General features: G+C 43.3%; 2 protein-coding genes across 3 annotated transcripts; both read right to left on the bottom strand.

Annotated features, from left to right (window-relative positions):
- Positions 1–23,016: 23,016 nt before the first annotated feature.
- Positions 23,017–26,400, bottom strand: thoc3 (THO complex 3). The gene is made up of 6 exons (XM_085367299.1): positions 26,221–26,400; positions 25,513–25,669; positions 24,256–24,460; positions 23,667–23,828; positions 23,380–23,480; positions 23,017–23,287 (listed from the first exon to the last, which is right to left on the bottom strand). Exons 1-6 carry the CDS (start codon positions 26,398–26,400, stop codon positions 23,124–23,126), a joined length of 969 nt encoding a protein of 322 aa, XP_085223425.1. The 3' UTR covers positions 23,017–23,123.
- A 3,529-nt stretch (positions 26,401–29,929) lies between these two features.
- On the bottom strand, positions 29,930–59,886 carry shtn3 (shootin 3). Of its 2 annotated transcripts, none has more exons than XM_085367277.1 (17): positions 59,806–59,886; positions 54,745–54,808; positions 41,877–41,971; positions 40,953–41,124; positions 40,652–40,749; positions 40,343–40,424; positions 40,078–40,172; positions 39,336–39,482; positions 36,266–36,419; positions 34,314–34,488; positions 33,939–34,009; positions 33,652–33,758; positions 32,732–32,746; positions 32,359–32,421; positions 31,380–31,509; positions 30,353–30,626; positions 29,930–30,044 (listed from the first exon to the last, which is right to left on the bottom strand). In XM_085367277.1, exons 1-17 carry the CDS (start codon positions 59,884–59,886, stop codon positions 29,930–29,932), a joined length of 1,938 nt encoding a protein of 645 aa, XP_085223403.1. The 2 variants fall into 2 exon arrangements, with proteins under 2 accessions (XP_085223403.1, XP_085223412.1); XM_085367286.1 differs by having other exon boundaries at positions 54,745–54,805.
- Between the last annotated feature and the right edge of the window lie 12,203 nt (positions 59,887–72,089).

The following is a 72,089-nucleotide window of genomic DNA, read 5'->3' as shown; positions in this document are numbered from 1 at the left end:
ACTTCCAACATAAATGAAGACAGAAAACTAAACAGTAGTGACGTTTGTAGGGTTACTGAAGTTGGGCTAGCTGGTGTATAATGATGTGCTACGTTACCGCTAGCGACACAGCTATGTTAGCATAATATAAACAAGCTAACTTTTTTTCCACTCGATAAAAGTTAACGTGAGTGTTCTCGGTGGTCAGGAACAAATGTAATCGCATGGCAGGATGCTGTAAAAGGACCAAACTTCAGCCAGGAGAACAACTCAGATAATCCATCCATAATACGAGGTTAGTCATTCATACTGCTGCATGGGCTGGGCTGTAGTTACATCCTAAGGTTTTAAAAACTGAGCTTAAATAAATGATTAGTGGTAATAAAAGCCGAGAGAGGTCAACAGTGATCACTGACTGTTTTAGGAGCTTTTTGAGATCAAATAGAAGAAAATGCATAACATTAAACATGTTAACAACACAAAAGCCATATTAAACGCAGACTACTTTAGACCCGGAAGTAGGATTCGCCGCGTCATCACTGAACAACCGGATAGAGTTGCTCATATTTTTTTATTTTAAATACGTAACGCCGGTACATGTATTCCATTTTTCCCCAACACTGTGTCCACCCTACTGTTATTCATTTTATATTAAGATTTAAAAATCTAGTTGGTATTGGTATGGCGAGTAGCCTTCAGTAATATTAATAAATCACGCAGCAGTAATACATTCATGTAGTTGTAAAAAGCACGATAATATATTACGTAATCTAAAGTATTCAGAATACGTTACTCTCATTGAGTAACGTAATGGAATACGTTACAAAATACATTTTGGAGCCTGTATTCTGTAGTGGAATACATTTTAAAAGTAACCTTCCCAACACTGATAACTTGCATAGTTCATATTTCTGTATAGCTTTAATATTTATATCCTGTTCATAGTCTGTACACTCACTACAGCCTGTACATACTTATGGTTATAGCATATTCATAACATACCTTCATACCGTGTACATTGTAACATGCCCATAATAGACCCATATTTTGTACCCTCATACCTATAACAGACCCATTTCTGTATCTATATATCTATATTATTGCTAATATATATTTTGTAATATATCTATATTATGGCTAAAGCAGTAGGCAGCAGGTGAAGTGTCTTGCCCAAGGACACAACGACCGAGACTGTCCGAGCCGGGGCTCGAACCGGCAACCTTCCGGTTACAAGACAAACTGCCAACTCTTTTAGCCACGATCGCCCTATGTATGTGGTTGGGGTGAGAGAAGGAAGACAGGATAAAAGACATGCTGTGGAAGAGAGACAGAGATTAATAACAAGTTTGATTCAGTGCAGAGAGGTCTATTAACACATAAGGAGTGAATCTAATAAAAGATATGGACACCTCTTCCATCACTGTTATATACCTGTCAGCAGTCTTCTGTCATGCACATACCCACTATACACACTTGTAAAGTCCAATTAGAAATCTGGTTTCTCACAAATACTGTAGAGAAATCCACCTGGGAAATCAGATTTCTTTAATCCTCTATTTCCATTACGGTAACAAGGTTTGTTGTTTACGTGGCAGGAATAAGCTGGAAAGCTGGAGTAGTCCGGTTCCTTAAGGGCATGTAAATACAGCGAATGTTAGTCTGATCAATAATGTTGATTGACGGATGTTTGTTGAACAATTTGACCAGCTGAAACAAAGCACATTTGGTCACTGCTGGGACATTTAAGATTCTCATCAAACTCCAGAAATCAATCAGGAAGCCTGCAATCAATGCAGCACGCCGACGATCCAGAACAGTGGAATTGCCCTTTAATGGATCTGGACCCTAATTCATTGTGGCAGCGGCAAATGGACGGGCAGGTCTGATTGTCTCTCAGCACACAGCTGGCCTTCACCAGCACACACACACACACACACACACACACACACACACACACACACACACACACACACACACACACACACACACACACACACAGAGCTACATACACCTTGTCTGAAAGCATTAGTTTCTGGATAGATTGATTAGCATGCTGGAGCACATCTGAGCTCTCTGATGAAATAGAGGAGGATCACATTGGGAAAGCTGCTGTTCAGTTAATGAGACAATTGATCAGCGAAACCTGTTTCAGGCTGCGGCTCAATCCTGACACGTTTCACCTCCCATATGTTTAAACTGTTAAGCACATTAAGAAGAAGGCATTATTGAAAGGCTGTTTAGGAGTCTGTGAGCATCCTGCTGTGTTTCAGAAGCTGGATTTTTTTTTTTTTTTTAATGTGAAGTTAGGAGAGCACAGGCAATGCTTAAATACCTCTACATTTGTCTGTTTAGTCACAATAATGCTGGCTTTAGTCTGAGCAGGCACAGCTGCTCACTCTGTGCCTGGTGATGTCTACAAAATCCATCCAACCTCCATTATCATTCCCATCCCTAAAAAGACTGGCGTAGACAGCCTCAGTGAATACAGACCTACAGCCCTCCCGTCTGTAGTCATGTAAGTTTTGAGCAGGTAACCTCTCAGCACATCGGAGACTGCCTACCCCTACTTTACACTCTGTACACATATGACTGCACACAACCAACCCATCCAACCAACATTATTGTCAAGTATGCCGATAACACCATCGGCTGGCTAGGCTCAACTCTGATGGAGATGAGACAGCGTACAGGGTGGAGGTAGAGAACGTGCTGCTGGTGCTCATAAAACAACCTGAAGTTGAATATCCTTAAAACAAAACAACTCATAATGGACTTCAGCAGGCACAGACAGGTCCACTCCCCTCATTATAAATAGAGAATGGGTAGTATCTGTCTCCACCTTCCAATTGCTGGGCACCCACATATCTGCCAACCTCACCTGGACCCACACCACCATCGCCCTGGTAAAGAAGGCCCAGCAGCAGCTGCGCTTCCTCCGTATCCCGAGGAAGAATAACCTGGACCAGAAGCTGCTGCTGGCCTTCTACCACTCCTCAGTGGAGGGCGTGCTCTCCTCCTGCCTGGTGTTTGGTACTCAGGGGCCACGACTGAGAACAGGAAGGCTTTGCAGAGGGTCATTAACACCGGCTGCCCTCTGCCACCCCTGGCAGACAGGATCACCAGATCCTGCTTTCTCAGGAAAACCAGGGCCATCACAGGTGACCCCTACACCCTGCCCACCACCCGTTGGACTGGCTGCCCCCTGGATGGCACCTCCAGACTCATTAACAGCTTCTTTCCCCTGGCCATTCAGACTATTAAACATTATCCCCCCACACTCCACCCGTACCCACTCGCCTCATCAATCTGAGCCATGGTCTGAGTAACCCTCATCACTCAGCAGGGGCGGAGCGTGGGGGTGGCTTACGGGGCTTAAGCCCGGGTTGTTTTGCCAGAAGCCCGGGGTATTTTGGAGTGTAATTTTTTCATAGTTAGATGCCTGGCTGACAACTGTATAAAACAAAAAGTACACACAATATTCGAAGCACATAGTGCACACTGTGGGAATTTACGACTGTGCGTGAATCCCCCCCTGATATTGGTATGATCCGAGCTCAGTCACTAAGCGACTGAGCGAGGGGGCGGGGGGAGCTGCTGCCCGTGAGTGCGCTGTTGGAGAGACGGAGCCAGCCATACTAAGGAGAGCTTAAGTTTGACCAGGTACCAAAGCAAATCATTCGTACCGTACAAATAATGTAAATATGACGGTGCATCACGAAAGATTGATATGAAACTGATCACTTGACCAATATTATTTTACTTGCTCTTCAAGTGAATCAACAAATGGCGAAATGAAAAGCCGAACAAATGCTATTTTTTAGAGAGTCTTAGCTTACGTGTGTTTATTTCATATTTTCAGTTCTTACCCTCCCCGACTAATTCGGTTTCAGTTATGTACTGAAATATAAGAATGGACATTAGAGGGTTCTTTCAAAGAAAAAACTCAGGTAAATGTTATTTTATATATTATGCTTTGTATGTTGTTCAGTATATTTCTATGCAAAACAAGAGGGATTTCAGTACACAGCAGGATATTCACATTTGTAACCAGATATTTACATACACTTTAGGGAGAAAACATAAAACATTTTTACTGTACAACATCAATTTAGAGTAAACTTTTGTTTTAGATAAATATTGAAATATATTTTGAATTAGTTAAATGTCAGAATAAAGAGAGACAGAGCTGTCTATTTTTTATCACTTTCATTAAATTTAGGAGTACATGTACACTAAGTTTATTGTTAATTAATAAGAAAACTCCAGACGATTCCATTCTGAGCTGAAGAAGCTTCTGATAGGTTAGTAGAGTCCATGTGAGTAAATTGGTGGCACACCTGTGGATGCATATAAGGCAAAACACAGAGCCTGTTTCTTTGACATGGGAAAATCAAGAGATGTCAACCAAAACACCAGAAAAAGAACTGTGGAGCTCCATAAGTGTGGCTCAATTTGAATACAATTTGGTGCCATTTGCAATTAAAAAACACAGACAGTTTCTCTCTTTACTCTTAAAGTTAACAAATATGTTTTTATATTTATCAATCTAAAAAAATAAACATTTAGTCTGATTTGATGTTACAATTAAAAAAGTGTTTGTGTTTTGATCTGAAGAGTTTGTAAATATCTGGTTTCAACTGTATATTTGATGATTGTCAGCACAAAGAGGGAGAGAGAGGAGCAGAGATTGAGATGGAGAATGAGGACAGAACAGAGATGGAACAAGAGCAGGTGAGACACACATGTTAGTCAAATGGTTGCTTACTAAAAGTATCACTGTATCATAGGTACTCATGTATCTCGTACCTAGTGTTTCTTTTTAGGTTTGCTATTTTTCAAATTCTATATTTATTAAGTTCTGCAGGCTTGTTTGCACAACAAGGCTAAATAATTATATAAACTTTTCTCAATCTAAATATTGTACTTTGGTAGAATTAAATAAATAAGTGTAGTGCAGGTCTATGATGATTTTTAGTGCTACTATCATCTAGTTCTGATTGTGGTTATGTCTTGGTTAAGTCCTCAGTAATCCTGCTTTTGAACTGTTGTAGTCCTGTTTTAATTCTGGATCAGTTCTGGGTCTGGTTGAATTGGGGTTTAGTCCCTGTGTCTTGATACAGCCCCGACTTCGTTCTGTCTTGCTGCTCAATTAAAAAACTAGTTTAAGGTGTCCTGCATGATATATATATTTCCCTATATGAAGTCATTCTTTTTTGAACAAAACTCAAAACAGAGCCTATTAATCTTTCAGTCATTTCTACACCCACCCCCCCCCCCCCCCCCCCCCCCCTCAAAAAAAAAAAAAAAAAATCCCACATGCATACTACCCTTTAGGGCTAAGCCCCGGGTGTTTCAAATGTCTGGCTCCTCCTCTGTCACTCAGGCCACTCACATACAGACTCTATACTCAGACACGTCTGTTCTTTGCACTACTTCCAAGCACTTTGCAACGACTTTCTCTTGTTTTGTATATACTTCTAATGTTTGTTTTTTATTGACTACTATTTATATTTTATTCTGGCACAGTTGGTGTGGAGCACTCAGTTTTTTTTGTACAGGTACTATGACAATAAAGGGCTATTCTATTCTATTCTATTCTATTCTATTTAAGGTGGAGACTGTCCTGACACCAAAGAACCAATCAGCAGGCAAAGTGGTAAACATAGCCGGTAGTGATTAAGTCACACAGAGAGGTTATAAGAGGCATCAGAGAGGCCAAGGCAGCGTACAAGAGAAGGATCGAAGACCACTTCACCACCAACAACTCACGACAGGTATGGCAGGGAGTTCAGCACTTAACCAACTACAAACCTGGCAATACCACGTTGACTGAGGGTAACGCGGAGCTTGCAGAGGAGCTGAACCACTTCTTCGCACGCTTTGAGGTGAAGGGACCAGAGGCAGCAGCAGCAAAAACATCGGACAGCAGCAGCCCAAGCCTCATAGTGCAGGAATATGAGGTGAGGCGCACACTGAGGGCAGTGAACCCCAGGAAGGCCACCGGACCAGATGGGGTAACCGCAAAGGTCCTAAAAGAGTGTGCAGACCAGCTGGCTGGGGTCTTCACTAAGATCTTCAACACTTCACTGTCCCAGTCCTGCATCCCGCCGTGCCTAAAGTCAGCCACAATTGTCCCACTGCCAAAGCGTACTAACATTAGCAGCCTCAACGACTACCGACCAGTTGCTCTAACACCTGTTATAATGAAGTGCTTTGAGAAACTGGTCCGACGTCACATCATGTCCTGCCTGCCACCCACACTCGACCCGCTCCAGTTTGCATACAAAGCTAACAGATCAACTGAAGATGCCATTGCTACAACGCTCCACACCACCATCTCTCACCTGGAAGTGCAGGGCCGTTACGCCAGGCTGCTCTTTGTTGACTTTAGCTCTGCTTTCAATACGATACTCCCGGACAGACTAATAGATAAACTGCTGGAAATTGGACTTCCTTCCACCACCTGCCGCTGGATCAGAGACTTCCTCTCAGACCGTGTACAGAGAGTTAGAGTGGGGCCTCATCTTTCCTCAGCCCTCAGCCTCAACACCGGCTCTCCACAAGGCTGTGTACTGAGTCCCCTACTGTACACTCTGTACACACATGACTGTGTTAGTTCCCACCCAGACAACACAGTCATCAAGTTTGCAGATGATACCACTGTGGTGGGGCTCATCTCAGGGGGAGATGAGACTGCATACAGAGCTGAAGTTCAGAGGCTGTCAGATTGGTGTGCAGACAACAACCTGGACCTCAATACCACCAAAACAAAAGAACTGGTAGTTGACTTCAGAAGGAGGAAGTCCGAGCTGCAGCCTGTCAGCATCAACGGGGAGTGCGTGGAAAGGGTCTCCAGTTTCAAGTTTCTGGGTGTGCACATAGACACAGACCTCCAATGGAGCTCTAACACCTCTGCGGTCTTAAAGAAGGCCCAACAGCGTCTCCACTTTCTGAGAATCCTCAGAAAAATGGACCTGAAGAAGGAGCTGCTGACCGTCTTCTACCGCTGCTCCATTGAAAGTGTGCTGACATATTGCATCGGTGTGTGGTTCTCCAGCTGCACCACAGCACACAGAAAGGCACTCCAGAGGGTCATCAACATGGCCCAAAAAATCATTGGACATCCTCTTCCCTCCCTGAAGGACCTATACAGCACTCGCTGTCTCAAGAGGGCACACAGCATCCTACGGGACTGCACACACCCAGGACACCGGGTGTTTAAGCTGCTGCCGTCTGGCAGGAGGTTCAGGCTGCTGAGGTCCCGAACAAATAGACTCAAGGACAGCTTTTACAACAGGGCAATAGCCCTGATCAATGTAAATAGCTGACCTGACTGGATACCTCCCTGGACTTTTTAGGGGGAGGTAACAATGTTTAAAACGATAACAATAATATTTATATTTATAACAAGGTGCAATAATAATTAATGTGCAATAATAACAGTGTGCAATACACATACACTTATTCTTCTTTTTTATACTAAGTTAATATACTGTGTTGTGTTGTTTGTTACGTTGTGATGTGTCATATCGTGTCGTGTTGTGTTATATGTAGTGCCGACGTAGGACAGTTTTTCCAATTTCATTGTACTACTGTACTATGTATGACTGTGCAATGACAATAAAGAGTTATCTTATCTTATCTATCTTATCTTATCAAGCAGTTTTAAGCTGTCAAACAGAATTAGAAGTTCTTATTTGGGCCAAAATAAAATTTTTGCTATTAATATAATCTTTATGTTGCAGTGGCTGGTGACATTATGGCTCTCTCCCCATTTATTTGAACAAGGGCTTCAAAATAACCTCCCTGATTCTAATATGGCTGTCATGTTGCAGACCTGCTGCCCTTAGCTTTGTTGGAAAGCATCTTTGAGATGCTGGAATTGATGTTTTACAGCATGTAGCGGTCGGTAGTTAACGTGAAGGGGACCAGATAACAGAAAAAACAATCACAACAGACTTCAGTCGTTTCCCAGAGCTCTGAATATATTTCTCTTTATAAATACCAAGGTTCAACACACATGAACATCGCAGCCCCCCAAAAAAACTCCTTAAATAGGCACCTCAGACATGGCGAGTGTGTGCTTCACTTTAGCAAGGGAAATGCTACCCTGCACCCTCACACAGTGAAATAAGATTTTTTTCCATTTCCACATTGCCTCACTTAAACCCCCATCCCTACCCCCAAATGCAATACTGTGCAAAGGTCATGAGCCACCATCCCTTTGTATTTGCTACCTTTCTTTGCTCTAAAAAAATGCATATAGTAAAAACTCTAATTTGCTGACTGAACCAGTAACACAAGAGACACCCTGGGCTGATGTTTACATTTTTAGTGTCTGAATTTATCTAATAACATCAAATATTGTAGATGGCAACATCAGAGCAGGCTCATGTAGGCTGACTCGTTGTCTCATTATACTGAGAGATGAAGAGCAGATATCTAGTATGAGATGTGATGTTACTGCAGATTTGTCCTGCTTGCTTCTCTGCTGTTTACCTCAAATTAATCTAGAGGAAATGACCCAGGCCAGACACAAAGTCTGGCAAAAATCCAATTTGGATTTGACTTTTAACAGTTTCTGTCATTATGTTTAATAAATGTCCAGTGTTGGCAGTGTTGGGGAGTAACGGAATACATGTACCGCCGTTACGTATTTAAAATACAAAATATGAGTAACTGTATTCCGTTACAGTTACCGTTTAAAAAGGTGGTATTCAGAATACAGTTACTTTGTTGAAATAAATGGATTACACTGCGGTACTTTCCTGTTTCATTTTGTCGCGGGTCAGGACTGTTTGGGTTTTGTTTGACAGCTATATTCTGTTGTTCCAGGCGGCAGCATTACGGTTGCCATGGTTACAGGGTGACGCTCTCTCTCTCTGCGACTGTGTGCTTCCTGGGTGAGAGAGCGCCTTTTCGTTGTTGTTGTTGTGCTAAGCTAACAGGCAGAATGCTACAAGCATAGCTCTAAAGAATGTAGCATCGTGGGCAGTGTAGTCCGTGTTGCAGGGAGAATGGACTGCCATACACGTTATGGATCTGTGAGCGCGAGGAGGGAGAAAAAGGGGAATGGAATAAGGTACGAGTTGTCATCGAGGAAAAACGGGAGCTGGAAGCATGTAAATATAATAATAACCACTTCAGCCAAGAAGAGTGCCTGACGAGCCCAGTTGTAAGTAAGCTATTAAGACTCGACTGTACACCATGTTCGTGTTTTCCTCTGAAAACAATAAGTTCCGCTGGAGCAGCCTTTCAACGCCTCTCTCTGTCTCTCGCAAGAAAAGTTGACCAACACAACAAAGTAAAGCTATTTTTCGGCTACGAGCTGACAGGGACCCAGTATTAGAGGTCCCTTTACTACAGTTCGGAGTCGCGGACCTTCAGTAATAGTAATAAATCACAGCAATAGTACATTCACGTTGTTGTAAAAAGCATGATAATATAGTAAGTAATCCAAAGTATTCAGAATACGTTACTGTCATTGAGTAATGTAACGGAATACGTTACAGAATACATTTTGGGGCATGTATTCTGTATTCTGTAATGGAATACATTTTAAAAGTAACCTTCCCAACACTGAGTGTTGTGAAGTAACGTATTCTGAATACTTTGGATTACTTACTATATTATCATGCTTTTTACAACTACGTGAATGTACTATTGCTGTGATTTATTACTGTTACTGAAGGTCCGAACCGTAGTAAAGGGACCTCTGGCTAATACGTCGGGTTCCGTGTAGGGCTGTAGCCGAAAAATCGCTTTACTTTGTTGTGTGGAGAGGCGTTGAAAGGCTGCTCCAACGGAACATTGTTTCGGAGGAAAACACGAACACAGTGTACAGTCGAGTCTTAATAGCTTACTTACAACTGGGCTCGTCAGGCACTCTTCTTGGCTGCAGTGGTTATTATTATATTTACATGCGTCCAGCTCCCGTTTCTGCTCGATGACAACTCGTACTTTTCCACTCGCCTTTTTCTCCCTCCTCGCGCTCACAGACACATAACGTGTATGGCAGTCCATTCTCCCTGCAGCACGGACTACACTGCCCATGATGCTACATTCTTTAGAGCTTGTAGCATTCTGTCAGCATTCAGCTTAGCACAACAACAACAAAAAGGCACTCTCTCACCCAGGAAACACGCAGAGAGAGCGTCACCCTGTAACCATGGCAACCGTAACGCTACCGCCTGGAACAACAGAACATAGCTGTCAAACAAAACCCAAACAGTCCTGACCCGCCTCAATATGAAACAGGAAAGTACCGCCGTGTAATCCATTTATTTCAACAAAGTAACTGTATTCTAAATACCACCTTTTTAAGCGGTACCTGCAACGGAATACAGTTACTCATATTTTGTATTTTAAATACGTAACGGCGGTACATGTATTCCGTTACTCCCCAACACTGTAAATGTCTTACAGGCTTATAACTCCTGCTTTGCTTGCAGCAGCAGCAGAGTTAACAGGGTTTCAGAGCCGCAGCAAAAAGCTGAAATATCAGTGATTTACAGGCCAGCAGTTAATGAAACAGTGAGGCTGCTCCAGGTAGATCAGATATAGCCTGCAGGTGACTATACTTGATTTATTAACTCATGATGCTCACTGGTAATCACAAATATGGATATTGACCACCTTCTTCACAATACTCAGACACAATGAGTAACAGCTGGGATCAGCAGGGACACTGATTGGATGAAACACTCCAGGTTCATGAGGCCAAATTCAATCAAAGGTGCTTGACTTAACTAATACTTATGTCAGCATCGAAATGAAGATCCTTATAGGATCAGTGAGCCTGTGCTGGTTTAAATCACTCATTTGTCTTCACAAAGCAAGGTCCTCACAAAGTTGAGAACATGAAATTGTCCAAAATGTCTTCGCTAAAGCACAAAGAGTTCCTTTCACCTGAACTAACTCCCGAAAAACACCCCCACACCATAATCCCCCCTCCACCAAACTCTACACTTGGCACAGTGCAGTCAGAGAAGTACTGTTCCCGTGGCAACTGTCAAACCCAGACTCGTCCATGAGATTGGCAGATGGAGAAGCATGATTGGTCACTCCAGAACATGCTGCTACTGCCCTAGGGTCCAGTGGTGGTGTGCTTTGCACCGCTGCATCAACACTTTGCATTGAACTTGGTGATGTAAGGCTTGGATGCAGCTGGTCGCCATGGAAACACACTATTCTTGAGTTAATCTGAAGGCCATGTCAGGGCTCTAGAGTGCGACCAATTTGGTCGCAAATGCGACCAAATTTTTCAGTGGTGCGACTAAAAATAAATATTTGGTCGCACAGGTGCGACCAACTGTTCCGGTAACAAAAAAAAAATCTCTGTAACTCTCCGTGTGGTCAACAACAGACACACATTATGCCCCTATCGTGGACTAAACCAATCAGAGATAGTCAGGGGCGGGACCTCTCTGATTGGCCGTGGTCCAGTTGAAAGTGCAGGTGGAAGAGAGAGGTGAGTAGCTTGAATAAAGCGATATCAATTCATTAACGGATTCCACACAAAGACCTAAACACGGAGCGGACCCAACACATCAGAATCAGCTTCGTCTTTCTCGGCTTTCTCACCCGACGGCCTGAACACGGACACGCTGTCGGAGCTTAGCGATTCTTCGGGTCCGCGCTGTGTTTACGTCTTTTTGCGCTGATTCTGAGCTGCAGGTTTTGCCTCTCTCCAACCAAAATTCACCGAGCCTGCAGCAAAAGAAGCAGCAAACTGCGCTTCACATTTGATCAATGTCGTCATGAATTCCCTCTGACTTTTGCTGTTTTGCTTCCACCACGATAAAAATCACACTTCCTGCACAGCTCTCTCTCTCTGTACTTCAGGAACAGTTTCCCGTCTCAAATCTGTTTTCTGCATTATTCATTCGCTTATTACCCACCAGTCTAGCGTTGTTTACAGCGCTTTTTCTTTTTTCACTTAAATGACCTCGGACAAGAAAGCCTAATTTCTGCTGTTCAATACTGAAGAAATTTAAATTTCTTAAAATTATGCAAAATTGCAGAATATTTTTAAGGTTATCTGCTATAAAAAGCCAGACCAGGAAAATCTCCTTCATGTTTTCCTGTGTTTTATTCTCAGTTACTTTCACACAAAGGCATCTGCTGTGATTTTCACAATTCTGATGAAGTCTCATGTGTATCAGTACTGATAAATGATCAGAATTATAATATTTCTGACTGTCTGAGGCTAAATTGAATCAAATCAGGACTTTGAGAACCGGAATTGAATGGATTATAGAAATCAGTGATGATACTCAGCCCTAGTGAGCAGCCTAGGCCTGAGAGAAGTGGATGTACTGTAGCTGTGGGTAATAAGAAAAGATGAAAAGAACTATTGATAACTTTTTTGTTAAGTTAAGGCCTGATCTGTCTGAAATTCATAGCCAGTGCTCTGACACGGTGCCATCAATATTTGAATGCTGAAAAAGCACAGTGTATCCAGAAAACACATTATATGCTGCAGTAAATGCACTGCCCAAGTGTCCCCTCTCCCCACGGCCTTTCAGCAGCAGACAGCAGCAAACAGGTCGTCAGAGGAGGCCAAGATGATGATTAAGTTTTTAACATTTTCTACAATATTGACAAAGCACTTTAAGCACAAGTTTGTTAGTTAATAATTTAGAAATTAATATTGTCTGTATGGACTTCCCCCCCCAAAGAAAGTGCACATGTAAAACTGCGGTGTTAAGCGATGCGGTTGAAAAATTTGAGTGCGCCTAACTTTTGTGCCGGTACGCCTAAATTTTTAAAGTTAGGCGTACCGGTGCGCCCATGTCAAAAAGTTAGTCTAGAGCCCTGCATGTGAAGTTTGGAGGTCTGTAGCCTGCATTCACTTTGTTATAATCCCTCTAATACTTAGTAGAATATTTAGAAGTGAGGAAATTTCACAACTGGACCTGTTGCACATGTGTCATCCACAGTATCACACTAGAACTCATTGAGGTCCCAAGAGCAGCCATTCTTTCAGGTATTTGCAGAAGCAGCCTGCATGCCTAGCTGCTTGATTTTATACACCTGTAAACATGGAACTGACTGGAACACCTGAATTCAATGATTTGGACGAGTGAGTGAATAATTTTGGCTGTTAGTGTATTTATGCTGTTATGATTCATGAGAAGGATACAAACTCTTTTTTTTTTAAATTATATTTTTATTGAAGAAAAAAAAGGGACTTGTTACAATAAAGTGCATTGACATTATTTAGTCAAAAAAAAAGAGAAAAGGAAAAAAAAAACAAAAAAACGTTGAGGGTCAACCTGACATTGTACGATACATGGGAGATACACCAAGATACACCAATTCAGGGCTGGTCTTACCTAAATTCAGGGCGGATGGGGGACACAAAGCTAATCCATTTATTCCATATTTTATAGAATTTGTCTTTCCGAATTTTTAAAAAGAATGTCAGTTTTTCCATTTTAAATATTTCGAAAACCACATTAAACCAATCCTCAAGTGTTGGCGGAGTTGGATTTAACCACTTTCTGGTTGTTGATTTTTTTGCTGGCCGCTAATAGCGCTTGTAAGAGTTTTGTGTCCCCTCCCCGGACCGAGTCAGCAACCAAGCCCAAGTACAAATTTACAAAATTGATGTCAAATTTTATCTTAAAAACTTCACACAAAGTTTTATGGATTCCCAGCCAGTAATTTTTTAAGTTAGGGCAGTCCCAAAAGATATGATAATGATGTGCCTCTTCTGATCCACATCTTCTCCAGCATTCTGCTGTCCCATTTTTATATTTAGTTTGATGAGGGGTTTTGAAAAATCTAATAATGTTCTTCCAACAGTGGTCTCTCCAAGATAAAGAACTTGTTGAGTACCAATGAAAATTACAAATCCTCTCCCAGTTCTCGTTTGTTATACCCATCCCCGATTCCAATTCCCATTTAATCTTAACATTTTGAGTAGTATCCTTCCTTGCTTGAAGGAGCACATCATATAGTTTGGAGATTGCCTTTCTCAGAGAACTATCATATGCTAATTTAACTATCTTAAAAATTTCTGACTCAAGATAACAGCTTCTGTTAACCACAAGCTGGAGAAATTTACATCATATTGGGAAAACTGGGTCAAATATATCACGTCTCATAGGCCAGATTTTACTATTACAAACCAATAATTATGATGTATGTATATATATTTATAGGATCACCCCATACAACACATCCGTGTTTTTTTTGTTTTGTTTTTGTTTTTTTTTTTTTGTTTTTTTTTTTTTTTTTTTTTTAGGTTTGTTAGTTTTGTTTTTTGATTTTCGGATTATGTGATGGTTTCAATTACTTCTATCGTTGTAAGTATTCTTCCCTTATGACTTGGTTGTAAATTAAAATACTATTTCAGTATCTAAGGCAGATAACCTAAGTATGAAGAATGCTTACATGATGTACATATTGTGAATGCCTGCTTTTGAAACCTTAATAAAAATATGAATTTAAAAAAAAAAAAAAAATTTCTGACTCAACCATATTTGGGTTTGGGATATTGCAGTGTTTATTAAAGTAATCCCTCATTTGAAGAAACCTGAAGAAATCTACTTGTCTTAAGCCATTTCTTATTTGTAAAGACTGGAAACTCTGTAGTGTCCCTTTATGTGTGAAGGAATGGAATGTTGTTAGTCCACTCTCTATCCAGGACTGAAATCTATTATCACTTTCATTTGGTTTAAAATCTGTGTCATAAGCACACCATCTAAATACTTTTAGTATTCGTTCACTACCACATATTTTAGTCACTTTATTCCAATACTAATACATGTTTGTTACTCTTGTTTTGCTATATTTCTTTGTATGTGTGAAAACCTTTACAACAGTACCTGTTGCATATGGAGGCCTTTTAGTATCTCACAGATATAACAAATTGAACTTATAAAATATAAACATATATGAACTATATATATCGAAATGACCTGGTTAAGGTTACAGAACGCCTGCTCAGGTTAAAATATCTTGATTATCTTCATGTTAAACACTGTGGTGGGAGACAAAAGACACACAACATCAAATTCGCAAACCTTTAAGTTTCAGTGGTGACACTTCACCACATTGTCTTTGTAATGGCTATCTTTGTTTCTTCTTGGAGTTCTCTATTTCTCTTATATCTAAAATAAGAGTCTGGATGGACAAGAGGCTGTTTTACGCAACAACGACGGTAAAACCATCGTGTCGCTCCGCCATTCGCTTACTTTATTTCTCACAAAACTTTCACAACAAAAGCACCATATCCTTTTCAGGCTTTTCAAAATAAAACATGTAATAACTATAAATGGCGCTAACATTCCGGCCCCTAATTGTTACTGCTAAGGCATAACAATTACATATTAACACAATAAAGCGTCATTTAATATCAACACTCATAATCTAACTGGCTTAACCAAACATTATATGAAACATAAGTCATATGTGTTGAACATATATCTGTTACACATGAGGCTGATATTCAAACTGTTGCCTCCATTTCAAGCAACAAACATAACTTGTCGATAGGCCTCTCCAAAACGCTAGTTTTGGTTTTGACAAACACACGTCTGACAAGTCCATGTGAGTCTGGAACTGTTCTCTCAACCTTTCCCATTAACCAGGAACTTCTTGGTGCACTGTCATCGACTATGAGAACAACATCTCCTGGTCTCAGATTTCTCCTAGTCACTAACCACTTCTGTCTTTCTTGTAGAAGCGGCAAATACTCTTTAGTCCAACGCTTCCAAAAAATGTCTGACAGGTACTGCACCTGTCTCCACCTTTTTTTTGCATACAAGTCCTCTCTTTGAAACAATCCAGGTGGCAGTACTGGCTGCCCTTTAAGAAGAAGTAGATGATTAGGTGTAAGTGCGTCTAAATCATTGGGGTCATTAGACGCTCTTGTTATTGGCCTGCCGTTGACAATTGCTTCAACTTCACATAGCAATGTCCGCAAGCATTCATCATCCAGAGGTTGCTGCTTTAGGATCTGGTTAAGAATTCTTCTAACTGAGCGAATTTGTCTCTCCCAGATTCCTCCAAAATGTGACCCTGCTGGGGGGTTAAATATCCAGGTGATGCCCTTTTGCATGAGCATTTCTGAGATTTTTGAATGATTCCATCCCTTGATTTCTTCACGCATTTCCCTTTCTGCACCCACAAGGTTAGTGCCATTGTCTGATCTCATGACAGACACTTGACCTCGTCTTGCAATAAACCTCCTGAATGCATTTATGCAAGAATCAGTCTCAAGTGAGTGGGCAACTTCTATGTGTATTGCTCTAACAGCAAGACATGTAAACAATACACCATATCGCTTAACTCTGCTGCGCCCATGCTTGACCTCAAAAGGTCCAAAATAGTCTATGCCCACATTTGTGAATGGAGGTTTGTCAGGAATCAGGCGATCTTGTGGCAAGTTTGCCATTCTTTGTTCACCAGGTTTCGCAGATGTCCTTCTACATGTTACACACTTTGACAGGATCTTTCTTATTGCTGAATCTGCCTGTGGAATCCAGAATCTTTCTCTCAGCCTGGATAATATGTAATTCCTTCCTCCATGGCCTGTTTCTTGGTGAATGTGTCTCAGAATCAAAGTAGAAACATGATGACCTTTAGGGAGAATCACTTGATGCTTAACATCTACTGGTAGTGCAGACTCATGCAACCTACTGCCAACCCTTAAAACTCCATCCTGGACAAAAGGATCCAGCTTCACAATGTGACTGCTCCTTTTAAGCTTGTCACCTTTTTGAAGACTTGCAATTTCTTCTGCGAAGCTTTGATTTTGACAAAACTTAACAATCTCAGTTTCTCCCTTTGCAACATCTGCAGTGGTAAGTGAAGATCCCTTAATACATGTTTTGAACTGCTGCATTTGACCTGCAACCTTTTCAGATTTCCTTTTACTGCTGTCACAGCCACTTGCTTGTGACATGAGAAGCTTCCGATGCGCACTTAACCTGCCAAGCAGCTGCTTGAACGTAAGTATACAGGAAACTGCCTTTTTTAGACGGTACCAGTCTGAATAGTGAGAGATCAGTTTGTTCACTGGATTTTCATGTAATTTTGTAACATCCACACTCATCACCTCTTTGACTTCAAAATCATTTTTTGGTATTTCTTTAATGTCCGGTGGAATTGGCCAGTTTTTCTTATCTTTTGTCAAAAACTCTGGCCCAGCAATCCAGTTTGAACACTTCATGAATGTCTCTGTGTTCATTCCTCTTGAAGCGTGGTCAGCAGGGTTTAATTCAGAGTTTACATACATCCACTGACTTGGTTTTGTGTTGTCTCTAATAAGTGACACTCTATTTGCTACAAATGTCTTAAATCTGATGTTCTCGCTGGAAATGTACTTTAAAACAGTGCTACTGTCAGACCAAAACACAGATTCTTCTTGTGGCATTTGCAGCTCCTTTCTCATGAGCTTGTCCATTTTTACAGCAACTGCAGCTGCTGTCAACTCCAGACGTGGAATTGTTATCTGCTTCAGAGGAGACACTCTGGACTTGCCCATAATGAATGAGCAGTGAGTTTCTCTTTTCTGGTTTGTGATACGGAGGTAAGTAACGACTCCGTAGCCTCTCTCACTGGCATCAGCGAAGTGGTGCAATTGTGTAGATATGACCACTCCAAATCCAGCAGGTTTCAAACACCTGTTGACGGTAAAGCCATGAAGTTTTGAAAGCTCTGAATGCCAAACTTGTGACCTTTGAGCCAGTTCAGCTGGGATTTCCTCATCCCATGAAATCTTCCTGCCACATAGCTCTCGCAGGATGATTTTTGCTGTCAGAATGACAGGAGACAAAAAGCCCAATGGGTCATATATTGCACTTACAAATGAGAGGATGCCTCGCCTAGTCTTTGGCACAGATTTTTCAGTTATCCTGATCTTGAATACATCTGTCTCTGTGCACCAGTTCACTCCTAGGACTCTTTCATCTGGTAGTGCATCATGTCTCAAATCCAAATCTTTCATCTCTTTTGCTCTTTCCTTTTCAGGAATGGAAGCAAGGACAACTCTGCTGTTGCTCATCCACTTTGTTAAGTGAAATCCTCCACTCTCACACAATGCAGTCAGGTCCCTGACCATAGTACATGCCTCTGTTTCATCTGAAACTGACAGAAGACAATCATCTACATAAAAATTGTTCAGAACAGCAGTAACTGCTGCTAGTGGCATTTTTTCTTTAGCATCTTCTGCTGCTTTTTTTAGTGCATAGTTTGCACAGCTTGGGGAGGATGTTGCCCCAAACAAGTGCACCATCATTTTGTATTCTTGCAGAGGTTCATTCAAGTTCCCATTTGGCCACCAGAGAAAACGCAAAAGATCACTGTCCTCTGGAGGTACTCGCACCTGGTGATACATAGCTTCTATGTCTGACATCAAGGCAATGTGATCCCACCTAAACCTTGTTAGTACTCCAATCAGTGTGTTCGTTAGGTCTGGCCCTTGCAAGTGTTCTTCGTTCAGTGATTTCCCTTGAAAGGATGCTGCACAGTCAAAAACTACACAGAGTTTTCTTTTCTGGGGGTGGTACACACCATGGTGTGGTATGTACCAAACTCTCTCATTTTCAGGGGTAGTCTTTGTGTTTGGTACCTGAACTGCATAGCCTTTATTCAGCAAGTCAGACATGAAGCTCTGATACTCCTTGTGAAACTCTGTGTTTCTGATTAATTTTCTTTTCAGATTCTCTGCCCTCTGCATTACTGCACTCCGGTTGTTTGGCATTTTGACAGCTTTGTTTCTCAAAGGAATACCTATGCTATAATGACCATTAATCCTTTCAACTGTGCCATTGACAGAATCCATAAACATGATGTCTTCTCGTGACATTTCCTGTTTTTCCTCAGAAGCTTTCTCTGGAAAATCATAGTTGAGCTGTTGCATCAAAAGATTCTCAACATTAGTGACAGAGATGCGATTTACTGAAACACTCAGCTCTCTGTCAGAAGGAGTAGAGCAAGAATCTCTCTTGAGAGGGCCATTGATAACCCAACCCAGGACTGTTCGAACAGCATATGGACCGTTATCGTTACTATGAATAATCTCCCATGGTTCCATAGCCTTGTGCACATCACATCCTATCAAAAGTCCAATGTCTGCGTCTGAATGTGGGAACTTGATTTGCCGAAGATGTGCCCACCTTTTTAAGTCATCCTGTGTAGGGATGTTCTCTCTAGACACTGGAATGTCTGCATGAGTGTAAATGTCAGGAAGATCTATATAGGTGTTCTCATTTAAACCACACACTTCTAATCCTGACAGGTGGTAACTTGTCACCATCTTTTCTTGTCCCATTGTGCGAAGCATGAATTTTGTCTTCTTACCTTCTACACCCAGTTGTCTCATCAGTTTTTCTGAACAAAACGTGGCTTGGCTCCCATTGTCCATGAATGCATAAGTCTCAATCAACTTATTGCCTTTCTTCAACTTAACCCACACAGGAACGATCGATAACACATGAATGCCTTTTCCGGCCCCCGTGGCTCCACAAATTCTGCCTGAAGTGTGTGTTTCATCACTTGTTGTGGGAATGTCTGAGACATTTCTCTGGATGCAATCGTCTGCCTTACTGTCCTCCTCCTTTGTCCAATGAAGCATACTTGGATGTCTCTTAGAGCAGTACTCACACAATGATCTTTTCTTACAGTCCTTACTCAGATGACCTTGTGTCAGACATGCAAAGCACAGACCCTTTGCTTTAAGGAACTCTAGTCTTTCTTTGTAAGGCTGGTTTCTGACCTTTTGACATTCTGCCAGTGTATGGAGTTTTTCACAGTATATGCATGGTTTCTGGAAGGCATTGCTAGTGTGACAAGAAGCACTTTTGTTAATTTCAGGTGACCTTTCATTTGCAGCTTGTGTTACACTTGTAGCAAATGTGCTTCCCCTTTGCCTGGATGATCTAGTCATTCTCACATTTGCAGATGACTTTGCTTTGTCTTCAGCATCCTTAATGTCACCATACAAAGAATCTGCAGCTATTTTTGCTTGTCTGTTTATGAATCTAACCAGATCTGAGAACTTTGCTCTCCTTCCACTTGTTTCTTGAATGTCAAAAGCAGAGACTCTCCACATTTCTCTCATTTTGTATGGCAGTTTAGAGACAATAACTCTGAGGTTCGTGGGGATCTCCATCTCTTGCAGTTGACTGATGTCTTGCATTGCATTGTTACAACCAGTGAGAAACAGTGAATAGCTATGAAGAGCCTTTGCATCATCTGTTTTGATTTGTGGCCAATTGAATGCTCTGTTCATGTAGGCAGTTGCAATTCTCAGTTCATTACCATAATGACAAAACAGCAACTTCCTTGCCTCACTGTAGCCTTGTTGAGGATTCATGTGCTGACAACTTCTTACCAAATCTCTGGGCTCACCTCTGGTGAACTGTTCAAGGTAATATAACCTGTCACTGTCACTGTCAGTTTTGTCATGAATTGTATGGTCAAAGGCTCTTGTAAATGGTATGAACTCAAGTGGATCACCACTAAAAATGGGAATGTCTCTTTGAGGCAAATGTGACAGTCTATGTTGTTTGACTAACATCTCAGTGATATCATTTTGTTTCAACATGACTTCACATAGATTCATTGGAATAACACTGGCATCAGTTTGGTGCAAGTCATCTTCTTGTTTTACACTGTGACTGTTTACCTTTGAATGCCCATCATGTTCACCTTGTACCTTTGGCTCTTGGAAGCTGAAGTGCTTAACAGCCGATTCACACTGTTCCACATCATTTTTACAGCTGTCATATTCACAGTCCTCTAACACTTTTATTTTGGCTGTAGAAGCAGCAATAGCTGTCTCGATCTCAAGCTGTTCTCTTCTTGCTTTTAACTTACATTCTTCAATGTCCAAGGCTTGTCTCTGTTTCAAGGATGCGGCTCGTGCGAGCAGAGCAGCGCGCTCTGCTTCTTCTTTCTGCCGTACAGATGATACCGAAGAAGCTCTGGACGATCTTGATGAGCGGCTACTGACTGAGCTTCTTCCAACGCTGGTACCTGATTTCTTTGCAATTAGTCTAGCAGTCACTGACACGCTGTCATCTGGGCTCACGTCGTCTTGATGCTGATGTCTTGTTACGATGATCCATTTCTCAACTTCAGTCATAAACGCACTGAACTGCTCCTTTTTTGGATTGAACCAGAGCATCTGGTCCACATTCCTTTCATCTTCTGGCAACAGTGACAGTACATCATCATTTGCCCGTAAGAATTCTTCATGCAGCTTTGAAAAGTTACTTAAATGTTCATCAACAATGTCAAGGCTTTCATTCTCTTTCATCAGTCCACTAATTTTATTCATTTTTGAAGTTAATTGTGACAGCTTGGACCTTCTTGCGTTTATGTGCCTGCCGAGCTGTTCTTCCAAACCTCTTTCGGTGTACTTTTGCGCGCTCTTGTGGCCAGTCCCGCTACTGCAGCTCTGTGCCCTGGGCCTGCAACCTTGCGGGTCTTTATCTGCCATCTCTGCCCCTTTTACACAACTTCTTATTCAACAAGTGTTCATGAAACAAAATGGTCTATGACACAAAGCTGAGGCTTTCGTAGTTAGTGTCATCTTCTTAAGACCAAAAACACTGTCACTGACTTATTTGTAAGAAGTTGAGAATCGCAATTGTTCAGTTTTAACACGACTTGTAGCTTAGCAGCATATCATAGTCCAAAACTTTATCCATGAAAGCTTATTTCTTCTTTTCTTAGATTCTTCATGCATACAGCTCTGTGCACTTAACTGACTTGCTGTATCAAACTTTGCACGATCTCATAGCGATGCAGTCGTCTTGTTCGGGAGCATGATGGTTTTACTTAATGTAATGGCTATCTTTGTTTCTTCTTGGAGTTCTCTATTTCTCTTATATCTAAAATAAGAGTCTGGATGGACAAGAGGCTGTTTTACGCGTCGGTTTGTGCAACAACGACGGTAAAACCATCGTGTCGCTCCGCCATTCGCTTACTTTATTTCTCACAAAACTTTCACAACAAAAGCACCATATCCTTTTCAGGCTTTTCAAAATAAAACATGTAATAACTATAAATGGCGCTAACAGTCTTCTTTGCACAGAAACCTTAAAGGTTTCTAAAAGACTTTAGTGAATGAAGCATTAAAACATTTTCCAGCAAATATTTCTGAATATAAAATAAAAGGTTAATTTAATGCCAGCACAGGCGAGGCAGCAGAGGGCAGCCACTCCACAGGAAGGTTTTTGGGCACATTTCTCATGTGGGGTTGAACCAAATTAAAAGAAATCAAAGCAAGACAGCAGGGTTCCCGTTGACATCCCCGCCAAGACGACAGGAAGCTGCGAGGGGAAAACAACCTGCAGCCTGCTGCTCTCAGGCTCTGGGGACCGGGAGTGACCAGCTGCCACCAGCCTGGGCTGAGGGCCTTAAATTTTTGCTCACACTGTGAACGTATGTCAGGGTGGAGGAAGATAAAGCAGTCACAGGAGGAAAAGACAGGAAGACACTTCTGCTGTCAGCTGATGTCTGTTTTACACTCGGCAGTGTTATACCTTATAACGATGGCCTAATTAAAAAATAAAAGGTCTTATAATGTAGAAATAAAAATGAACTATTTAGGAACAGTGGACATGTAATAAAAGCAGTGAATCAGTCTTTGACTTGAAGGCAAAAGCGAATTGATTTTCTTGGCTTGAGTGTGTCTGTGTACTTATACAGGGTACAGGTGCATCTCCTCTTATCTGGTACACCTACCTGGTGTATACCTACAGGCTGCAGGAAGGATATGATGAGTCAACATCCAGTGTCTAAAGTCAAATAAAAATAATGAAGCTTAATAAACTAACGCACACCTCCGAGGCTTTCATCATTTTCATATTTGAACTATAATCACAAGTTCAGCTATCAGAGCTCAAAACAAAAGACTTATAGACAGAGAGCAGCTTTAATATCAAAACACTTTATTTTACATACAAACAGTATCTTACAGCACATTTTTATTCATGTACACAAATGAGGAATGGAGTTAAGTTTGTAAAGGAAGCGCTAGGAAAGCAGCACCATCTGCTGGTGGGAAAAGGCTACTGCTGCTTTAGGATCGCGCTCGGTGCTGGAGAAGAGACTCTACTTCCATCCTTGGCAGGTTTCGCTCACAGAGTTCAAGCTAAACAAGTCTGAACGCAGAAATGACCTCAGGAGTCGTTGGGGAGGCCAAACAGTTTGACGGTGCCCGCCTCCCGGTTGTTGTCGTACTTGCCCTCCTTGTCATCGCAGGCGTAGGCCAGCAGGGGCCTCTTTGGGTGCCAGGCGACTGTGAAGGTTGGAGAGTCACACTGAACTTCCCAAAGCTTCTCTCCTACAACACGAGGAGAAGACGGAGAATGTGTTTAATGCTTAGTAAAAAAATATATATATTTCAAATTTACAGCTCCAAACTGTCTCACTGACCCGTTTCCACCTCAGCGATGTCTATGAAGTGATCCTCGGAGGCCGAGGCTAGCATCTTGCCATCGTGGCTGAAGCTCAGAGTCCTCACTGGCCAGTCCAGTCTGCACCATCAGAGCGATAAAAGAAAGAAACTCTCTGAGATCCAGAATAACCTTAGAGTCATAACGGCACATTTCTATTCCACGATAAAGATGTGATCCATGATGTGTTTTTATTTATTTTTTTAAAAGACCATTACTGTAATTATCTCATGAAACCTAAAACTCTGAAAATAAACCGTCTCTGACCTGGAGAAGCAGCGGACACACACCAGCTCCTCCACGTCCCACAGGCTGACCAACGCATCAGCACTTCCTGTGGCAAAGTACTTCCCTGTGGGGTCAAACTTGATGCAGATGCAGTTGGACGGGTGGGCATTGATAGACTGGATGGGCTTCAACTCTGGATAACTGCGAAAAAACCCAGGTGTTTCAGAGGAGTCCACGTGGCTCGTGCACAGGTCAGGAAAAACGTGAGTCAGTGTAAAATACCTTCAGACCTTTAGTTATTGTTGACCTGCAGTGTTTGCGTGTTCATTTCAAAGACAGAATTAGGAGCAGATAGAAAAGTTCCTCTGTTTTCTAATAATGCAAAAACACATTTTAAAGCCAAATCACAATGAAGTGGCGACCATTCCAGCCAGCTCTGGGATCAGCTTGTTGACATTTTCTCACCTTGATTTGAAAAAAGAAAAATCAAACTCCCCAACCTTTAGTTGTACACTTTCACTCAGCAGCTAGCCTGTGTTGGTGTGTGAGAAGCGACGGAGAACATGACGCTCAGCTTTTCATGAACATGCATGTCAGGAATGAACGTGAGCAGAAATCTGCTCCGTACCTCAGAATATTGATGCAGCCGTTTCCGTTGGTGAGGAAGAACATGTCGTTGTCGTTGTTCCACGAGATCTCATTCACCTCAAACTTGAACTGCTCTTCTGCCTTGGAGCGGTGCGTCTTGGCATCGATGAAAGTCACCACGTCATCTTTGTTCCCCACGGCAATGGTTTGACCATCCGGGCTCCAGCAGATGTTGATGTTTTCACCTTTAGACAAAGATTCAGTTTTGATGACACAGTGATGAGCGAGGTTTAAAGAAGGGTCATGACTCCTGTACGGGTGGGCATTTTGAATGACCGATACAAAAGTGCCCGCTATCATCCCAGCAGACTTTCCTCAGACGGTGAGACTATTGTATCTTTGAATAACCAGAAGGTTTTTTGTATTCATTTAAATTTTTGGGGGCTGACCAGCTGCACAGAGACGTTGTTTGTTCAAAGAACTGGTTACAACTCGCTGTCTAATGTAACCATGAATGAAGGAATAATTGTATTTTACTATGCTTTACTTATGACTTCATAATCTGGGAAGCTCGACTCACTAAACATCTTTGGCGCTTTACTGAAGTCTATAACTCACAATGGTTTATGTCAGTGTCTTTTCAAGAGTCTCTTCACCATCTAGTCACAGTAAGCAGCGCTGCAGCTAAGAGCGCAGGTAGCTCATTCAGCATTAATGCAAGCTGTGTGTTTAGAGGATAACATCAGACAAACAAGCCTTACAGAAGTCTGTATGACAATTATTTTTAATGAGATTTGAAGGATGTTCAAATTACAGAAGCTTCCCGGGAGAAACCACCTGGAAAAAATGAATCAGCAGGTACGGACTCATGAATTCACCATGAACAGGTGACTCTGTAACGTTCTGATTAACAAATTTGGATGATGTCATCATACTCGGACTGTTTGCTATTTTCATGATTTTGTTTCATGCTGAACGAACATCCGGTTTAAAGAAGTGGAATCTTTCAAAGCCTTTGAGCATAAGCACTCAAAAATACTTAGGATTACTTTTAATCTTAATCTAAAATCTTCAACTGTCAATAGTAAATGCCCAATTACAATCAAATCAGACTCTACAATGTTAACAAACTGACATAAATATACAGATGGGGTCATAAAGGATCCCAGTCAGTTACCTGAATCAGTCAGCTTCTATCAGCTACAATAACTCCCAAAGAGAAAATGCAGGCAAACAGCAGCAACCTGAGGTCAGTACTAGCTGCTGACTCTGTTCGCCACAAAAACCAAGAGCCTACCCTTCGTGTTGACGGTGGCGATGCATTTGGTGGTGCGTACATCCCAGATGCGGATGGTTTTGTCTCCGGACGCCGTGACAAACAGATCCGGGTTGGTGGGATGCCAGCAGAGCTGATCCACGCTGTCACTGTGACCTCTGTAGTTGTTCTCTTTCACCTGCAGACAAACATCACATGTATCAGGCATCCATCGTGTGCCACTTTACAGAGCACATCCACAAGCAGCCCAGCAAGACGATCACCTGTAAAGTTTTCTCTTAGAAATATGACTCAGATTATCTTGCATACCACACTTTGTGGAAAGGAAAAAAAAATTAGCATCCCTCAAGTTATAATTTAAACTTGAGGGCTGTGACTTTAACTTTCTGATTTGATCATGTCTCTTTACATAAATATGAAAGTTTATCAATTTGGGCATTTCAGTGATAAAAATACTAATCAGTAAACATATACGTAATTAAAATGAATAAAAAATTAAGTAGAAAGCTGGGCTGCAGACGGAGCTTATAGGTTTCTGCTTAATGACGTAAATTCCTAAATAACTACAAGGCTGTTCAGTTAGTGGCAGTTATTGAGTGATGGGGATTATCCAGGGGGCCGTGTTTTTTGTGACAGTCGGCTCTCTAACGTCCAACATTCATTCATTCACGGTAGCGAGCTAACCAGGCTAACGCTAGCATACTAGCAACATGCCGCTATGTGACTCACCAAACGGTCCTTTTCCAGCACGAAGACGCTCGCTGTTTTATCAAAGGACCCGGAGGCCAGCCTCCTGCCATCACAGCTCCACGCCACCGAGTGAACTTTAGCCGTATGAGCGGCGAATTCGCGGCTTTTGTTGTTATTTTTAAAGCTCTCCTGCATCTCTTGGAAATACTGCGACGCCATCTTGGATTCCTACGTAACAACAGTGGCCGCCGACTGTAGGTGGGTTTAAGGGAGCCTGCGCGCCATCTGGTGGTTCGGAGGGGACCGACACTTGTTTACTTTGCTCAGACGGTTAACTTTATAAAAGGTCCTGTAACCGTCCTGTAACATAAATACATTCAGAAAACAACAGTAGAAAAGAAGTATGTGTAAATCCATCTTATCTGTATTTTTTAATGCAAGGAATAAAATATTTAAATCGTTCTAAATACCAAATGAAAAGGCCTTATTATTGCAGGATATTGCTCATAAGAATGATTAATCAGTCAAATTAGAAACAGAAAAGTTAAAGTTATCCATTTAAAAGAATATATAAGAAATCTCAAACTGTGACATCATTTATTTGAATTGATATGCATTTTCTAACAACTAAAACCAACACAAGAAAAACATAAAGCCAGACTTCACCTTGAAGAAATTTCAGCTGCATAAACCTTATGAATGAATTTAAACAGGTTTCGTTGAGCTTTGGGGAAATGGGCTATTTAAGAAATTTAGAATGAGCATCATCCATCATTTACAAACTGTCAGATCCTCGTTTCTGTATGACAGTAAAATATGAAACAGTTCAGAGCTCAGTCAGTGATCTTCAGTTTAAATCCCAGAAAACAAAAAGTACTTCAGCTTCATTGTATTGTTTCTATCATTATTAATAATGTGGAATGCATAACATGACACAATCCATGCACAACACACTGCATGTTTAATCAGTCAAATTAGAAACAGTCTGGTTTGCAGCCTATGTGCATTTAATGTGCTACAGCTGATAGAGTTTTATCATACAGTTTAAAGTGGGTTAATCTATACATCAAAGTTTTTTTTGTGACTATTTGTGGAAGAACTGGAAAGAAGTGGCACGATCTGCTTTTAGGTAAATCATTGTGAAATATTTTGCTTTTATTTTCTTCAATTTTTTCCTTCCTTTTGTAAATTCATGCAGAAAAAAATGCTTTACTATCTCTCATTTTCTAAAGAAAATACAGCAGTTCTTTGCACATAGGCCTACGTGAACATCAACAGCGTGATAGGTTTGAGTACAAAAATAAATCCACTGATTGTGCAGGGGGAGATTTTTATGCCCTTTGAACTTTACATCATCTTTTCTGACATATATCAGATGTTGGTCTATGACTTTAAGATTCAGTGGCAGTAACGCTGTCACTCAAAGTAATGCTATATGTTCATATTACCACACATGTGATCTTTGACTCGGCACACATTCATTATATCTTTCAATGATGTAACCAATGCAAGTTTCCAAATTCATTGTTGAAATAAAGACAGAAATCTCTCGTTTTATTTGAATTCCAATTTATTTAAAGTGATGTTTAAAAAAAACCAACACTCCATTTATATCTCAAACACACACAATATCTAGTCACCCCATCTCTGTCAAATATGGTATATCCCTCGGTTAAGAAGCCACTTGGTTACCAACTAAGCAATCGATGCGAGGACCCAAAACCTGCACCATCTGCAGGGGGACTCCCCTGCCATCCGGAGGCCTGTGCAAGGCCTCAATATGCATAATATTCAGGCCTGAGGCAGCTTCTGATGTCGAGTGTGTGGTCCTTTTGCACTAGAGTAAAACACACCGAATGGACGGAACAAAATGCACTTTTTAAATGTGATTCTGTGTTTTAAGAAAAGATGACAAGCAGTGAAAGCGTCACATAAATGTGCCTTGCGTCTTTGCATACTCGTGAAAAAATGTTTTAATGTTGCGGGCACGTGCCAGGAAAGCGATGTAAAGACAGCAAGCCCTACAAAATAAAAGTCAACTGTTCTGGTGAGGAACGAGGGCGGTGTTTCAGGACACGTGCACACAGGTCTCTGGACTCAGTGCTGATTCAGTGGAGGAAGACATCTCGTCTCTGGTGGACTATGACACGATCTCATGAGTTTTCACGCCACAGACTATAACTCAGGATGTTGAGGTTTAGATGCAGGTGTATGGAGAGGTAGAAAAAGTACACAAGCACCCTAATTCCTCCAAAGCACTTCTATTCTTAGCTCATTTTTCCTCATCGTTTTCTCACTGAGGCCCCTAAAGTAGGTTTGATGAAGGTCTGACCCATGGACCCTGAGAACATTTCTGTGACATGTATCTTTAAAAAGCTTGTGTCGTGTTCCTCTAAACCTGAAATATCAGTCACATGTCACTTCTGTGTTTCCCCCCTTCTCACCTTGCATGACTTATGACGACACACCTGGACTGAAAGGTGTGAGAAGGCAGGAAGCGTTTGTTTTTTTTAAACCCTGTCTATAAAAATGACTCCCAGGTGTTTTCATCAGCCCGAGCTCATACTCAGGTAAACGCCTGGACAGGTGGAGCTGCAGGCAGCTGCAGGAAGCTGAAAGCAGCACAACAAAACTAAACTGTTCATTTACTTCATCTGGAACTTTCTGAAACATCCAATGCTTTCATCATTGACTACAACATGTCTGAAAAGAAGCTTCGATTTTAACATCCCCACATTACCAAAAAACACGCTTTTAAAACTGCAATCATCTGTCTGTTGGTACATTTGGTATTGCTTGGTTTGCCGGAGAACACAGCAGAATCTGTGGTGCACATCTCAAAAGCAACCCATGACAAAGTGTTTCGTTTGTTTGAAAGCAGCAGAAGAAGAGCGTTTCTCCACTATTTGCAACTGCAGGTTATAAACAGAGAAAAACCAGTTATGCTCGCGCCGCCGAGGATGCCAGCTGCAGCACAGGTCTAACTTAACCAGGAGAAAAATTACAGGACGTGGAGGCAAGGCAGGAGAAGCCAGAGAATTGGGCTCTATAACAGTACAGCGCATTCCTGCTGATGACACAAAGTGACGCTGAGCAGAATCTTTGTGCATCAAATAGAACTAAATCAACCTAAAGCTTTGCAGTCTTTATACAAGTCAAAGTGTCTGAAGAAAACTGAGTATCTGTGCAAAAATAGTGCAGCTTCCCTTGTACAGTGCAGCCCATCCTTCCTCCTGGATCCACAGGTTTATTGTCAAAAATCATCAGAGAAGCGAGCGGCCGATAAAAGCCGTTGTAGAAAAGCCAACAGTGCACTAACGCTGTTCTTTTGGCTCCTTTGAGACTTTTTGGTGTTTTTAGAAGTAGCTACAAAAATCCGAGTGTCAGTTTTATTGAATGTGAGCACGTTAGCCTCATGTGGTACGTATGGAGCAGCAGATACAGTCGGTCTTTGTGCAGCTGGAGTTTCTACAATGGCTGATCACCTCCCCTTATCTGAGCCCTGCTTTTTTCATAAAGTCACCAGTGCATTAGCTCTTACTGCTCTGTTACCTGCGCATCTTCATCCGAGCGAGTTGTTAGTCGGTTAGTGTAAATCCAAAAAAAACATAAATACAAAAGTACAACAAAGTCAACGTTTCCATTTTTGATCTGACACAGTAAACAAAAGGCAAACACTCTGCAAATCATCTGATCTCATCACTCTTTTGTCAATAAACGCACAAACCGAAGATACTCAGAGTCCATCCTAGCACTCTGCGTCTGCGCTGCCGTTGATTGAGCTGTCGCAGAGGGCGGCGTCTGCATCATCACCGGGCACTGCATGGTCGACTCCGTTTGACTTGATTTGATCCTCCTTGACACTGTGGAGCAGAGACAGCAAGCAACATGTAAGAGACCGAGAACAGCCGAGATGCAGCGATCACTGTAATCTGTGGAGACCAGGTCAGCATCAACCTTGTGCTGGAACCTGGACTCTAAAACTGCAGCTAACTACATAGCCTCCTTCTTGACTGCATGACTTCAAATATTCTTTTCTGTGTTTGTTTTACACATGCAAAGGTTTTTAGATTAGATACATGAACTTCCAGGGATACTGATGGCATCTCCACCCGGGTCAGAAAGTATTAGGACGGGATGGAGGGCATGCTTGTGATGAGTGTCGCTCCACCTGTTTATGCAGCCGTTGCTGACTGGAGACTCGGCTGTTTCTTTCTCAGATAGAGAGCTGCAGGACCTCCTCTCCTTGCCCGTGTCCGAGCTCTTCCTCCGGGCTACGACCGGCCCCGAGCCCGACCCCCGTCTCTCTGGGCTAAGCCTGGGCCCTGCTGGGTCAGACGGGGCACTCAGCCCGCCGGGCCCTTCTGGATCTTTGCCGGAGTCGCTGCTGGTTCGCCTTCCATTCAGGCTGTCAGAAGATGAGACGTGGCTCATACGGCCCTCATCTGGTTATCAAAGAGACAGACAAAAACCAAAAAGCAGGTTTTTACATGAGTCTGTCTTAAAAAAATGGTACAGAACTTTTATTTAGAAGAAAGAATGTCAGATGTCTGATAATAGAGGGTAGATGTTAGTTTCATCTGTGGCTTTATATTCTCTGACTGCATGTATTGAATTTCTATTCATCTTTATTTTATTTTTATTTGCTTTTTAACACTGTTTTTATCTTCCTTGAACTTTTTCTCCTACTCAAACTACATCCTACTGCTTACTGCTCGCTCTTCTTTGTGTCATTGTTTTTTTTTTTTAGAAATTAGAAGTTTTGTAGATGAATATTTATCCAGCTCAAATACTCTGCACACTTAAAATCAGAAGGTTGTGGCTCTTTTTGCCAAACGGGTCAATCAATGCGAGGAAAGCAGAGCAGAAGTGTTTGTCCTGTGTGCGCAGTGCGCCCTCTGCTGGACACAAACTGACACAGCAGTTTGGAACGACTTTTGTTCATTAAGCTTTTATTAAGATCTTATATTCATATTATCCTGATTATACTTAAATACTTTTACTTCAGTAAAAAACAACAATAGTAGAACTTTTAGTGACAGTATCCTGACCAACACTATGGCGGCTCTTTGAGGTCCTTGTTGGCACTTTTGATAATGATTTTCAATATTTCTAAAGACTAAATGTTTTATTGTATATAATTAATGAAAATAGCTGCTGACGCAACACTGATGAGCTGCTTGGTGACAGGTTGCTACCTCCTGAGCCGGCCTCGCCCGCCTTGTTGCGTCGGCGTCTCAGGATGACCTCCAGCTCGCTGTCCTTCTTTCCGGGAGGTGACGGTCCCGACTCCTGCGAGCCTCGGCTGGGGCTCCTCTTCACCGTCTCCTGGAGGAGTACACACATTACTGCAGGAAGTATAGTTTTTTAATCTGAAAACAAATTGTTTCCAACCAGCGATGCTACAACTGATCCTACTGCACAATCCTAACTGTCAGGTCCAGAAAACATAAATACTACATTTAGACATTGTTACAGTGTCAGTCAGCTGAACCTGAGACCTCTGTGCTAGTCACAGGTTGCCTTTAACAAAAACTTTGTTTGAGCACCAGAGTGTTCATAAGTGCACCCGGCACGATCAGGTGGTGGGGGAAGATGCTCCAGTCTCGACGCACCCAAACGTGTCGTGAGGGTGTGCTGGAAACACGAGGCTGAGACATTGAGTCAGAGTGGATCACACAACTGCTCAGAGCTACAACCTCCTTGGTGGGCTGTTTAGTGTCCCTCCCACTCGAGTGGGAGGGCTGAATGTATTGAATGACACGAGGTCTGTCTCTGGGGGAGTTTTGAATTATCCTTCATGCAGTTTCTCGTATTTTCACAGTTAACCTGATGTTTTGCGTTGCTTCCGTGTCTGGCCTCCTCTGCTCTTTGTCTGCTCTGAGCAACTTGGTTCAGCGAAACAGAAACCCGGCACTGTTCGCAGAAAACCACGTCCAGATCAATCCTCAAACACCCTGCAGCAGGTCTGATGGAAACAAGCACCATCTTAAGCCTGGCGTATTCGTGGGGTCAGAGCTTACGATGCGCACCGCCCACCAGGGGGCAATGCACTTATTTCTCCTCTTGACATCTCCAGTGTACACAGGAAGATCCATGCAGTTTGTCTGAATATTCTCTTTTCACATTTAACAACATTTAACACGCTGCAGTAAAGCCAACATAAGCCCGTTTTACCAGGATGCCTTTCAGTTCCTCCATGGCGCTCTCCTGCTGTTTCTCCTCACAGGTTGGAGGCTGCTGGAGCAAAAACAGAAACATCACACTTGACCTTCATGACCTTCATGTTCCACCGACAGATCTGTGCAGCCTCACTAGCAGAGAATCATGGAAAAGGGGAAGAAGCTTCTAGTAACTGAGCAGGCACATGGTGTCCGGGCCATGAAGTGCTTAACAATGGACGTTAAAGTGACATGTTTTAGTGACTGGAAGAGGACCTGCAGTGTGTGTGTGTGTGTGTGTGTGTGTGTGTGTGTGTGTGTGTGTGTGTGTGTGTGTGTGTGTGCTAGTCTCTCTGGAAAGCCCAGAGAGCAACTGTGACTTGACTCACTTTTACTGCTATCCTCTGCAGCAGCACAAAGAAGAAGAAACATGGAGAGGAAAGAGAGGACAGTAATCAGGCAGAGTGCTTTCAGACTGCACGAGAAAAAACAGCCCTGAAAGTATTAACAGACACCCGGATTCATTTTCACATGAACAACGAGCTGAGATAAAACAGGAAGGATGAATCAGGAAGTACAGATTGATTTTTTACAGCTCATATTTGTGACATTTAATCTCTTACTCTTGTTGAAGGTAAAACAAATCAATGGAAGCTGACAACAAAAGAACCCGTTTGACAATTAGTTTAAAATGGTGATGAGCAAATGCGTCTTCTTATAGAGTGTATGCTTCACTCACATTCTGGAGCATTAAAATACACTATAGTAAATACTGTGATCTTTTTTCTTTACATATTAAAGTGAGCAGGAAATGATAAAAAAAATGAACGATCAGATTATATGTGGTTCCTGTCAGAGACTTCACCTCACAGCCTTTACCAGCTGATAGATCAAGCTCAGGTGTTTCTACATCCATTTATATATTTGGGAATCAATGGAGGGGTGTCAGTGTTTCTAAAAATACCCACAGAGACAAAAGCCCCAACAACAATGACCCAAGCTTCGTCGTTGGCTTCATATAAGACTAAAGAAGAGACACACAAAGGACACAAAACAACAACAAAGAGAAGAAAACAAGTGACAGAAACGGAGGCAGGTCGACCGCAAAGACACACAAACGCCTGTTATTCCTGACAGGTGACGCATGTCTGTGCCTCGTCATGCTGGAAATGCAGCTCAGCACATTTACTGGTTTAAACTGGAGTTCACATCTGCACTCGTAACTCCAGTCGTGTCCTTGTTTTTCAAATTTAGCTGTGAAAAAAAAGGGTTAGGGTTACGCCTCTCAGCGTGCAGTGCTCCGTCTCACCTTGGTGTCCTGACTCTTGACGGGCCGCAGGACGACGCCATGTTTGATCCGCTCCATCATCTCGTTCACTGCCTTCACTTTCACGTCATCCACACCTTCAGCAGCAGCTGGACAGCCAGAGGGAGACAAACCCAAATTACACCTACTGGATTAACGTAGCGTTATCATTTATTTCTGAGGCTGGCTTTGGCTGAGAACACGCTGCTGACCATAACAATCATGATAAATAATAACAATAACATTCTGTCTATCAATACATGAATATAAAACAGTGTGGTGAAACCCACCAGGAGGCTGCTCAGCCTTCACGGAGGCTTTGGAACCTTTGGAAGATTTCCTCATGATGGCTATCAGAGAGCTGAGAAACAGGCAAAATGATTCAAAATGAAAAACCAAGAAACAAAAGAAAAATCACGAGGTCAGACTTATGTGCAAATAGTCAAATTTACTTCCTATTACAGCTTCAGCGACATGTTTATCTCACATATGAAAGAAAATCCATATCAGCTTTTTATCAGATTGTTGTTACTCTCAGTATCAGATACGGGAAAATAAATACGTGATTTTAAGTCCTTCTCTTAATATTTATTTATTTATTCATGTGTTTGCCCTCACTGGCAGCCAGACTTTCTGATTGGCCGAGACAAACGCTGGTCTCTCACCTGAGGGGGTTACATCTGGAGGGCGGAGGCGGAGGTGGAGGGGGAGGGGGAGGAGGAGGGGGTGGCGGTGGCTGTGGAGGAGGGGCGGGAGGCGGCGCGACCCCAGGTGCAGGAGGAGGAGGGTCTGTGCTGGTTGTCATGGCGATTTTTTTCTGGGCCTCCTGGAGCTCGTGAACTGGAGAGAAGAAAACGTGAGCGGTTAAAAATCCTCTCAGCTGCTCGAATGATGATTTTCTTTCATTGAAGCTCCTTCCTAAACTCAGAGAGCAGGATCTGGTCATGTTTTTAACCGTTGTCATTGGTTGCTGGTTTTAGCCCTGACATCATGTGACCCATTTACGAGTATCAGACAGTGTTGTGAGGCTGGAGTCATCCTGTTTCTTTCTGCATCAGCAGAGGAATAAACACAGGAGCCACGAAGCACCGAGACCTGTAACCCTCTTATTTAATCAGCCGTCGGGTCAGCTGTTTCCTCCTCACATTATACTACAATAGAAAATCACTAAAAACCGTAAAACATTGACTGTACCATGGATATTTTATTTTTACTTAGTTTTGCTTAATGTGAATTATAAATGTAGATTATTTCTCATTAATCAGTCTGCTGCAGTTCGCTTACTTGCTCCTCGTCTGTAGAAGATTCAGGAAAAAGTGCTTGAAAGAGACTCAAAGCTAACATAGAAATTATTGATTACTTTGCTAACTGCATTAGGGACCGAGCAGTTAACCTAACCCTCGGTGGACTCACAGCCGTGTTGACCTGCTGTGAGCTTGAACAGTGATATCATAAAGAGCAGGAATGAGCTGATTAACTCCCAGGATCCTCTCAGCAGGCAGGACTCTCACCCACAGACTGTCCGTCTCTTTCAGCAGCATCCACCTGCTTCTCTACACAGACACAGACAAGCTGCCCGGTCCAAAGGAAAGATGGAGGATGAATATAAAAGCCAGTCAGGGAGCAGGTCAGACAAAAACATGAGTTAAACCAGACTTAAACAGTTAATATTTGTATTATTGTCTCTCATATTCAGCTTCAGTGAGTTTGTGACATTTTACTTGAATACAAGAATTATCTGAACCTCATCTCATGGCACCTGCTTCTGTGTTTAAAAGCTGTGGGGTCTTTCTCTGTATGTCAGAGTGTGGGACCTGATCGGTGCCTCAGATTACCATTCAGCCTGCCTGCTGCTGTATGTTATTCCCTTTTCCTATTTTAACTAATTTTTTCATCTATAATGTGGAAAACTTTCATTCCAGAAGATCACAGTGGGCACAATTCAGTAAATACAGCCTCCCTTCACCTCCAGTGTTCTATACTAGGCTCACAATGATATTAAAGTTTTAATCAACACATAATGTCAGCTGACAAAATGAGGAATCTGTGGGTGTGCAGAGTTATTGAGTCCACCCCTGCTAATCCTCTGCATATTCATCAGCACGTCCATTTTATTAGGAACAAAAATGGAAAACAGAAGGTTGAAGCGGTCTGATTCTGGTGCAGCTTGATCTGAGCACTAAAACTGGGTCAATTGACACATGCCACATTGGCTGGAAAAGTATTGGTGCATAAATAACATGTAGCAGCATGAGGCTTCACTGATCCCAGTTTTAACAGGACTCCAGTTTTCATGCAGCTGAAATATTATTCTGTCCTTTGAAAGAAGAGACGCGCCCACAGGTCTGAGAGGAAGTGTTTGTTCTATCTTTAGCTTCATCACGTCTTCCTACAAAAGCAACAATCTACTTCACTGTGTTACACTCAGTTTGTTTAGGCAGACTCTTGCCAGCCAATCACAGATAGTTTTTTTCTGTTGCTATGCTGTGTGTCTCCTGTCTCCTTTTAATGTTAAACTTCTATTTTAATGCTCACCTGAGGACTTGGTGAAGTGCACCTCCTGTATATATTCTCTATGGGACACTCTTAATGTGTGTGCGTCTCCACCTCCACCCACCTTTTTCCTCCAGCTCCTCGTTCTTCTTCAGTGCCTGCTCCAGTCGTCCCTCCGCCTCCTTCTTGTCCACCTCCAGCAGCTCCAGCTGCCTCTGCAGAGCCTCTAGCTGTGTCTTCACACGGTTCTGCTCCAGCTGTTCCTCCAGGTTCTGCACCTACACACAGGCGTAGCACATGATTCAGAACAAGCTACACAGAAGCACCGTTACCAGACTGAAGGCTTTCCAAGCATGCAGCACTGGATGAAAGGCCATCAGACCCATTAAATCACATGACCACCGCATCTCATCAAGGAATAACTAAAAAGTAAAGGACCAGCTTCACCTATTGTTAGATTATAATATTATTTTATGCCATGTTATACCCCTAATTAAAGATTGTGAATTATTATGTAGTTTTAGTTTGCAGTATTCTCCTGAATTAGAAGAAGCTGATAACTATTGCATTCGTTAAACTGATTTGCATTACATTAGACTGCTGATTTATTGTGGATGAATGATATTGTTTTATGATGTTATAAGAAATACTGTTTGCAGAAAGTCATCGCCTTATTTGTCTGATTAGAAGAGAACAGAATATACTGGAGTTTTCTGCCCCATCTCAGCAGGAGCAGATAAACAGGGAGCCAAGGTCGTAGCTTAGGCGCTGTGTGAGAGAAAGCATGTGAATGTTTAGGCTTTTATGATAAGGTGGGAGAACCAGAGGCTATAAGAGTTTGAGCAATGCTCCACCATTTTGAGATCTGAGGCTGTCTGCATACGGTGTCCATCTCCCACGCGTGTGTTCATTAAAATCATCGTTTGACTTAACCCGGCCGGACCAGTGTTGTTATTGTGGTTTTTTCTCGTCTCCATCCCCAATATTTTGAACCATAACACTATGATACCTGCAGAATGTCACCAACTGTTGAAGCAAAACTAAAAGTCTAATTACCTGAGTTATTATACTACATGTACTCTTGCTTTGGATTACTGAGGGTTTTACAGTTTTTTCTGATTGCTTAAGCACATTTTTTGTAACTATTGGCTAATTTTGCAAAACTCTTCACACAAATAAGAAAACCTGTCACCCAATAATCAAAACATTGTAGTTCTCTTGCAAAAGCAAACACAGCTAGATTAACTCTTCACACCTTCGTAAAAATGGTGTTTCCGTATCAAACAGTACACACAAGCCATCATCTACTAAGCACACAATGCGCCAACTGCACACTGATGGTATGAATACAAAACACATCTGGCTTTTGCTTTCTCTGTGCACAAGGTAGGCTATGTCAGTTTGAGTTCATACTTCTGTCATAGATCCATAAGCATAGAGGGATCCAAACTTCAAGTACTGGTGTTTATTCAAACACATCAAAACAAACACAAGTGTTTATTTCCAAGTATAGGATTATTTGCAATCACCATAATGACTATATGGGTTACTTGGTCTGCAGTGAACATGCTTCCTCTGCCCCCAGCATCTGGTCATCTAGCAATTCTGTAAAGTAACAATTTCAGTATTTTTACATCAATGGTATTGGTGTGTTTCTCATTGGCATATGGCAGTGCTACAAATCTTTGTGCGAAGTGACTGTACTAACCGATTCTCATTTCAAGATGTCCTTATGGTACTTGCTACAGTGTAGCGGCTCGAGTTAGGCTGGACCCGTTGGCCAGCTTCCCTCAGGGTCATTCCACGGTTGATTACATGGTCCACTATTGTAGCTCTGATGTCATCAGCAATTCTATTTCTTACTCTTCCTACCCTTCCTCTCCCCCCTCCTCATCTTCCTCTTGCTCCTCCTCATCTTCCTCTTGCTCCTCCTTGTCCTTGTCGTCCTCTTCATCCTACTTCTTCACCTCCACGTCCTCTTCCTCGGCCTCCTCTACTTCTCACTCTTTCTGCTCCCTCCATTGTACTCCGCACACACAGCTTACCTGTATTATAGTGCTTAGGCTGATTGCAAAGTGAACTAATTATCTAAAAAAGTTTTCACATGTGAAAGTGTGCCAGACAGTTGGCAAATTAGTGTTAATGATAGCCATACATGTGTATACTTTTGCTAGGAGTGTGTTGGAAATTTGGTAATTGAGTGTTGTGCAGTGAATTGTGCCTACAGTTTTGCAAAGTGTGTGTTACAAAATTGCAAACTGAGTGCAAAGCAGTTTTTGTGCTTTTAGTTTTGCAAACTCAGTGAGTGGTTTTGCTATAAGTCTGAATAGTTTTAGAGATAGTGCTACAGGAATCACAGTTAGGGTTTAAGCATTCAGAAAAAACTGTAAAACTCAACCTTTAACAACCTTCTTCTTCTTCCAGCTGCTCCCTTTAGGGGTCGCCACAGCTTCCTCCATCACACCCTATCCCAACATCCTCCTCTGTCACACCAACCCTCTTCATGTCCTCCTTCAGTATTTATTTTTCCTTCAGTCAAGGTCATGATGGGACCGGTGTGAAATATGTTACAAGAAATATGTAGTACTGTAGACTGTGTCATTTCAGACTATGTGAATTCAGAATTTCAGACTGTTTATTGGTATATATTGGACTGTCTGATCAACATGCAAACCAAAGAAGAGTATTAGCAAAGAGCAAGCTTCAGTGCTAAACCGATTTAACTCATTTAAAAATCAAAACAAAAATTCCAAAATGTCCAGAAAAGCAGAATCTCCAGGAAGCACCGAGGCAGGACTACAGAAGGAACTGAGAACAGATGGAGCCAATGAGGGTGGAGAAGATCAGAAAAGGAACTAGAGACAAAATGCAAAGCCCGGAAGTGAAACCACAACAAGACACACAAGAAAAATAATATAAAATTTTAATTTAGATATTTAAACTCTTTCAGCACAGCGGAAATATTTCAGCACAGGCACAGCTCTCACTCACCGCTTTGACTGAGAGTATTATTTAACTGCTCTACATGATTTCACAGGTAAACACAACAAAATCACACCTCTGCTATTATCCTTAACCATGCACGATGATCATATTTGCTTGTTTCAGGATATATTCACACAGCTCCAGCAGTAGAAACTCCGCCTTCTTGGCAGTGAAATTAAGGCTGCAGAAGAAGAGGCTTCATATTTTACCTTCTGCTGATGCTGCAGTCGCTCCTCCTCCAGGGTTTTGGTGACAGCAGCAACGTCTTCAAGGGCTTTGAGTAGCTGAACGCTGGGCTCAGCACTCTGCAGCAGCAGCATGCTTTGCCTGTTGGCCTCCTTCTGCTTCACCAGCATCTGCAGAAAACCGAGGACGATAATGAGGATAATGGGAACAAAGGAAGTTTTAGAAAGAGAGAAGGAAATGCCCGTCTGTGAATCTTTACTCTAAACAAACCAGCACAGAATCTGCTTTAATCCCACAGACTGTTCACTTTTCAGATCAGTAAAAACCAGATTCAGGACATTTCACCAATATTAACACACACATCAGTTACAAGCACAGAAACACAGTTCACTGTTTATCACTGAAGCTAGCAGCAGCAAAGCTCAGCTTGGATTATCAGAATGAATGACTTTAGAAAACTGTGGGAGTCACAAAGTGCTCTCGACGAATTGGAGAAACTCTCAAATGCCGATTATGCAAAATATGAAGATTAAGTTCTGCAGCTGTGGTGAGACAGCAGCCGCAGCAGCAAGCATGGCTTTTATGTATTAACGTAGTGAAAGATTAGTCATTGTGTTTGCCAGCTGGAAAACTGGAAGCAGTGTTTGATTCCACCATGAATCATATTTCAAATTTCTGCTCTGCCAAGACAAACAGGAAAAGGCAGATTTTAAGCTTCTTTAGGTGTTTGACTGTACAGCCGCATTTCTGTGACTCACTCTTTACCTCGTGTGCATAAGTTTCAGCTTTGACTCGGAGGCTCTGCTCCAAGTCGAGCTGCTCCTTCATTCCCTCGTACTCCTGAGCTGCCATCATGGAGACTGCAGATACAGGGGGGGGCATGTTTAGAAAGGCACTGATGTTACACTAAGGGTTTGGAGTTATTAGCATAGCAGCATAAATGTGATGCTGAATGAGGTTACTTGTGCTTTTACTCCAGCTCTCTGCTTTGCATTAAGTTGCTCTTTGCCTGCAGTTTATTTCGACTCACCTCTGTTAAATCTCTTGATGGTTTTGCTTTGCTGCTCGACTGTTTCACGAAGCTGCTTCATCTCGGTCTGATCTTTCTCTGACTGCTCGCAGTGGAAGAGCAAACACACAGAAAACGTCTTAAAAACAAAAACTTTATTTCTCTTTCTATTTTTATTTATGAAATCTTCATGACTATTGAGACACTGACCCACAGTTTAAGCTTGTATGATAAGAGAAAGGTTTGGACTGAAAAAATGTTTCCAGAAACAAACTAATCACGTGACCCATGATGTCACAAACAGTAATGTTTGTGCTGTGCAGTATTCACCTGTGTAATCAGCTCTTCTATCCTTTGCTGCTGGTCATGAATCTGACAGACAAAATTCTTCTTCTCCTCCAACAAGCTGTTCACCGTCTCCCTCAGCTCTGAGCAAACACAGTGAAGTATATTCATTTATTCAGATTAGCAGCTGAATTATGGAGTGTATTGGAAAACTCATCAAGTGCAGTGATTTAAAAATATATTATTAGCAAGAATGAATGAGTAAAAATGAATCCGTGACAAAAACGTTGTTCCAGAACACGTTCCTGCTGTTTGTGGAAGGTGAACCTCATTTGGTGAGCTGTACCTTTAACCTGCTGATGGTACTGCGTGAAGACGTCGGGGCTGCAGTCTCCCGTGTCTGCTGCGTCTGCGTCGGCCTCCAGCGCGATGCAGTCGGAGATGCTGGGGAGCAGCTCGTCCAAACACGGCCGTGACGTCAGACTCGGGTACTTCAGCTTCCTGTTCTCACAGTTCAGCTGCAGGTCAGAGGTTACAGGGGTCGACAGTAAGAGCAGCTCAGTGAGATTAAAGCCACAGAAATCATAGATCACAAACTACCGGGATCAATCCTGAAGCACACATTTCCTGTTTACTGCATTTAGATTTTAATAGATTTTAATAATAATTTTTGCTCTGGTCTGGATTATTTTCTTTTCATTTACAACATTAGTTGGTCTGACAGGTTACGTTGCTTTTATTTTATGAGTTGAGATGTTTCTAATGCTCTGTGATGATGATTTGTTGTTGTTTTTTTGTCTTTTAGAACTTATTTTTAGTCAATAATAATAATCTGGGCAGGCATCATGTATGTCAGGCGTCACACTGGACAAACGATCAGTTCATTTATTCAGAAACTAAATCGGCAACAGGAGGCGAGAGACAAACAGTTTGTGGAAGAAATGATAGAAAGTGACAGCACTTTAAGGCATTATTAGTACTTTTATCAACATGAAAATCTGTTCCGTACCTTTAAACTGTATAATTGTTCACCATCATCGCTGTACCTGTTCTAAGTATTTTAGACATATTACTACATCATTAATGTAACCACACAGCTGTTGCAGTGGAGGCATTAATGCACACAGATAATGTAGTCAAATCGTCTCTGTGCACAGTCATCCTGACTCACTCCTCCTGATACTGCCAGCTGAGCCCTGATAATTCTAATCTTAGCATTGATTATTGAGCAGCGTATGTGTGTGTGTGTGTGTGCGTGTTTGCGTGCAACCTTTGTGGCCAGGGCCTCTGCATTCTCCCGACACGACTTCTCGATCTCCAGCTGAGTCTGCAGAACACTCACCTCCTCAATCACCATCTGAGACACTGAAGGAGTACACACACACACACACACACACACACACACACACACACACACACACACACACACACACACAGAGTGTCAGTTTTGCTTTCATACTCTAAATGTTGAGTAATAACACAGCATAAGTAATGCAAGTACATAAATATGGTTTTATTGTTACTGTTTTACACAATATTCACAGAATGAATTGACTTTGACAGAGATGACCATTTTTTAATGTCTGAAGCCAATATTAAAACATCATTTCAAAAAAAAGCATCAAACCTCGAGATTTGTGAATAAAATCAGTGCTCAGCAAATTTTCACTTTAGCTGCAAGCGACTGTTATTTAGACGCACACAGATGCAGTTGAAGCTACTCGACCTTTGAACATAATAAAAATCAGGTTTCCAGTACAGATCGTAACCTTTATTGAACCTTAAGCGAACAATGGCATGTCCACAGTGAGTTGCAGGTTTTGACCAATCAGAAAGACAGATATTTAAACATGTAAAGTGAGTCATTGAAAGGTCCTTTGAGTGAGTATCTGTCTCCTTGATGCAGAGAAGAGAAGAAGCATGCAGAGCATCGTGCCGTGTCGTTTTGCTCAGAGAGTATCTGCTAACACAAACAGCTGAAAGAAGCAGGCTTGAGGTTGTTAGACGCTCACAGCTGTCGAACGTGTCACCGAGCCTTTGCGACTCCTGGGTTATTTTAAAATGACCCAGATCTGGAGACTTGGTGAAAAAAATGGAGAGTGAGAGGAGAGAAGTAGCTTTGCTATCGTGTCAAAATAAAGCTCAACTCGTCTCACTGTGCTGTCGTCTCTGCTGCATTCAGGGTGTAACTGGTTAGAGAGCTCTGATGATTAATCCCCAGAGTTTACAGTTTTTTACAGACGCTAGGACACATTTCTCAATACTTAGGTCACTTTTGCAAAACTCTTCACACAATCCTCCTAACTGACCTTCAGCTTGGCAAAGCAGTTCATTTCACATTCAAAATGCACTACAACTACCAAAACACTTCATTCAGGTCTCAAATAAACTCATTCTTCCAGAACACTAGCAAAGGTTGACAGCCGACAAACACACTTTGTCACCCACAAAACAATGACCTAAAAAACACTAACAACATGTAGCATTACACAGTGTTTTCTTGTGTAAAACAAGGACACATCTCTGTTTATAATTTCAATATATGTTACTGGAATGAATCAGACATCATGCAGAATTTGTTAATATTTGTTTATGTATTTTTATTTTTTTGCACTAAGTAATCCCAAAATACAAGAATTTGTATACACACCATCCACTGATACACATACAATAGTAATGCTAATCTACTCGGTCTTCTCCATTTGGCCACAGATTCTCATCCACATCACATTTTATGTCATCTAGGAAAGAATCTTCTGGCTGCCAGAATTGAAGGAGTTGAAAGACTGAAGGAGTAACACCTGTGTAGATGTTCATCTACAATGAGAATCAGCTGTGGCTGGTTAAACTGCATTTTTAGATTTAAAATATGTTTCAATAAAATATTGCTGTTGGATTTTGCTGTCTTTTCAAGTTTTGCATTGTGTTATTGTTTTGGCCATAAGTTTAACAGTTTTGAAAACAGTATGTAAGCACATGCAAAATGTCCTGTCCGTACAAAGATTTTTGGCAGTTGTTGTGTCTGAGTGAGAAGATAATTCATGAAATTTGAGAGATGTAGTCATTGAATGCATTTTGTGCCAAAACAATGATAACTGGTCCTCAGTTTAGCCCACATAGACTTCTGTTGTGCTCACTGTGTGAGGAGTTTTGCAAACGTGACCTAAGTATTGAGAAATGTGTCCTAGCGTCTGTAAAAAACTGTAAATCTAAAGTCTGTATTTCAAATACAGCTGAAATACATGACAAGTTTTGGTATTGCAACACAGTCAGTCCTGGGCTCTCTCAGCAGCTGGCGCTGGATTGTATTAGAGCCAACAGGAAGCTGCTGCTAACATCCTGGCTCCATTAACACAGTCCTTCCTGATCAATATACAAGCTCCAAATCTAATTATACTCTTCACTCCTTCAGCTGAAGGCAGGAGGAAATGTGTTCCTGCCCTCCTCCTCCTCATTTGCCACAGAGACTCTGTAATAACTCTGATGTACTGTCCTCTTTCTTTGTTGTTGTTGCAGTAGCATTTAGCATTGGTCAAAATATTTATGGGCATATTTGTCTGTGGTGTGAAACAGAGAAGTGGCATAAACAGATGAAACCGGCACACTTCTGTCAGACTCCAGAGTAACCCACACCTTTGCAGTGAACAGCTGCTGTAGTGGGCAGCATTCAGTATTTTTTGTATTTGTACTTGCTGGTGAGCCTGCATCCCTCTGCTGAAGCTCAAAAGTTCATGTTGGCGCTAAAATATGAAAGAACAGAACTTACTTTTACAGGAATAAAGGATGGAGAGAAGTATACACAGACTGGCATACTGAGCAAGCTGAATACATTCTGGTTCTTCTAATTCTACTCTACTTACAGTTTTTTCTGTTTGCTTAAGCACATTTTTTGTAACTATTGGCTAATTTTGCAAAACTCTTCACACAAATAAGAAAACCTGTCACCCAATAATCAAAACATTGTAGTTCTCTTGCAAAAGCAAACACAGCTAGATTAACTCTTCACACCTTCGTAAAAATGGTGTTTCCGTATCAAACAGTACACACAAGCCATCATTTACTAAGCACACAATGCGCCAACTGCACACTGATGGTATGAATACAAAACACATCTGGCCTTTGCTTTCTCTGTGCACAAGGTAGGCTATGTCAGTTTGAGTTCATACTTCTGTCATAGATCCATAAGCATAGAGGGATCCAAACTTCAAGTACTGGTGTTTATTCAAACACATCAAAACAAACACAAGTGTTTATTTCCAAGTATAGGATTATTTGCAATCACCATAATGACTATATGGGTTACTTGGTCTGCAGTGAACATGCTTCCTCTGCCCCCAGCATCTGGTCATCTAGCAATTCTGTAAAGTAACAATTTCAGTATTTTTACATCAATGGTATTGGTGTGTTTCTCATTGGCATATGGCAGTGCTACAAATCTTTGTGCGAAGTGACTGTACTAACCGATTCTCATTTCAAGATGTCCTTATGGTACTTGCTACAGTGTAGCGGCTCGAGTTAGGCTGGACCCGTTGGCCAGCTTCCCTCAGGGTCATTCCACGGTTGATTACATGGTCCACTATTGTAGCTCTGATGTCATCAGCAATTCTATTTCTTACTCTTCCTACCCTTCCTCTCCCCCCTCCTCATCTTCCTCTCCCCCCTCCTCGTCTTCCTCTTGCTCCTCCTTGTCCTTGTCGTCCTCTTCATCCTACTTCTTCACCTCCACGTCCTCTTCCTCGGCCTCCTCTACTTCTCACTCTTTCTGCTCCCTCCATTGTACTCTGCACACACAGCTTACCTGTATTATAGCGCTTAGGCTGATTGCAAAGTGAACTAATTATCTAAAGAAGTTTTCACATGTGAAAGTGTGCCAGACAGTTGGCAAATTAGTGTTAATGATAGCCATACATGTGTATGCTTTTGCTAGGAGTGTGTTGGAAATTTGGTAATTGAGTGTTGTGCAGTGAATTGTGCCTACAGTTTTGCAAAGTGTGTGTTACAAAATTGCAAACTGAGTGCAAAGCAGTTTTTGTGCTTTTAGTTTTGCAAACTCAGTGAGTGGTTTTGCCATAAGTCTGAATAGTTTTAGAGATTGTGCTACAGGAATCACAGTTAGGGTTTAAGCATTCAGAAAAAACTGTAAGTGCTTTACACAGCATGCCTTTTTCCTATGGTTGTGCTTTCTGTGTAACATTCACACTCCGGCGACTGCATCAGAGCAGCTCAGGGTTACTATCTTGCCCAAGAATATTTGGCATGCAGACTGGAGCATCCAGGGATCAAACTACCAACCTTTTAACTAATAGATGACCTGCTCTGTCTCTGAAGCTACAGCCACTCACTCACAGACCAATCACAGTTGAGGTCTGCAGAGCTGAAATGTGTAGTTAAATGCACGTAAACAGCACAGGGAGCATGCAGGGTCAATTCAACTAGATCAGCGTTCAGGGTTTGCAGAGTACTCAGTTTAAAGAATCTAAAGTTTAAATGAGTCTTACACAGTTACTCCCTGAATCATTTACACAGCCTGGATCACACAAAATGACCTGCTCTTTGTGCTAAATGAAAAACCTAAAACTTGAATTGACATGTTTTTGTATGTAAAGTCATAGAAAATGTTTTTTTTACTGTCCTGTGAATTTAATTTTTGTCAAATTACAACCAAACTCTCTCACTTTAGAGGCACAGACAGCGTATCTGTGATGCATCTGTATTATATTTTGTGAACCAGCTTACACCAGCAGCGTCTCAAACAAACACCATAAAGTTTCATTAATACAAAACTCAGGAAACAAACTTGACAGAAACCTAACAGAAGCTAGCTGCACAATAGAAGCTGCTTTGTGGTTGTCACATGCAGTATGACAGAAGAATCCTGTTCACTGTTTCCTAGCAGGAATCTCAATAACCTGTATTTGAGCACTCAGCGTGTGCAGGGTAACACTTTCCATCACCAGCTGAATGCAGACTTCATAACACAGCACATGAGCGGAGCAGTTAATGACAGGCTGCTGCTCCATCATTTGCCAGACCGGTTGTTAGGCTGCTGTAAGTGAAACCTTCGCGTCTGCTGGCATGCAGAAACATACATCGTCAGCTTATCCTGATTGTCATCTTTAAAAGATGTTAGCTCAGCCGGCGTGCCCAGACCAGACAGTGATCAGAAATATCACCTAATAACACTTATACACAATATTTTCTCCTTAATTTGTAACAAAAAGTAAAGTCTAACTTCTAATTTCACCAATCCATGCATGTCCTTCAAAGCCTTTCCTTGGTGTCCCATTTTCACAAATACATAAACAGAAGTGACGTTTAAAGTTTTTGCTGCATGAAAAAAATCTGCATGTGTAAAAAATGTCAGAGTAATATCAGACAATGAGAAGAAAATAGAAATCCCTCGATGATGACAGTGACCACAAGCTGAACCCGTCTCTGTGTCGCTGATGCCTTCAGGTCACCTGAGCTTATTACATTTTAGAGTCAGGTGAGACCTGCAGGAAACATGACTAATGCTTCTCTGCCTGATGATGCATTCTGGGCACATACCAACAGCTCCGCGTAAACAAAAACAGCTGGATTTAAAGGGCCTGCGGGACGTCGCGCTCCAGCTGTGGATCAGTCACTCGGCTTAGACACTGATCTGATCTAAAGACCACCGAAAAATGACTTCCTTTAAAGCAAAGCAACACATTTGTTAGGGAAACTGATCCAGAATAGTAACAGAGCACTGGAGGAGATACTACAACAACTATAGAACTATGTTACAAAACCACAAATAATCATGCTTTTTAATCTGTGTAGATCTGAATCAAACATATTTTTGCTAAAAGAAATGATGACATCGATCCTGTTGGGCTCTGTTTTAAATGATCGTCTTCACCAGGAAATAAAGCTGAACTACATCATCAGGAGGAGGCTGAGGAGCAGGGGAAGGAACCGTTTTCTGAGGAGACCCAAAACAAAGCTCTAACACATCTGCCTCTGTCCTATATACATGGACAGGAGGGCTTGTGCTTTGCACTAACATGAGAAGCATCTCTAAAGTAGAGTAATTTTATTTTTAAGGCACAAAATCACAGCAAAATTGTTGGGGCAAATAAATAAACTGACCCAAACAAAATAGTTTCCTCATGTACCTCATCATGTAAATGTTTAGGTCTGGGTTTTTTGAGTTTGATTTATTATTATAAATTATTCTAAAAATGAAGCAGGCCTGTGATATGGGCACCAACTGACCCGAGGTGCAATTTTCATTCAAGCTACTTCACCTTCGGCTACAAACTACCCCGGTGCAGGCTGCAGGTCACAGCTTGATGGAGCTAACAGAACCACATCATCAGCAAAAAGAAGAGGCGCTTTGTCTGATCCTCCAATTGGCCGTGCCTTGAAATTCTAGGCCTGTAACAATAGATCATATACCCTGGAGTCCCAAAGCAACTCCCTAGGGACACCGTCGGGGGCGGGGAGCTCCTTCATATGGGAAGGAGACATTGCATCCTTGGTTGTCCTGGGAAGCTGAGAGAGGACCAGTGAGCGCTGTGTCTTATATCCCCACGCCCCAAGAAAGCAGCAGAAAATGGATGGATGGTATTTGTTGGTTAACCACTTAACTATTAAGTACATATTTTTCAAAAACGAATAAAGCTAGGTTAACATCATCTTTTAACTGTTTCTAAACCTATCATAAGATGAAAGTAATAAATGAATAAAGAAAAGTGCTGATTAGAGCTTTGACCAAATAAAATCCATCCACACATTTCTGAGCAGCCAAGAGCTGCAAACAGAAAAGCTTCAGCTGCAGAAGATGTTGACCCAGAGTGTCGGCCATGCTTACATAAGGGCCTGGGTATGGGTGAGGAAGCAGCAGTGAGGATGACGTGAGAGAGAAGGGAGACAGGGAAGGCTTCCGGATCTTTTTTTAATCCCTCATTCAATGTTTAATGCTCGTGGATGGGCTTTGGGTGTGTGATTCCCTCCAATCCAGAGACTCATTTAAACCCTCAGAGATCTCTCAGGGATTCTTTTGGTCCCTTTAAACACTGCTTCAGCCCACATGCCACCGCGGATCGTCCTCCACTTGACTTCACTGCAGCTCAGCTGCAGCTCTGCGGGTCAGACGCAGCAAACAGTTCATTCTCAGCTATTTATAGCTTTCAAATGTTATTTTACAGGAGAAACCCTCAGCTGGTGCAGTCTCTGGATCTCCCGGTAATCCCACACCTAATAATGTGCAGTGAGAAATGTTAAGCTTCTTCCTCTTCTTTCTTTTATTTTTTTCCTCTATTGAAAAACCATTAATGTGGTTGTTTACGTTGTTTTAAAGTTAAACCATGCATAATTCATTTATTTCTATCTCCACATGTCTGCGAGGATGTCTTTACATATGTGGATATGTGTAGGTTTTATAATCCATATTTAATGTAATATAGCTGTGCCACATGCTCAGCATTTTATCCAGCAGAACGCGACACACCGACCCTGCTTGTTGTGTCTCCTTTATTTTTCTCGTGTGTGCGTACACTGACGATAGTAGCTTAAATAAGTGATGAGTGACGAAACGTTTCTCCCACTGAAAACGCTACGTCCAGATGAGCAGAATCAACCTTTTGGTGACAAATTGTAAGCTACCAATATGAATTATTAGGAGTTTAAAGATGTTATTTATTAACTAAATATAAATTGGAACCCCAAAGAGTTGAAATGGCGTACTCATGCTGACTGAGATCATGACAAATGATGAAAAATGATGCATCATTTGTCAGATAAGGATTGAAGGATTGAAGAGCAGACGATTCATCTTTTTTGAAAGCATCACAGGAACAGTTTGAAATAAAACATGTGGCTGTCCTCTCACAGACACACTTTGTCCTGCAGAAGCTGTTCTGGGTCAGTAATTCCTCCAAGCTCAGGGCCTCATGAGATAAATGACGTGCTGTTAAAACCTGTGACAATTGAAACTAAAACAGAGGCAGGCTTTTGTTTTTCATCGACGAACTGCAGCTGGTAAAGCCGCTTTAGTGGCGGTCTGTGTTATCGGCAGAAGATTTGGAGGATTAGCCAACGGTTTGGACATTCATCTGTGCGTAACAGCAAAATCCCAGCGCAGTGTTAAAACAGGGTTAAAATGCTGGAGAGGACAGAGAGCTGTGGCGTTTAAGCTCCAACACTAAGCTAAGCTGTGGATAACTGAATGTCTAATTGTGTAATTATGTTTTAACTTTAGAAGTTCATTGTGAACATGATCAACAGCTTCAATGCTTTAGGGCACAATCTGTGATTAAATCTGATGCCATTGTTATTTTCTGTACTGTTTTTGAGTGTCGGATCCTTTGTGCTCATCGTATTTATGCCCGGGTCCTGATTTCATGTAGTTTGAAAGTTTCTACCAGAGTCACATGGTCACAGGTCCTCTGTGGACTCTGAGCATGTAATTTCAGTACTTCCTGCAGTACTCGAATGCATGGAAAGTGCAGCCACAGGCTTTTATCTAAGTACAGTAGACTGGATAACTAGGCTGCACATGATAATAACACTGCAGGCAATCAGCCTGTGAAGCTGAGTGCTGCACAGTTGGCCTCCAGCTACATGCAGCATTACAGTAGGTGATGCAAAGCACTGGTGGAAGAAGAACATAGAAATATATTTTTGTCTCTTTTCTAAAGTTTATTTGCTGATGTGTTCATTGCATTTCACATATTCTTTTGTCTTCTGTTCTGTGGAGTTTTTCATTGTTCTTTGGTTTTAACTGAGCTCAAACAAATTTTGGCTGCTGCCAAAATCCCTCCCAGGAAGGCAGGTTTGTCACTCTGCTCCTGTGCTCTTTTACTTGCTCTGCTGCACTGGTTTAATAGAGAATAAATTGCAGACTGTGAGACATCAGTTCCGCCTGCTTCCTACTGGCTGAAAGGTTCAGGAAAAGAGCTGAGGGCGCCGGGCAGCTTCCATTTTAACAGAGAAAATATAAGGTTCAAGAAAAGCAAAATAAAGGGAAAGAAACCTTCTGACAGATCACCTCCTCCTAAATGATGCTCCTCAGTGCTCGCTGCTGCAGGAAACATGTTAGGACCTTTGCAATCTGTTTAGTTATTCCTACTTTAGGGTTTGTCAGCTTGCAAACATATTTATAGAAGTAATCTTGGACTAAACTCACAATTTCTGCCATGGAATATGACACAACGCTGCACCAGACGAGACAGGGCAGCTATGCCTGGACTATCTTTGGTCCAGTCACAGGAAAACAACAGAAATGTATTTAGATTTTTAGATTTTTGGAACAATTAATTCTCAACACATTAAAATCCACTCCAAATTAGAATGTGGATATCTCACAGACCAACTAGAGGGACAGTTCTACACAAAGTAAGCCTCGTTATAATCACCTGCACACACATTTATGTGTATTAGTAGCATTCTCATCAAACCCATGATCTTCCACGGTGTTGTTCTTCTCTGTGCTTTTTGCAACTTTTATAAGCAACAAACATTAAATACTCAGAGACTGATTTTGTGAAAAGGAACAAATATTTAACTGATAAATTTTTATGCTAAACAATGACAATGGGAATCAATAAATGGAGATAAAATTAAAACCTTAAAAATACCTTATAAAAACTGCACTCACAGAAGAAATGTAACAGCAGTAGAAGCAAACACAGTGATGCCGAGGTGGACTTTTTAACCACAATCATTTTTGAGACCAACTATAATATATAGTTGGTCTCAAACTATAACAGAAATAACAGAAATATGCTTAAATTAAACTTATATAAACAAAAATACAAAAATGTGAAATGTTGAGTGAGTATCATAATCATGTACGTATTCTGTTACTTTACTCACAGGATTGTAATAAAGTCAGTTAGTTATGTTTGCTCTCAGTGTGAATAGGATCCTCCGTCACTGAGGCCAGTTTATTATCTCACAGAGACTCCGGTTCGGGTCATGTTTTCACTGTTTTATGCTCACTTAATCTCAGACTGGCCTTTGAGTTCCAAAAGAGCTCAAAATCAAGTACCTGCCAGGCAGCCAAGTCTCCCTCATTAAAGCCATTACAGCACGGTCATCAATTATTGAGGAACAGGTAGAAAGGGCCTTTCAAGGACCACAGTGGATAAAGAGTCAGGCAAGATGAGCCCACCCCCCTCCCACACACACCCTCGTCCGTCCCCAGTTTTCTGCTGCTGAATTATTCATGTCAGGAGGTTTTAATAATTCATGAGAATAACATGACAAGAGCGACTGCTGTCTTCTCTGGGGGAAGGCGGTGAATGAATAAATGAGTGAATGAACGATAGACTGGGTGTGTGAAGTGATGAGACCCATGGTGAAAAGGAGGATCAGCATTCTGCTGACACTGCTGAGGATCTTAGGTCCAGTTTTGCTGCTGATGACAAGTTTGTGACACTTTCCTGGCAGTTTGAGGTTTGAGTCGGATTAAAAGACTAGAATATGTTTTTCTCACAGGTTCCCATGAAATGTTCTGAGAAAAATCCCCAAATGAACAGAAGCCTTTCTGATAAAAATTTTAAACACCCAGATTTTAATTTGCACCTGTTAAACATAAGGACTGCAAACAGGAAGGCCTCTTTGTTGTGTGTGTAATGATACGCTTTTGCCGATCGTTGTATTGTATACTGACTCTACTTTAAACTGCAAAATATGAAAGACAATCATTTCCTTCCATTAGGAGCATGCCGTGCACTTTAAACTGCCACATCATTACCATTTAATATGAATATTATTGAGTTCTAGGAGAGGACTGCGATATCTGACAGTCACTGAAGACCTCAACAAAACACCAGCTGGATAACTCAGCTCATGTTTCTTTAAACGCCAGTTAAACTAACAAATATTTGTTAATTTATTCATTTATTTCATCCCCATTAGCCATAGGCCCCGCCCCAACAACAGCTGCTCGTGCTTGGCTCAGTTAGACAAAATTACAACCGACTGAAAGTCTGCAGACACAATGGCAGCTCTGTGCTCTTAATTATATAACACAAACGGTGCATCAGGGTTAAAGCTGATGCTTAAGTATAATGATCTCTGCAATGATTGCAATCTTAGTTTAGCTTGTAGCGTGTCAGTTTAATCATTCTCACAGAACACTAAGGAAAGAAAAGGCTGTTAACTGGTCATAAACCCAATAACTGGTAACGCTAATTATAACTTTATGATGCCAGGCAGTAAAAATCACCAGTATGATTAACATAATGCTGCTGGGATCATGCTTGTGTGCCAAATTTAATGCCAATGCATTAAATGCTTAAAAATGCAAAAGGTCAGTCTCACTGCAGGATCACGAATGTAGATGACCACGTTGTGCAAATTAAAAGGTCAAATAAAATGTTTGACCTGATGGCAGGCAGGGAAATGTCAGCTGAATTAGGATTTATCCTCTGGGGGCCAAGATGGAGTTTATCAAAATTCTCAGTAATCTATCCAACAGCTGTTAACTTATGTTCATAGAAGGTTAAAAAATACAGTGTCATGCCCTGTGGTGACACCAGATGTAGAGTATGAGCCCTGACAGCATCATTAGAGTTCATCCTCAGGGGACACTAACTTTGGTAAGATCATTTGAATGCCTCCACTTAAATTAAATCAACAAAGGAGCTCAGTAAAACAAAAATATCTTTAAATCAGACATTGACACGACACCGTTAGATTTAGGAAGAACTGCTGTAGTTAGGGGAGGTAGGCGATGACTCTGAATCGGCCTGTTTTACTGAAACGTCACCTGAGGACAAGCCACAGATGGAGAACGCCTGGTTCTCCTGTTACCTTTGGACAATAACAGCTCGCCCACATACACATAGCTGACTGAACCGACTGACATCACTGACCCGCTTCTCTAAGACACAAAAGGATAATTAAAATGTAATCTTTTTGGAAGACAAATGTTGGCTTGTGTGTTCGTTAATATGGCTAAATCTACAAGAATATCGAATATAAGCCTTTTGAATATGAAAAAGTTGGTAGTCTGAATTTTAGCATCCTAAACAGACATTTAGCACCACTAATTTATCCATCCCACACATAATCAGGTAGCTATGCAAACACTTGACTCCTACATGCTTCTATAATAGATAAACATCAGTAAACCTTCTCTTACCTCTGTGAATAATCATGGAAGGCATGGGAGCCGTAGGTAAGTGCTGCAGTTTCCTCAGTTTTAGAATCAGGAGTTAAACTCCTCAGAACAAAAGTGCTCCCCTACAACTGGCTGACTAAACTGAGAGTCACCATGGAAACGGGTGACACCCTCTTAAACACACCTGTTCAGAGGACAAGGTGTTGGTGATGTCATACCAGCAGAGGCACAGATGAATAACGCGAAGAGGGACGGAGGAAGTGAAGGCTCGCTGGGATGAGGTGTCAGGCTGCTCTGTGGTATTTGATATCTGGACATAAGTATTTGTCTGTGTGCACTGAAGCATTAATGGCACCATTTATTTTATTTTTTTTACTTTTAAATGATAATTATAGTTTTCTGCAACCTCTAGGAGGATGAGGACTTTACTAAATGGAAATCTGACAGGTGAAGAAAAATGAGTAGTAAGTTAGAAACTATTAATGAATATGGGCTGATCCAGAAACTCTAAACCAGTTTATCCCAAGGTCAAAGTGAGCAGACAGGAAATGCCAGGAGTAGCTGGATCTTCAGGGTACAGATCAAACATCCATGGTACAAAGCTTGTTTTTAGGACCAGGAAATTTGGTATAGATATCTTCTGTTTTATAAAGTTATAAGGCTTGAAAACCATTGATAAAAATTCGAAGCCACACCCATGTACTTTTAGGACCTGTAACTGGGAAAATATTCATAGTAAAGTCAAGGTAAAAAAATTGGATATACAAGTTCTTGCACAAAAAAACAATCAACTGATTCTGATGGGATATGTGTAAAGGTTTTTCAGAGTTGACTGCTTTTAAAAGTAAGAAGATGACTTGGTATTATTCATCCTCTATAGAACACTAATGTCTGCAGAATAAATGTCTGTCACTCCATTATTGGTTGTTATAGCTGCTGAAGGTTATTGTTTAGCAAAGATTCTTTAATTTCATTTCCTGCTTCAAAACACATTTTTTTGTGTGTTTGAGAGTTTGAGAAGGTGTAAACAAGCTGGACTCACCTCTCTTGATGTGTTTGAGTTGTCTCTCTGCCTCGTCTCTCTCCTCCGTCAGTCTGTTGCACTGCTGGAGCAGACAGCAGGGTCAACCCATCAGATCGTGTTCCACAACAGGCTGAACGTACAGGTCACTGATATCAGCAGAGTGAAGTTACACCCACACACACACAACAGTTTACACACTCAGCTGTGACAAAGCAGCGATTTTATCCTGAAACACTTTCAGCAGGCCAACAACGAGCAGTACCTGGAAGCTGGTGCATCAGACAAACAATCATTCAGAACCTACATCAAATCGAGAGTCACCAGTTAACCTAACACGCACACCTTTGGGGAAGCTGGAGAAACTGGAGAGAACCAACACAGGCACAGGGAGAACACAAAGACCCCTGACAGAAACACTCACACGTTAGGCGGGTACGAACCATGACCTTGCTGCCACTGTAGAATATTTCTGCAGGATTAGCTGCATGTATCTGGTGATTCTCAAGCTGTGATTGCTAAGATTCACTGGCATTACTTTACTTAGTGACACCAACGTTTAAAATCCAACAATAATATTAATCCTTTCTGAATGTGGCTAATATGAAGTAATGCTTAGAACACTGCAGCGACAGTGTTAGCAGCTAACACAAGCATCACAAGCACTTCCTTCCTACCACGTCCTCCAGATAAACGTTCATTTTGCCCGATTTCCCTCTGTGCTGAAGGCTGCGCTGCCCTCTTCCATTGTCTTAAAATGCTGCCTGGCTTTCTGTAATAACACTGACAGCCCATCACCTCTGATAACAGACTGACTCACTCTGCTCCTGCTGACTTGACTTCCACCATAGAAAAAGCCAGAAAGGCCATAACTGCTTATTTTCGCATCCACTGTCTCTTCTTGTGCTGTGTTTCGGACAAGCAGCTGAGGAGACGCCGCGTTTGAATGTTGGAAAAATGAAAGCAGCTGCAAACGTCACAGATTAACAGAAACTCAACATGCACACTCAAAGACAAATCAACTTTTCCACCACACCCAAACATGTATTTCTAGTCTGACTGAGAAAAACACGCACAGCTGGTTAGAATCTCCCCGTATTACTAACATTGACAGAGTTGCCTGACATATGAAAGGATTCATGTTGCTAAATCAAACAGGTAAAGCCAGGTGTGTGGTGGCATCGTGTGAATAAAAGAGCAGCCCCAAGAAGCTTTGGGATGATGACGGTTTCTTTCTAGTCAGCCGTCTCTCAGATATGTGTCTGTGCTTGCTCACTGAGCAGAAAAGTAACTGTTGGATTATCATCCCATCATTCATATCTCCTCCCTGTTACAGGACAGAAGTAAAGTGCCCTCCTGAGTGACCACAGCCACCAACAGAGTATCTGCTGTGCTGCTGTGCTCTGCACACAATTAATTTAAAATGGTAATTGAAACTCGTAAAGCTTTCAGTGATCTCCTGCAAAGCAAAAAACAAAAGTACACAGGCAAAGAAACGTCTCCCTGTGGGTTTAAACAACCTCCAGAGTACAAATGCACTGCATGAAACATCACTCTCTGCATACTGGAGAACACTGATTAGCTTCAAGCTCATTTTCTGGAGCAATGTAGTGAAACAAACATAATGGTTAACATATGACTGATGCAAACTGGCAACAGCCAAACCTTGAAGATTCATCAGAATCAGACCCTCTGCAGGGAGTGCATCGTTAAAAAGATTTACCTTTTACACGCTCCATCGGACCGCTGCAGTGATGTCACACGTGACAAGGCGCATCATAAGGAAATGCCAAATACAAGGTTAAAATGATGAACTTTTAGGCCAAATGGTATGTCCACATGCAGCATGTCATTAGCACAGTCATTGGAGGTAACTACTTCAGATGGACTGACATAAGATGAGCCAAAAGGCAGAAGCTGGGGACGAGTTTTATAGTCAGTCAAGGTGAAGTGAATTTTCCTGGTGGCCCAAATACAGGCTCCTTCAAGGACTGATGATTCAAACATTTGGACTTACAGACGTTCGATTTTTATAGTTCTCAGAAATAGAAGATGATGTCTCCTTTGTGGCTTTTAGTGTCCATCCTCGCTTGCCCATCAGCAATTTAAAGATGCATTCAGGCAGTTACTGTCTGCTTGTAAAGCCTGGACAAATCCCACGGTGACCATACTGTACTCATCAGGGGTTTGTGTTCAGGTGGTCATCAGTCACTGGTAAATACAGGAGAAGCATCTGACTGATGCAGCAGCTGGGTGTGATGCAAACACAGACTGGCTGTTTCCACAGAGTGTGCACAGGGCTCAAAGGCATCTTAAGCCTCTATTCTTTCTACTTCTGATCCACAGGAGATGAAGCTGTGCTTGCATCAGGGTGTGGCTGCTTTGGGATTGGAAAGGTGGATTAGAATTTTTCAGTCACCTCCACCTCATGATGCAGGTTAAATGAAACAAAGATGGTGACGGATGAAAGGCCAAACCTGAAGCTTCGTAACACTCTACAAACCGCTGGGTGACTTAATGTTGGTGGCTTCCCCCCTTACTCTTTATTTACTCTGTGATTGTTCCAACAAATGTTAGTTATTTGACTTAATCTGCCATTACAGAGCAACTTGCAGCTGATGAACCAACTTTTGACTTTGATGAGTTTCACAGAGCACCATTAGTTTCACTCTGTGTGGCCATAATGACCTAGTATTATAGTCGCAGGCAGACTAGATCATGAATGACCACCAAGACAGATAGCTCTTTGGTCATTTAGATCACTAAACAAGGCGGTCAGGGACACATTTGACCACATTTTCCACTGAAGATCCTAAAGCTACTTGGTGTTTCTGACAGTGATGGAGGACATTTTGTGGATGACGTACCAACACTTGACAAAACAGAGAAGTAACAACACTGCAAAATCCCACATATGGATATAAATTCTGGGATGGATGGGATCTTTTTTTTCCTTACAATTGGTGCTCGCTTGTCTTGTGATTTGTAATGTAAGACCTATTTGCACACATTTCACCTGCACACACTGATGTCAGAGGTGTAACTTCAGCTACTTGGAGAACTGGGCTAATTTCTGGAATTCTTAAACCCGTTAAATGTTATTCCATTAAAATCTAGGACCGACAGACACCAGCACTTCCTGGTTTGAGCTCTAAGAACCTAAACTGTTCTTGGGGTGTAGCCCTAAACTGATGCTTCACCATCCTCAGCTCCCCTTACATTAGATTTCACAGATGTGACCTAAAAAGTTCCACAAACAGATGAACACAGTCTGATTGGATCTATTTTGTGTCAGTGACACAGATGTGTTCATGGTGTTCTGATGCTAACAGGAAAACGGTGCTTGATCTCATATCAGTGGTCAAAGTTCGAGGCCACTAAAGGGCGGAATTGCGACAAAACGGACATTCCTCAGATAAAAAAGCACGAAAAGGACATTCAGCATCCAGCTCACTCGCTCGCTCGTGCTCTCTCTCTCTTTCCTCCAGCAGCAGGAAGCACTTGTCCCACTTTTGCCCGGCTCTACCTGCAGCCTCACACACTGTCAGCTTAGATTTCCCTCAGGAGCACAGTGAGGGCAGCCGGTTCATCGGCACACAGGAAGGCACTGAGGTTGCCTGGTTGAGCGGTTCGATCTCCTGCACTTCCCACCGACCACGACAAAAAACCTATTCCCCACCTATCAGAGTAGCAGTCCCAAGCTATTTGATTCTCATTTCCTTTTAATTTTAATGGAAACAAACTGTTATTATGAATATTTTTTCATTTTCTTTGCACCGAGACAATTACAGTATTAAAACATGGTCCACATATGATAATACCTGGAAGGTTAAGCTTTTTACTTTTGGCTGAATCCTTGTAAACGGTAGGTAGATTTAGCTAAAATGTAGATGCTTTTCTTTCTTTGCAGTGATCATGCTGTGTTTCTTGGATCCACACCTCGCTCATGCATTTAAAAATCCAGCTTGAGGCTTCACAGCTGGGCCTTGATAAGCCAATACAGTAATTACCAGAGTACGGCTAAAGTGTGGATCTTTAACTGTATGATCATGGTTGAGGTGGGTGTCTGGGAGAGTGCCTGAGTCAAATGAAGACCAGGAAATTTAGCTGAAACCTATAAAAACTGCAATACGACCCTAAGACTCTGCTCTTGTTCTTGGATTATAACTTAATTCTTTACAAAGTTCAAGAAGAAACTAAAGCAAACTAGTTTAATATTAGCAGGTTAAATTAGAATGTGAGTAAGACTCTGACTCTTTTCCATTCTTCTTCACCCACAAAACAGCTACAAATACATTTTTCTGCAGAAGATGGTGCTAAAACAGAATTTTCTGATGAAACCCTGACTCTGATCGAGCATAAAGCTTAGTGATCCATTACTGCCTTTGAACATTAGAGCAAGGCACTGATACACTTTGGTTTGAGGGTCCGATTCCCAGTAAGTAAGTGGGCATAAAGCCATCAAAAGGGGGCAAGAAGCAGGTGAATAAGCACTAAAGGTTGATGGTTTTGTTCCCACCTCAACTTTAAGCATATTTTTCGCTCTTGGAGGTCAAAGGGTGGGGCAACTAAATTCCAAGAGCAAGGCATTACCACTGAAATGGGGTCTGGGGTTCACTTCCCCTGTGCCCACCCCTACCATGCAGGTGTTTGGGGTCATAGCCAAGCCCTGGTGGTGTGAGAACATGATTTAAGGCGTTTTTCATTCTGTCTATTGTAAGGGAGCACGCAGTAAGACACACGGTCCAGAATAAACCGGCAGCCTCATTCACTCCGCACATTTTTACACAAAAAGACACACAGCGTGTTTTAAACTCAGAAACTTCCCCATGAAGGAAGATGTAGCTGTGCTACTCGTATCATTTCTCCTCACTGACTGGTTCAGTTCGCTTAAATGGCGTGAAGAGCACGATTTAGGGAGGGGTCCGGCTCTTTGATGTCTGAGCTCCACTAGCATAAGCCGGGCGGCGAAATGTCCCACAAGGGCAACAGAGCCGCTCGGGCTCCCGCATGCATGCTCGCCTCTCACACGCTGATTTGGAGTGTCGGAAGTCAGCACAGGAGACGTTTGTGTCATTTTACCTCTGTTTGCATGTGTGCGTCCTTCTCCTCCTCCTCCTCCTCGCATCCCTCCATCTGCGCGGATGGTGAGCAGGGAAGCATTTTGATTGACAAATTATCTTCCAGGCTGCTGATGTATTCTTATCACCAGCTATATTTTTTTTAAAAACAGGAAAGCCGAACAGAGCTGAAATTCTAGGAGCACATGTCTGAACGTGAGCTCATTTTCTTCCCTTTGCAGCACATGGGATGGAGAGAGGCTCAGTACGATGCTGCTGCCGGCGGGCAGGACCCTCCTCCTCTTCCTCCTCCCTTCACTGACAGCGTCATCCTGCTCCCCTGATCGCCTCCTTCTATGGAGGACCACAATAGCCACACATCGAAATAAAGAATTCTGTGCTTAAATAATAATTTATAAAATGATTTCTGCACTTGTAAATTCATTTTCGAATTGATTTTTAAATCACTTAATCTAAACACTATTTTTAAATACATTTTTCAAAATGAATTATTAATCGATCAATAAACACTTCAATTTGATAATGAATTTCACAAAGAAAAGACCTAAATGTCAATAAAAACCTTGTTTCAAAAACCATTTTCAAATTCCAAATTAACCTGATTTTCAAAACGTTTTTTAAAACACAATTTAAAATAGGGATTCCACTCTTCATTTTAAACAGTCACTGACAGCACATGTGGTACTTTAACCTTTGTACTGTTTTCATCAGTTAATTTTGCAGTTAACATGTTGGATGATCTGTCTGCTTCAGATCCTGGGTATGTGAGCACAGCTCCTGTAATCACAAAGAGAACAGAACCATCACAAACTGAAATATAAAGTTTATTTCTCAAATCTGAAATAGAGCTGATCCTTCTCTGTCCTCACACACCCAGAATCTGAAGTTCTTCTCTTACATTTTTTCAGTTCAAGAGTTTAATCCATAGTTAATTATTAATGAGGAGTTACTGAAGTACAAGCTTTTTTTTTTTTGCTTTTTTAAAAAAAAAAATGGTATTACTGTGGTGGACCACTAGAGGGCTCCACTCACACCCAGTGTATAGTATTTTAGTATTTATTTATTTATTGTCATTGTCAAGAACAATGAAATTGCGTTTGGGGCTTCCATACAACCCAAAAAAAAGAAGAAAATAATAAATACCCCTTAAAACCCAAGTGTACATATTTAACCCAGTGTGACTCCAATGCAATAAGACAATCCTTAGCAATAATGTTCGTAGAAATTCAGACAAAGACCTGAGAAACATGACAAAATACAACAATGCAACCCATTCAATATTATTGTACTGTGAGATATGATATCAGATATGATAGTTATCTATTTAAGAAAGAGGGGGGGGGGGGGGGGGGGGGCAGGAGGGGGAAGAGAATAAAGATATGATGCACCAATGCAGACCAGTTCATTGCTATTAAGAAGTTGGATATGGTTATTGTCCGTGAGAGGGGGGCAGAGAGTTCAGGAGCCTCACAGCCTGTGGATACAGGCTGTTGGCCAGTCTGGATGTTCTGGCCTGTATAGACCTGTACCTTCTCCCTGAGGGCAGCAGATGGAAAAGGTGGCGCGCAGGGTGATATTGGTCCCGCAGGATACTGTGCACCCTCCTCAGACAGCGAGTGGGGAAGATATTACTGATCTCTGGCAGACTTGTTCCAATAATTCTGCCAGCTTCTTTCACCACCCGCTGGAGTGCTTGCTGATCGGCCTTGGTGCAGCTGGGGAACCACACTAGAAATCCATACGTCAGAACGCTGCTGATGGCACAGTTGTAGAAGTTCAACATCAGAGATCTGGGAATGTGTGCGCTCCGCAGTCTCCTCAGGTAGTAGAGGCGCTGTTGGGCCTTCCGTACAACTGAGGTGATATGGTTGCCCCAGGACAGGTCCTCGGTCACAGTTACCCCCAAGAATTTAAAACTGCTCACCCTCTCCACCGCCTCACTGCCAATGAAGAGAGGCAGATGGTTGTTATGGCCCCTCTTCCGGAAATCTACAATGATCTCCTTGGTCTTTTTGGTGTTTAAGACCAAGTTATTGTCGTGGCACCATGACTCTAGTTGTTGCACCTCTGTCCTATAGTTTGTCTCATCATTGTTGGATATAAGTCCGAGCACTGTAGTGTCATCTGCAAACTTAACAATGAGATTGGACGCGCAGGAGGAAATACAGTCATGGGTGAAGAGAGTGTATAGCAGAGGGCTCAGAACACACCCCTGAGGGGCACCGGTGTTGACCACAAGGGTGGAAGAGGTGTTCTTACCCACTCTGACACTCTGTCTACGGTTAGTGAGGAAGTCCACAATCCAGTTGCACAGAGAGGAGTTAAGTCCCAGTTGGTGGAGTTTGGGACGGAGTTTGTATGGCCGGATGGTATTAAAAGCCGAGCTGTAGTCTACAAAGAGGAGCCGTGCATAGGTGTTCCTGTGTTCCAAGTGCTTCAGTAATGTGTGCAGCACTGTGGCGATCGCATCCTCGGTTGACCGGTTCTCCCTGTATGCAAACTGGTGCGAGTCCAGGGATGGTGGAAAAGCAGCTCTGATGTGTTTAATGACCAGTCTCTCCAGGCATTTGGCGGGAATGGGGGTGAGTGCCACAGGTCTGAAATCGTTCAGACATGTGACATTTGACTGTTTTGGGATGGGAACGATGGTTGCTGCTTTGAAACAGGATGGTACCAGTGAACAGGACAACGAGGTGTTATATATAGAGGTGAAGACGTCCGCCAGGTCCGCAGCACAGTCTTTTAGCACCCGGCCCAGCACTCCATCCGGCCCGGCCGCCTTCCTGGTGTTAATGCTCCGGAACACACGCCTCAGCTCATGAGTGCTCAGGACCGGAGCAGGGTCGGTTGAGGGGAGAGGGGACAGGACAGGGTCGGTGTTCTCCCTGTCAAAACGGGCATAAAAGAGATTTAGATCCTCAGCCAGAGTAGAACTGTCGGCTGAGGGTGATGGTGTTCTTCTTTTGTAGTCCGTGATAGCCCTGATGCCCTCCCAGACCTGCCTTGGGTTTGTGTTGTTCTCAAACCTGGCCTCAATACGCCTCCTGTGCTGCTGCTTGGCAGTCTTGATGCCTCTTCTCAGGTTGGCCCTGGCAGCACTGTATGCCTCCTGGTCCCCGGATTGAAAGTGTGTTCCTGTGTTTTGTGGCGCGATATGCGCAGTTGATGTTGGAGACGAATAAAGAAGGAGTGAGAACTGAGAGCTCTGTGTCGTTGATGCTTACCTCCACATTGGTGACCCCTGACTCGAGCATGCAACGGGCCGTAGATAACGCAGACTCTGCTATGGATGCATCAGCGGCCGCCGGACCTCCGCCTCCTGTTGCAGCTACGTTCGCTGTGGCGCTGAAACTGCCGGACTTTTGGCTCCATGACCCCCCGTCATGGTTTGTACACGTGGAGGCTCAGTTCGCCCTTCGCGGCATCTTGGCTGACGACACGAAGTATCACCATGTGGTGGCTCGACCCGCTGGCCACCCGTCACGCGATGGCGCTCCTCCGGGACCCACCCGCCCAAGGGTAATACGCCACCCTCAAAGAGCTGCTTCTTCGGCGCAATGCCCTCTCCGACACCGAACGAGCCGAAAAGCTCCTCAACCTGTCAGGCTTGGGTGGCGGTACCGCGCTCGGGCTCATGGAGAACATGCTATCGTTGCTCGGGCCGGATGACGGTGGTTTCCTCTTCGTGCACCTCTTCCTCCGCCAACTACCGGCCGCCGTGAGAGCTGTCCTCGCGAACTCTCCGCTTCTGCCTGTGAAGGATTATCGCTCCCTGGCTGAAGAAGCGGATCGCATTCTCCTGGCTAGCCGCACTTTCGACGTTCACGCCCTGGCTACGGACACGCCTGCGGCACCTTCCACGCCTCCACCTGCCTCCCCCGGAGCATCCGCCCCCTTGCTGACGGCAGGGATTGCTACACGCCGGCACTGCGGAAAGAGCATCTGTTTCTACCATCAGCGTTTTGGCGACAGAGCGTGTCGCTGCCTGCCGCCTTGCGCTTTCACGGCCCAGGGAAACGGACCCGCCAGCGCGCCGTAGCAGCCGCGACCGCTGGCAATACAGAAAGGCTGCTCTTCATAGAGGACTCGCGCTCCGGGAGACGTTTTTTCGTGGACTCCGGCTCCCAGAAGAGCCTCCTTCCCCCTACCGCTGCCGACGGACTAGCAGCGAACTGTGGGCCGCAGCTCATTGCAGCTAATGGCTCTCCCATCAAAACGTTTGGGGAAAGGTTGGTGACTGTTTGTTTTCATGGCTGGGATTTCCAGTGGAACTTTGTTGTTGCCGCTAGCTCTGTACCTATTTTGGGTGCTGATTTCCTGTGTGCTCATGGACTACTTGTCGATGTTGCTAACAGACGTTTAATCTATGCTCTCTCGTTTTCTTCGCTACCCTGTTTTACTCGGGCCGCCGAGCCACTGATTCGGGCTAATGTAGTGACCTCCGGGGATGCTTTTCAGCGTTTGCTTTTAGAGTTTCCATCGCTGTCTGTCCCTACTTTCTCTAGCACGGTAACGAAGCATGGGGTTGAGCATTATATTCCCACGGTCGGGCCCCCGGTGTTTGCGCGCGCGCTCCGCCTCGACCCCACGAAACTGTCCGTCGCTCGGGAAGAGTTTGCAGCCATAGAGCGCCTTGGCATTGTACAGCGTTCGAACAGTGCATGGGCCTCTCCACTTCACATGGTGCCCAAATCGGACGCTCGGTGGCGGCCATGCGGAGATTTCCGCCGTTTAAATAATGCCACGGAGAATGACCGTTACCCCATCCCCCACATTCAGGATTTTTCTGCCAATCTCGCCGGAACGTCGATTTTTTCTAAAATTGACTTGGTGCGGGGGTATCACCAGGTTCCCGTGCACGCCGAAGACGTTCCTAAAACCGCTGTCATTACCCCCTTCAGCTTGTTCGAGTTTTTGCGCATGCCGTTTGGCCTGAAAGGTGCCGCCCAGACCTTTCAGCGGCTGATGGACTCCGTTTTGCGTGGGCTGCCGTTCGTTTTTGTTTATCTGGACGATATATTGGTGGCCAGCTGCTCAGCGAGCCAGCACGAGTCCCATCTGCGCCAGGTTTTCCAGCGTTTGGCAGCGCATGGCCTGATCATCAACCCTTCCAAGTGCCAGTTTGGGTTGCCTGTTCTGGATTTCCTCGGGCACCGCATTTCCGCTGAAGGTGTGGTTCCATTGCCCGACAGAGTCCAGGCCGTTTCGGCTTTCCCGCGTCCCACGTCGGTTAAAGCGTTGCAGGAGTTCTTGGGGATGATAAATTTTTACAACCGCTTTCTCCCCAGAGCTGCCCACCTGCTACAGCCACTCTATGCTGCTTTAAAAGGTAAAACAGCCAAAGATCCGGTTGACTGGCTGCCGGAACGCGTCCGTGCGTTTTCCGCAGCGAAGTCTGCGCTGGCTGACGCCGCCCTGCTGGCCCACGCCGCCCTGCTGGCCCACCCGTTTCCGTCGGCGGAGATCGCGTTAATCACCGACGCCTCTGACGTGGCAGTGGGTGGGGTGTTGGAACAGCGGGTTTCAGGTCTCTGGCAACCGCTCACCTTTTTCAGTCGTACGCTCCGGGATGCTGAACGCAAGTACAGTGTTTTTGACAGGGAGTTGCTGGCCCTGCACCTCGCGACACGACATTTTCGTTTTTTCCTCGAGGGTCGCAACTTTACTGCGTACGTTGACCACAAACCTTTGACGTTTGCGATGTCCAAGGTCTCTGACCCATGGAGCGCACGCCAACAGCGCCAGTTGGCGGCCATTTCTGAGTTTACCACAGACATTCAGCATGTGGCTGGTAAGTCCAATCACGCCGCTGACTGTCTCTCACGTGTGTTGGTTTCTCCGGTGTATGTCGGCATCGACTACGCTGCCATGGCCGCCGAGCAACGTGCTGACCCGGACGTCCTTGCCCTTCAGTCAACAAAAACGGGCCTCGTGCTGGAGGACGCCCCGGTGTGGGACGGCGGTCCACACCTTCTTTGTGACATTTCCACCGGCTGCCCCCGCCCGGTGGTTCCCCTTTCGTGGCATCTTCGTGTTTTTGACTCGGTGCATGCCCTCTCTCATCCCGGCGTCCGGGCCTCGGTCAAGCTGGTCAGCGCCAGGTTTGTTTGGCCGGGCCTTCGCAAGACGGTGAAAGAATGGGCAGCGGTTTGTATCCCATGCCAACGCTCGAAAATCCACCGGCACACACAACCGAACCTTTCTGTGTCCCGGGTAGGCATTTCGATCACGTTCATGTGGACCTGGTTGGTGCCTTGCCGCAGTCACAGGGTTTCACGCACCTTTTGACTGTGGTGGACCGCACAACCAGGTGGCCAGAGGCGGTACCCCTGGCGTCCACGACAGCAGCGACGGTGGCCAGGGCATTTTTGTCAACGTGGGTTTCACGTTTCGGCCCCCCTGCTGACATTACCTCGGACAGGGGCCCCCAGTTTGTTTCCGAGCTTTGGTCTGCTATGGCTGACGGCCTGGGAGTCAAGGTCCACGGCACCACAGCATACCACCCGCAAGCTAATGGGATGTGCGAACGGTTTCACTGGTCACTTAAGGCCGCGCTCCGTGCTTCCTTAACAAGTGGCGACTGTGTCGACCGTCTTCCGTGGGTTTTGCTGGGATTGCGTAGCGCGGTTAAAGAAGACCTCGGGGTTTCCCCGGCTGAACTGGTCCTCGGCCAGCCTCTCCGGGTCCCCGGGGAATTCTTACCCGAGAGCCCTCCCCCATGTTTCGATACCTCTTTGTTGCCTTTTCGCCCCCCAAGAGACTCATTTCCTGTTCCTGGTCCTGTGCACCACTGCCTGCCTGACACTTTTGGACTCTGCTCGTTTCGTTTTCGTCAGGCACGATGCCCATAGGACTCCGCTGCGGCCACCATATGACGGGCCATACAGGGTTCTTAAACCAGGCAACAAACATTTCATTTTGGACTTTGGTGGTCGGCAGGAAATTGTCTCTGTTGACAGACTTAAGCCTGCACATGTTATGCAAGAGGATCAGGTGGTCCCGGCCCAGGCCCCTCGCCGCGGCCGCCCACCTGCCACCGGGCTGATGGATTCTGTTTTTTCCCCCAGGAGCGACCCAAAATCAACGGAGTCCGAGTCGTCTGCAGCTTTTTCTGACCGCCAGTGCCAGCCTCGCTGGGTTGCCCTCGGTCAGTTCCCCACCCCCCCAGTTCAGCCGTTCCGGCCGTTTGCTTAAGCCCCGGGTCCTGGACTAGTTCTGCTGGGTGTTCAGGGGGCATGTGTGGTGGACCACTAGAGGGCTCCACTCACACCCAGTGTATAGGAAGTGTGTTCCTGTGTTTTGTAGCGCGATATGCGCAGTTGATGTTGGAGATGAATAAAGAAGGAGTGAGAACTGAGAGCTCTGTGTCGTTGATGCTTACCTCCACATTACTGTCTTTACAGATGTTGCAAGAGACTGAAAACATGCTGTTGTTTGAAGATATTTAATAATCAGTTCTGCACAGGAGCTGAAGCAGAGTGCAGCCTGTTGCTTTTACAGAATAATACTTGTACTAAAAGTACAGTAAAGGTAATTAGTGACTGAGCAGCCTGGGGCGTTTCTCTTGATTTCTTTAGTCAGGGTAAATTTATTCACCTGCACGGGTTAGCTAAACAAACTTTACAAATCAAGTTTCCCCGACAGCCAAGTGCTCATCTTAGCTAGCTAGGTCTCAGGACCTAGCTAAGGACGGTAGTTACAGATTAGCTTACAAACACGTTTAATTTACCGAAAAAGTGCTTCGGAGCCTCGGGTAGTGATGATGTGACGTTCTGGAGAGTGAGGAGAGAATGGAGCCAGCTAAGAAGAGGAGGATGTCCTCTCCTGTGTGGGAACATTTTGATCTTATTCCTCCCAACAAGGTATGTAAATTTCTACAGAAGATGTATTTTCATAATACTGATGGTGCAATACAATTTGCGTTAAGCTGTCTTTACTTTTGTACAAGGTGAAGTGTTTGCTATGTGCCAGGGAGCTGGGATATAACAACAACACCTCATCCATGTTTAGGCACTACAGAGCTTTGCATGAGAATAAGGGGAACACTGATTGTGGAGCAAGACCAGGTGAGCCATCGAATGCCATGATAATATAGCATGCCGTAATGTTACTAAATGATATAACAATATTATACAACTGTAATAAGTTACGTGTGTGATATTTATATTTGTGCTTTGTTTTTATTGTCTTTCCTCAGGAGAACAATCTCAAATAGATGAAGACCTGGTTAGCATGGTGATTGAGGACTCCCAGCCATTTAGCATTGTGGAGGACAAAGGATTTAAAAGATTTGTTAAATCATTAAATCCTAGCTATTTTCTCCCCACTAAAAAGGTCCTAAAAGCAGTGAAAATTTAGTTTTTACAGAATAAAATGTGAACAGGCAGGACTGAGGCTCAAAGCCTCAGTGTGTAGCTGTCCATACCTCAACATTACAAAAGCACAAACACTGTCCATACCCCAACCACACCTCACCTCACAGTAAATGATCATTTCCATTTTAAGCATACTGCCAGTATAAATATACAGAGTATACTGCCATCACTACAATATAGATGTTTTACACACTCCTTTTGTTGTTGACATTTATAGGCTGTGTGCAAAATGCTACACTCTTCAAATTCATGCCAACTAATATTTTTACGTCCAGTAGATGTCCTATATATATATATATATATTGTTCCAGGCGGCAGCGTTACGTTGCCATGGTTACAGGTGACGTGTTCTCTGTGACTGAGTGTTTCTGGGTGGAGAGAGCGCAGCGGCCCTTCGCGATAGACGCTAGGACAATGCTTCGTGGGCTGCCTCTGTCGACCGACATACTGAGCCCCCGACAGCGAGCAGTGATGCCTACAACACCAGCTAAGGTACCGAAATACAACAGGCTAACCCCGCTTGAGCCTTACCTCTCACAAGTCAGGCATAGTGGCTGGAGTGATGAAGAGGCTGCTACGCACCTAGCACTAGCATTGGAAAGAGATGCACTGCAGGTACTGCTTGACCTAGCCCCGGCAGAGCAGCATGAGCTCCAGGCCCTCACCATGGCACTCGAGAGGCGATTTGGGCAGCGGCACTCCACTGATCAGAGCAGGGAGCAGCTGACCAACCGGAGCCGTCGGGCAGGGGAAAGCCTGGGCACCTTTGCAGCTGATGTGTTGCTATATGCTCGTCGTGGCTACCCAGAGTTCCCAGCAGCAGCCCGTGAGGAGCTTAGCCTGCATGGTTTTCTGCGAGGACTCTTTCCAGAGCGACTGCGCCAACACGTCTGGCTGACCATGCTATGAACTCTCCGTGAGGCGCTCCTTGAGGCTGAAAGGGCCAAGCTGGTGCTTGCCTCACGACCTAACCAGCAGGTAACTCCACCAAACTACCCCCAAATCAGAGCCGCAGACTGCGACAGGGAGGGGGAGTTCACCGAGATATGCCAGCTGCAGCCCTTGGTGCCCTGGAGGCGTCCCCGTCAACCGACCGACCACTTCTGTGATGAGCTTGGCCACGTGGCGCACGACTGCCTGGCACCCACCCCAAAGACCAGACTATGTGGCCTCAAGGAAACGAGAGAAGGAGCGGTATAGCCAGGGAACCACCGCTCCAGCTTACAGCCCCGCTCCAAGAACGATGCACGGTGGTGGGCCTAGTCGGGCACCTCAAGGGTCTCTACCTGAGCTGCTGTGTTGAGGACCAGCCCTGCCGGGCCCTGGTGGACACGGGGTCTACCATTTCCCTAATACGACCTGGAACGTCCGGGCCGCTTGTGATGGGTTGGTCGCCCACCGACACCCAGCTGGTGACGTGGGAGAGAACTGACATGCGGGGGAAGAGACCGTTGCGGATCCGAGTGAAGGATCTGAAGCTGGTGCACGACTTCTGGCTTGCTGACATCCAAGACCAGTGCATTGGCCTTGATCTGCTGACCCGCTGGGGGGCCTGCATTGACACCGCGAAGCTGGCTATCACTCTTGGTACAGAGACTCTGGCCTTCCAGTGCGGTCAAAGGCAGGGAACGGAGGGGACCAGAGACAGATAAGCCAGGCTTCAGGCAGCTGCCGCTCAACAGACTTTGGACTCCGGTGACTCTGGACCATCTCTACTCACCCCAACTCTACTCGCCTCAGCCCCAGCCTCTAGGCTCAACAAACCTCTGCTGCGAGATCAATCAACTTCAGACCAGACAACAAACGACGGAGGCTCCGGAAAAGTGCAATCAAACGATGAGTTTTATTATCACAGGAGAAAAACCAACCGTCAGCATACGGATTGTTTTGCTCTGACAAGAATACATTGGGTTCTGGTTTTATAGGATAAAATATCACACCTACGTCAATACAGTTAAAAAATACATGGTGACAGACCGGCAAAAGTTCAACTCGTGCGGACAAGGGTACATCACGTACACTTCTAATAACCATAAACCGACATATAACTTCCCTTTTCTACATTACTTGCCTTTTAGGGTAATAACTTCAGGTCTCAACATCTCTGAGAGCTAATAATGGACCCTCGTCATTAATCACTAAGTAGAGTACTTTGCAGCCAGTCTCAAACTGAAGCAGAAGATGCTTAGGCCTTCGCTCAGACCTGCTACTAGATTAATATGTGTATCGTAAGCGTGCATGCAATTAACCTGCTATGTTCTCATCTCCCCTCAGCATGTATCATCTGGACACTCTCACCAGTGAAGCTTAAAACCTTCTAGAATGGAACATCAACTCTAACCAAGCACATTCATGCATTGTGTATAGAATGAACTCAACCTGTAAAAATAGAAAGGTCAATGTGATGACAGAAATATTCAATGCAATTTTATAAACCCTGCAGGAAATATTACTGATAAATGATACTGTAAAACATGTTATTAATACATTCTTCATAAGGCAGATTATATGGTAGCAATAAAAGAATCGGTGCCGGTGACACCAGGTGCCGAGGGGGAGCTTTCGTGCCTGGCGACAAGGTTTGGGTGTACTGCCTGGTTCGCAAGAGAGGAGTGTCCCCCAAGCCGTGCAGCCACTGGCAAGGGCTGGCGGAGGTCGTGGAGCGGCTAACAGAAGTGGTGTACCGGATCCGCATGCCAGGCCTGGGGCGCATGCTGGTGTTGCACCAGGACAGACTCTCACCGTACTGACCGCCCGCTCCAGCAGGCGCCAGGGCAGGGGATGCTGGTGGCACCCGTTCTAATTCCGAGTAACTCTTCCCCTGCTGGTCGAGATCGGCCTGTGCGACGAAAGAGGGCACCTGGACATTTGCGGGACTTTGTGTTGGGTAATGGGGTTGTCGGGGACGATAATAAACAGCTGTGCTCCCTTACTAGCTCGCGGGAAGCAAGACCAAATGATACCTCTGTCTCCTCCTTGTCTGAGCTCACTACTATATATACATATAAAGTCTATATCTGCAGTGCCTACTGATACAGAAAAATAAAACTAGTAAACCAAACAAAATCGGCCGCCGTCACAATATGTCAAATTACACCAGGTTAAAACAAATTAAAATACAATGATGTATCGGGTCCTCGGCCCGCAGCCAGAAGTCCACTTGGCAAAGCAGCAGCTCAGAACTCTGCAAATGAAAGGAGGAGATGACTTACACTGGACAGTAAAACGCAGCAGGAGTATCCCTCCCACCTGACTTCAATGGTATTGTTTATTTACCTGTCCACAAGTTCGCATCACACCCTAATAAATATTGGTCAGGTGCAGTGGAGTCCACTACACGTTTCTCTGCCGGAGTAACGCAATATTTCCCACCTACAAGGGTGCAAATAACTTTAAATCTCTGCTAAACAGCCAGAACTCAAGTGGTACATTTTCTATGACCTACCGTTCTAACAGAAGGCTAGGGGGCCCGCATCAAGCTTTTATTAAAAAAAGTTAAGTGCCAACTTGCACGGCTTGGACCAAGCATTCACAGCTTCGGGTTTGCTCCAAAGAATACCTATTTGCCTATACCTGAGCTTATAAAAGGCACAAAAACCAGCTCCACCTACCAGGCACGGTTCCCAAACTCAGGTCTCACCTGTCACAGTGTTTGAGCAATGGCTTGTCCCAAATTCGACAAGTGGCACAAAAACAAACCAATGGAGGCCCCAGTTGAGTGCAATCAGATGAAGAGTTCATTAAGAACACACGTGTGGGAAGAAGTACACACCATCACATCTGCGAACTTCTTCTGCCAAAAATACACAGAGAATGGTTTATATATCATCAGGGTTTGATGCCCCCTCTTGCGTTTGTAACAGCCACTATGGTGTGGTGTCCCTTTAAGACACCCAAGTCGAGGGTTGAT

This window comes from Diplotaxodon limnothrissa, linkage group LG2, assembly GCF_057381915.1.
Source record: "Diplotaxodon limnothrissa isolate DT_005_m linkage group LG2, D_limnothrissa_male_GT1.1, whole genome shotgun sequence".
NCBI classification, from domain to species: domain Eukaryota; kingdom Metazoa; phylum Chordata; class Actinopteri; order Cichliformes; family Cichlidae; genus Diplotaxodon; species Diplotaxodon limnothrissa.
This window is presented reverse-complemented; position numbering and strand designations above follow the sequence as displayed.

Bases quoted from the DNA above. Each gene is read 5' to 3' on its own strand.
- shtn3 (XM_085367277.1), bottom strand. From the start codon at position 59,886: ATGCTTCCCTGCTCACCATCCGCGCAGATGGAGGGATGCGAGGAGGAG. The intron at 40,750-40,952 runs GTACAGCTCACC...GTGTTTGCTCAG, and splicing joins GTACCATCAGCAGGTTAAAG to AGCTGAGGGAGACGGTGAAC. The intron at 40,173-40,342 runs GTGAGTCGAAAT...CTGTATCTGCAG, and splicing joins CATCAAGAGATTTAACAGAG to TCTCCATGATGGCAGCTCAG.
- thoc3 (XM_085367299.1), bottom strand. From the start codon at position 26,400: ATGGCGTCGCAGTATTTCCAAGAGATGCAGGAGAGCTTTAAAAATAAC. The intron at 25,670-26,220 runs GTGAGTCACATA...GTTTGTCTGCAG, and splicing joins TGCTGGAAAAGGACCGTTTG to GTGAAAGAGAACAACTACAG. The intron at 23,288-23,379 runs GTCAGTGAGACA...CTCGTGTTGTAG, and splicing joins CATCGCTGAGGTGGAAACGG to GAGAGAAGCTTTGGGAAGTT.